At 35.4% G+C, this 70,559-nt stretch overlaps 6 protein-coding genes, 2 long non-coding RNA genes and 1 pseudogene across 14 annotated transcripts; 1 reads left to right on the top strand and 8 right to left on the bottom strand.

Moving 5' to 3' along the window:
• Nucleotides 1–2,211: 2,211 nt before the first annotated feature.
• On the top strand, nt 2,212–8,655 carry LOC145053298 (uncharacterized). 2 transcript variants are annotated; one of them, XR_013684430.1, is made up of 10 exons: nt 2,212–3,767; nt 3,902–3,962; nt 4,097–4,148; nt 4,233–4,270; nt 4,808–4,937; nt 5,503–5,646; nt 5,759–5,828; nt 6,014–6,173; nt 7,009–7,117; nt 8,407–8,655. It is a non-coding gene; the product is annotated as an uncharacterized LOC145053298 (long non-coding RNA). The 2 variants fall into 2 exon arrangements; XR_013684429.1 differs by having other exon boundaries at nt 2,220–3,767; nt 6,037–6,173.
• Nucleotides 8,656–11,082: 2,427 nt separating this feature from the next.
• On the bottom strand, nt 11,083–12,457 carry LOC145049956 (laccase-17 pseudogene; annotated as a pseudogene). Its single transcript, XR_013683354.1, has 2 exons — nt 11,482–12,457; nt 11,083–11,375 (listed from the first exon to the last, which is right to left on the bottom strand). The product of XR_013683354.1 is annotated as a laccase-17 pseudogene (transcript).
• Nucleotides 12,458–17,958: 5,501 nt separating this feature from the next.
• On the bottom strand, nt 17,959–20,433 carry LOC145053297 (laccase-17-like). Its single transcript, XM_079001310.1, has 6 exons — nt 20,283–20,433; nt 20,059–20,210; nt 19,696–19,940; nt 19,447–19,575; nt 18,363–19,313; nt 17,959–18,260 (listed from the first exon to the last, which is right to left on the bottom strand). Exons 1-6 carry the CDS (start codon nt 20,370–20,372, stop codon nt 18,130–18,132), a joined length of 1,698 nt encoding a protein of 565 aa, XP_078857436.1. The 5' UTR covers nt 20,373–20,433; the 3' UTR covers nt 17,959–18,129.
• A 5,425-nt stretch (nt 20,434–25,858) lies between these two features.
• Nucleotides 25,859–28,333, bottom strand: LOC145053295 (laccase-17-like). Its single transcript, XM_079001309.1, has 6 exons — nt 28,183–28,333; nt 27,959–28,110; nt 27,596–27,840; nt 27,347–27,475; nt 26,263–27,213; nt 25,859–26,160 (listed from the first exon to the last, which is right to left on the bottom strand). The coding sequence occupies exons 1-6, from the start codon at nt 28,270–28,272 to the stop codon at nt 26,030–26,032; spliced, it is 1,698 nt and encodes a 565-aa protein (XP_078857435.1). The 5' UTR covers nt 28,273–28,333; the 3' UTR covers nt 25,859–26,029.
• Nucleotides 28,334–33,757: 5,424 nt separating this feature from the next.
• LOC145053294 (laccase-17-like) lies at nt 33,758–36,232 on the bottom strand. The gene is made up of 6 exons (XM_079001308.1): nt 36,082–36,232; nt 35,858–36,009; nt 35,495–35,739; nt 35,246–35,374; nt 34,162–35,112; nt 33,758–34,059 (listed from the first exon to the last, which is right to left on the bottom strand). Exons 1-6 carry the CDS (start codon nt 36,169–36,171, stop codon nt 33,929–33,931), a joined length of 1,698 nt encoding a protein of 565 aa, XP_078857434.1. The 5' UTR covers nt 36,172–36,232; the 3' UTR covers nt 33,758–33,928.
• Nucleotides 36,233–41,658: 5,426 nt separating this feature from the next.
• Nucleotides 41,659–44,133, bottom strand: LOC145053293 (laccase-17-like). Its single transcript, XM_079001307.1, has 6 exons — nt 43,983–44,133; nt 43,759–43,910; nt 43,396–43,640; nt 43,147–43,275; nt 42,063–43,013; nt 41,659–41,960 (listed from the first exon to the last, which is right to left on the bottom strand). Exons 1-6 carry the CDS (start codon nt 44,070–44,072, stop codon nt 41,830–41,832), a joined length of 1,698 nt encoding a protein of 565 aa, XP_078857433.1. The 5' UTR covers nt 44,073–44,133; the 3' UTR covers nt 41,659–41,829.
• Nucleotides 44,134–49,559: 5,426 nt separating this feature from the next.
• LOC145053292 (laccase-17-like) lies at nt 49,560–52,034 on the bottom strand. The gene is made up of 6 exons (XM_079001306.1): nt 51,884–52,034; nt 51,660–51,811; nt 51,297–51,541; nt 51,048–51,176; nt 49,964–50,914; nt 49,560–49,861 (listed from the first exon to the last, which is right to left on the bottom strand). Exons 1-6 carry the CDS (start codon nt 51,971–51,973, stop codon nt 49,731–49,733), a joined length of 1,698 nt encoding a protein of 565 aa, XP_078857432.1. The 5' UTR covers nt 51,974–52,034; the 3' UTR covers nt 49,560–49,730.
• Nucleotides 52,035–57,455: 5,421 nt separating this feature from the next.
• Nucleotides 57,456–59,918, bottom strand: LOC145053291 (laccase-17-like). The gene is made up of 6 exons (XM_079001305.1): nt 59,780–59,918; nt 59,556–59,707; nt 59,193–59,437; nt 58,944–59,072; nt 57,860–58,810; nt 57,456–57,757 (listed from the first exon to the last, which is right to left on the bottom strand). The coding sequence occupies exons 1-6, from the start codon at nt 59,867–59,869 to the stop codon at nt 57,627–57,629; spliced, it is 1,698 nt and encodes a 565-aa protein (XP_078857431.1). The 5' UTR covers nt 59,870–59,918; the 3' UTR covers nt 57,456–57,626.
• A 1,160-nt stretch (nt 59,919–61,078) lies between these two features.
• LOC145053290 (uncharacterized) lies at nt 61,079–64,077 on the bottom strand. 5 transcript variants are annotated; one of them, XR_013684427.1, is made up of 9 exons: nt 63,481–64,077; nt 62,969–63,120; nt 62,621–62,867; nt 62,469–62,543; nt 62,244–62,384; nt 62,069–62,149; nt 61,918–61,989; nt 61,631–61,816; nt 61,079–61,464 (listed from the first exon to the last, which is right to left on the bottom strand). It is a non-coding gene; the product is annotated as an uncharacterized LOC145053290 (long non-coding RNA). The 5 variants fall into 5 exon arrangements; XR_013684428.1 differs by having other exon boundaries at nt 62,081–62,149; XR_013684424.1 differs by having other exon boundaries at nt 61,080–61,464; nt 61,918–62,149.
• Nucleotides 64,078–70,559: the final 6,482 nt, after the last annotated feature.

Genomic DNA, 70,559 nt, shown 5'->3' with positions numbered 1-70,559 from the left:
CAACAATATACAAATATAGTTTACGAAAACAGTTTGCATATATATGTTTTGTTTAAAAACTTGTCTTCTGCATCAAAAATATACAAATATAGTTTACGAAACTTTACCCCATTTGTATCCCGTTGAGCAAAGGGTAAAATATTATCAAATGCATATCTAAAGATTTCACGTCATTTTTCATAGCTATCCTAGTCTTAGGGGATGATCATTATACAAACATTTTTAGCACAAAAACACGTAAACTCGTTGATCAAATTTAGTGAGTTTTGTCTTCACGGTACCTTATAAAGTACACACGAAAGTCCTATTAAATATAATCAGAGTCTCTTGTAGGGAGAGCGTGATAATTGTGTATAGATCTATATTGGGACTGACAATCCCGCACCTTAGCTACTTGCCACAGCTGGACCGGCAGGTCTAGGGGTGACAAATGTCATAATGAAATCGACACCTGAAGAACGTTGCGAACAAGGCCGTCTAGGTTAATCAAACATGGTTATAAGATAAAAATGAAAACTCACATAAATAACAACACTTTTAGTTTACGCAAAGACAGTCTTCAAACAGTTTTATATACAAACAAAACTGCATAACATCATTTTAAGTAGGAAAATTAGTTATACGCTTCGGTCTTAGTTCTTTTAAGGCCACATCTCATTTTAGGGAAAATATAGGATTTTCCGGAAAACAAACATTACTACATTTCGTAGAAAAGGTTTACAAATATACATATAAATGCTTATGAACTCACAAACTTAAATGTTGATACTCTCTTTTCAAATTACTAGTATTCTCAGGAAATCAATAAATCAAGTAACATCTGGCTTTGAGGATGGAACGCTTAAGCATCTAAACAAATCTTTTGACAGCATATTGTAATTGATATTTTGAAACATGTAATACGTACAAATGATGTAACTTTTTCAATTATATATATGTTGGTTGTGTTTGCTTTGAACATTTATACTCAACAATTATGATAGACTACATGATAGTCACCCGCCCCTGGATGTTTCCGCCATCCTAGTTTGGGGGTGTGGCATTTAATAATTTAAATAATTATTTAATTAAATAAAGATAGATATTAAATTATTTCCATAATTGTATGTATATTAAATGATATCCATAATTATAATTCTCTTTTTATGGAAAGTAATTAAATTTGTCGTTACTATCAACAATAACATTCTTTCAGAATGAATTCACATATAGGTTTTTATGTATGGGTTCGTATTTTGTTTCACTACTCATTCACTTCAAATACAATAAAGTTGCTTAGAATATGAAGAACAAGAGTGTATTCTACTAGAATACACTCTCATTATGCTAGAATACACTATCATTTTTCTAGATACGAATTCATTCTGAAAGAATATCATTGTTGACATTAATAAGGAATTTAATTAGTTTCCATAAAAAAGAATTATAAGCATGAATATCATTTAATATAATATATTTTTTACCAAATTCTTATTGGTACATTCTAGCACACAATAGATGAGAGAATCATTTGAACATGCCTCTGTGTGTGTGTGTGTTGTATATATATATATATATATATATATATATATATATATATATATATATATATATATATATCTTTACTATTTTATAAAACAAATTCCACTATTTCTAAAAATAGATTGAATAAAATAATAATATTTTTTAAAGACGTCCAGATCATTAAGCTAATTGTACAACTAATCACTAATAAAATAATATTAAAATTTAAACAAACTCCTATAAATCTTCTCTTCCAAGGTTTTGACCAGATCTTTTTTCATCCAAATAAATACTCAACACCCTATAATTTGGTCATTTCATGAATTTTCTTTATTTTTAATATGTCATGTTTGCTAAAACAAACTAATGATTGAATTGAAAATAATCATTCTCCATCGAAAAGAAATTAATTGTCGAAACAAACTATTTGTCATCCGCCGCTTTGCGCGGGTAAACGGCTAGTATATATATATATATATATATATATATATATATATATATATATATATATATATATATATATATATATATATATATATATATATATATATATATATCATTACCTATATGTTAGAGAATTGTGTTTATGTCCACGTCCATAAGCTACTTCATCCTCCAGTAAAAATGTTGTAGGCGGCAAATTTGAACGTATATTGTAGTCAGCAGCTTGGCTATCTGTTGACCGCAACCAATTGGAACTTTGTCGCCGCCATAGGAGATTTCACGGTTGGTTTTTCTCCTAGCTTTGCCACAAGTTGCTTCTAGCTTTACCGTTGTCATGCTCGGTGGCTGAGGCACTCTTGCATACATCTCTCCACGTGTATCTCTAATTTTCTATATTCTACACAAACTCGGAATTAGAGCTTCATATTAACATCGGTGTCTTCTATCTTCCTCTTTCCCGCTCTAGAATATCTGTACAAGCATCAGCTTGAGACTTACCGCTGCTTTAATTTCAACCATCGGCTTATCATGTTACGCCTTCTGCTTGCATCTTACGCCTTTTGCAGTTTCTTGATTTCATTATCGGTATGTTCTTCAACAGTTTATAAAAAAAAAATTCCCCTAATTTTTCCTCCGTTGAACCTAGCAAGGCGATGGTCGACAAACCTTAGCTGTTTTCTTTGGAAGCATCATCATTGTCGAAAAACTATAACCAGTTTTCTTTGTTAACATAATTAAACTCAATGATTTTTCTTAGTCTTCATTTGCTGCCTAACCTTCTTCAGATTTGAGGTACTCTTTTGTTTCAATTGGTTTATTTGGAGGTTTGGTTAGGAGTGAGGAAACCACGTCGATGACAGGCTCTGTCTCCTTGTTCTCTTTCTATTTGATTTTGTTAATTTGTATTCGTCTGCTAAAATAAACTCTTTGTTGGTTTCGTGGTGTAATTTGGATTTTTAATCAGATATGAAGTTGTTGCTTAGGTTTAAAAAAGATAATTACGATTAAAGACCTCGGTCTCTGAACTTCTTGTTTGAATCAGTATATTGAAATAACTCATTAGTTTTCAGACTCCTACCAAATACATGAAGGAAGGATCATTTTGTTAGATATTTTAGAGAGGCGATTATGGTCTATGGGTATAAAATAAATATGAACCGAGGAAAATCAATTTTTTTTCTTTTACTATATGTTTTTCGTTTCAAATTTATTTTACCAAGTGAAGCTCATCTGCTCATTTGTTTCTTCACGAGTTTTACTTCCTTATTTGCATTTGATTTACAGCTATATCAAGGCACTTGATAATGAAATTTAAAATCAAGTTTGGTCATGTTCACCAACTGCTCGATGAAATGCTTGAACCAAAACTTAATTCTTATTTTTTATCTAAAGAACCCACAAAATATTCCTACGGGAATCGTTTTGCTGCTACATATCTCTCAATATGTAATTTGTTTCTGGGATATAAAGATTAATAAAAAACCATCCAATAATACAAAATTAAATCGATTTCTTTATCAATTTATGCTCAGATGTTCTAAAAATAAGAAAATTTATTCTAAATTTCAATATTTTGGGTGATTATACATTTCAGATCATGATCTTCAAGCTTATAATCACGATTCATTTAAGTTGCTTGACTAAATATTCATAAAGTTTCTTTTTGACAATCGAGCTTTGCCAAAAGGTGTATTATGGTGGGCTTTTTTATTGTCAGACAACAAAAAAAAAGAGTAAAAAAGCGAATGACAGTTTGGTCTTTTATTGGATAACTACAAAAGGAAGGTATTACAGAGATACTTGTTGGGGATTTGCGGAAGGTATAGATGGCTAGAGAAAACAGGAAATAACATTTTTCATTGCCGAATAAACCCATTGTACATTATATTTAGTACCTTATTCAGAAACGACTGACCCCTTCTCTGTTGTTGTATCTAATGTTGTTACTTCTTAGGTCTGAATCTGACGATTTCAATGTAGAGGATGATTAACTTCTTATGTGGCTTAAGATAATGGTAAATGTGTGCTCTTTCAAGTAAAAAAAGAACCCAACCTGAAGCAATATAAATTTTGACGTTTGCATTGTTATGTTTGTGGTTAAAAAATGATTAACTCTTTAAGATGATCTTTACATTTTTTTTAATTGCAGATGGGAATAACTAGGGAATGCCATGTTGAAATACTAAAGTTGTTGCTTGAAGGTGGAGCCTCTCAGTTTAATTCATTTTGTTTTATGTTAATTTTAATCTACCATTGAAAAGGTTTTATTTGAACTGCAATTGCAGTTGGGAGCATTCAGTTCTGAACTCACTCATGATTACAGGTATATATATGGTTGTTGGCGGTGCCAAATCTTAATGCCCTTAATTTTTATGTATTTATTTTTAGCTTTAAAATGATGAAAACACACTTCTATGTCATTGGTGAAGGGTACCTTTTCTTCATCTGCTGAAATGATACTAAGATAGCTTATTCGGCAATGGTAGGGGATGAGGAACTGTTGTGTATGGTGGATAGCCAAAACCTTTGTGACTTTGCTAAAATAAGAAGAAAAATGTGTCCTAATAAGTAAAATTATATGTAAACTAATTACCTTAATTCTGGTACAGTACCATAACCAACAATTAAGTAAAATTTTCAAAGTACAATGTCCTAATAAGTAAAATTTTGAAAGAACGATGCTATAATTGGTAGATTTCTCAAAGTACAATGACTAAGGAAATAAATTGAAGTACAATATTGTAACTGAAAGAAACAAAAATAAGACGCTATAATAAACCAATAAACAAATGTATTTATCTATTTCATGCATTTAGCCCTTCTGATTTATTTTTGATGTATATGGTGTAAATAAATGCAGAACTATAATCCACAGAACGTGAAGTCTCCTAACATCCGTCTTAGCGAGAAGTTGGATGCTAAAAATAGTTTGGTTAAACTATTTACATCTCGACAAATGTTCTTAGCACAACAAGGCATCTTGATCCAGAGTAAGTTTTTCCATCTCCCACATATTTACATATTTGTCCTTATTTATTTTTCCCTATATCTCTCCAAAGTTCTTGTCATTTCAAATATTTTTAAGTATAATTTTCCTTAGATGTCCGGTTAAAGCACCACGTGAAGGCTTATATCAAAGTTTAAGCTTTACAGTTTACTCATTCATGAGGGTATTATTGTCTTTTGCACACCATGTCTAATTATGCAGGTGAAAAGGGTACAAATAAAATAAAACAACATGCTATAATAACAGATCACCAAATTCATCTAAGGTCAACTAAGTATGAAAAAATTTGCAATTTTTTATAAAGAGGAGTAAGAGGACAAATGTCTATTTGTTTAGGGAACTATATGTGCAGAAAATAAAGTGAAATGACGATTCTGATAAAATTACATGTAGTTGGTTGGCCAATTTCATTTTGTAACCCTTGTTTTAAATATTAAACATTTCAACACTTGATATTTGTATTGCTAAAATTGTTTAATTTGTTGTGAATATTTTGGGTGAAATAATGCAGATGATGTAATTGAAAGTTGATTTTTGTTTTGTGGCAGAGTATATTTTGAATGTGTAGAAGCAAGAATGCTCAATATATGAGCCTAAGCATGAGTTTAGCACATTAGGAGATTTCAAAGGCAATGTCTATCAGGATGCATGCAAGCATAATTATAGAGATGGATGCAAAACTAGACAACCAAGTAAACATTTAAAACAATTCCCTTCTTGGCCTCTTCACATTCCTCTTTCTTCCTTTTCTTGCAAGTCTTGATTGTTTTGCTGAAAGTCTTATCCATAATCTTGTGTTTGTAGTCGGAGGATGCTTCACACACGACACAATAGTTAAACCTTTGCATCTCATTTTGGATGTATACATTCAAAGGTAAACTGATTTTTGAGTTTAGCAATGTTCTTAGTCAACTGATTTACTTTTTTTACAGTGATATTACTGGTTTGGCAAAGCACAAACTTTAACCTCCTAGAAATAGCTATTCATCGTTTATGTACTATTTGCTCATTTAACCCCTTATCTTCCGTCAGCTATAGTCAAGTAACAACCGGTTACAGCCCCATATGTTTATATTTTGCAGAGCTTCCTGGGCTTGGTTTGTTCAAAATTTGGTGGTATATTTGTCAAGAAATATATATCAAATTTCATGTTCAAAAATACGAAAGGAATCAAAGGCTAAAACGAAGACTGTGATATGCACTAATTGTGATGGCGAGTGTAAGTTTCTTTCGGCCTCCTTTTTGCTTTATTTTCACAATAAAAAAACCCTTCATATCTTACTAAAACTTGAAGATTTTTTTTAATTACGATATACGGTTATTAGTATTTGTTGACATTATCGAAAAGGTATTTATTTGACACTTTGTTTGGATGTGTGATTAGCGCTACTTAAGAATGCAAGATAACTGAAATTCCTTTAAAGGTAGGCCTAGGGATAGTTAGGTGTGTTTACATTTATCTCAATACTCGGTTTTCTTGTAACAAATGGTTATTGCTAATCTAAATATGATTTTTTTTAATCCTAAATTTTCAAAATTTTAGAATTATTGGCTATAACTTAAAAGTAGTTAAGCTGTTAAATAAAAAATGATAAAAGGATAATATTATTATTTATTTTGTCCATAGTAAAATAACTACCATTACAAATTATCATCATATTTTGTATTACCTGTAAGATAAGTAGAGTCATAGAATATACATAGAGTACTTTGGTTATGAAAACTATAACCTTTAAGATAGAACATAACACAACCTACATGATTGAATCCTAGATCAAAGATCATGGATATTCCTAATTAAATCCAGAAATTCAATAATTTTGATGACAGTTTCAATCCAATAGTTATGTTTACATTCATTGTCTGTATTTTCACCTTGCCAACAAAACCATATAACCCTCAATAAGGGATGTGGATATGAATCATGTTAACAATTCCAATAATCCTACTGCACCTTTGTCAAACGAATAACCGAAGTGAGTTTTATCCATATATATGTTAAATAGGTATTTGATTTCATTCTTTATTTATTAATTTATCTTTCATTCATGTAGGATTTTGCTTTTAACAATTCAAGTCATGAACCTAAGCCTAAAGCACTTGACATATATAGTGGGAAGTTGTAGTGAAGAGTTTTTGAAGTTTGACCTCAAATATGACCAGGTTTGCAGTCTCCTGTTTGTTTCATTCAACATTATGGTGTATTATCTTTGTGAATTTTTTTTATCATAATGTAAGCATTTAAATGAAACTAGATAATGGACCAAAGGTTACATGAGGTTTATCATTTTTTTAAAGATTGTCGTAACGTGTTACAAACAAAGATGACATAAAAACAAAAAATACATATTTATCTTCATGATAATCTACAAAAAAAATCATATATATTATAAGAATATACAAGTACCATGCAATTGTAAAAAAATCAAAAGCTACCAACTAACCATACTTTTCCGTTTATAATAAAGTAATAAAAATTATCAAAATACCATGTAATAGGCATAAATTTCTATTATTTCATGTCTTGTAGTAAGCTTTTTAGATCCGATTATTATAAAATTAATCCTTTGAATTTGGGGATATTCCACAACTTGGATGGCAAATGCAAATGGTGGAGATTGACAAAAAAACTTGTATCAAAATGTGTTCTATATGAAATCAATTTTAATAGGAATTACACCAAATCTCATCATTATGAGTAGTAGTATGAGATCAGGCAAGAAGATGACCAAATGAGCCGATGAGCCGGTTCTTGAGCTTTTCCTTCTTCTGTTTTTTTTAATGGAAATCAATGGAGATACTATTTGAAAAATGTTGTTCCTTTCTTCATGGCATCTTCATGCAGGCAGAGAACTTCATGGCGGCATAAGAAAAAAATTTAAATCAAAAGTTATGTTATTGGTATAAATCGTGTTTTCCCTAGAATCACTAAAATTTAGCTTACTGATCAATTCTCTAGGGCCGTGATTATCACGGCCCCAATAAGTTTCCTAGTATATATATAGGTAGAAGTTCATTTGAGACGGACCTACTTAAAATATAGTTAAGGCCCTTTCCTGGATATGTGAAAATAGTTCATTTGGTTTATGATAGTTTGGAGTAGAGCTCAACAAAAACCTAAAAGGAAGGGATAGTTACACTTGAGTTTTTGTTTAACTCCAACAAAAAAATTTCTACTTATTCTCTATCTTAAATATTTATGGTGAATTCCTATTCCATAGTTGGTATTCAAAATGTAATATATAGGTTTTAAATTAGTCCATAGTTGGTATTCAAAATGTAATTTATAGGTTTTAAATTAGTCTGAACTGAAAGATTGTTACTGCAAATTTAACATTCCTTCTGAATCGGTCTGAACCGTTTTTTATGTCAAGTTGAAACATGTTGTTAGTTTTTTCTACTAGAGATTACCTATAGTAATTGTTTATAGTTTCTTTTTTTCATAATTGTAGGTTATCGTTGATCGTATTCCTGAAGAGATGAACGAAGTACTTAAGGCAAAACATGAAGAAATAAAGGATGAACTAATGGCTAAACATGAAGAAATTGAGGGTAAAAAACAAGAAATCGTTAGGATATCTAATGAAATCCTAATGTTTACTCAATGAACTAACATACCGATCTAATTAGACTTTCATATTTTTTGCTTTTCTGATATGACTTGAATACTTTGAAATCGAATATGAATCTTTATTTTAGTAGTTCAATATTAGTGTTTTGGTTTTGAAAGTTGAATACTAATGTTTTGAAACTAACTATTAATATTTGATTTGGTTTTGAAATATAAAAAGTGGATTTTATTTGTGAATTTTTGTTATAGATTAATGAAAATTTTTACACCTAGTATACTGTCGCTAATTATAATAGGGACAACAATTAGAAACAAAAGAATTGTTGATAATGAAGGATGTCGTTAACAAATCATAGTATTTGTTACGCATGTGCTTGTTTTACATATACGATTGGTTATGTTGCTAATTTAGCATCACTTCATTTAATTAGTTACCGGAACCCTTGAAAATACAAACGGGTTATATAATTTGGTATTTGTTAGGTTTTCTAAGTGGAACCATGTAATTTACTTCTAACTAGACATTGGAAGCATTGTTGTCACTAAAATACAACTTAGACCAGACGGAGTGGGTGCAGTCTAGGCCACACTCCATCCGCCACATCAGCAGGCACACCGCCCCTGGGTGCGGTTTAGGCCGCACTACAGCCTTTCAGGGGAGCGCTTTCTTGCTTCATTTCTACTAGTGCTTGTGGTTTACCGTTTTTATACGGTCATTTTTCAAAAACTAATTTTTTTATACCAATACTATAAATACTTTATCAACTTAACCAAAAAAACTTATCAACATTTTATGTTTTTTTTACCATCTTCTTTCTTTTCAAACCTACAAAAAATGTCATCCTCCAAAAATTCAACCAACGAAAAAATACCCACCAGAAAACACACAACTCCAAGACCTTCACCCGATCAACCGGTTTATTCACCTATTTTCTACCACTACGAGGATATGCTTCCCTATTTACCACAACATATCCAACAATCACGTCTTACGCAACCATTTCTACAAACACATCCACAATTTGACCAAGATTTTGATCATTTTGATTTTGGTTCCCAACCAGAGTTTGTTCCACAAACACAATCACAACCACAAACACCCATTTTTGATTCTGAACTAGAATTTGTTCCACAAACTCAACCCTATCAACCAGGAAATAAAAGAAAAGAGAAGGCGGAAGCTCAAGCATGGTCCCCACAAGAAGATTTAGTATTAGCACAATCAGTGATTGACGTTTCAGAGGACACGAAGACGGGAGGGAACCAAAAACATGATCGTTTTTGGATGCGAGTTAGAGCTCAATTCCCCAAGGAATGGACCTGGAACCATATCGTACTAAACATCAGGTGTACTTAAAAATGGGGAAAGATGAACAAACACGTGATGTTGTTTAACGATTTATATAACAACATGAAACGACAATGAAAAAGCGGCGAAAGTGACGAAGTGGTTTTGGAGAAAGCTTTTAACATTTATCAAAAAGAGCAAAAGAACTTTCAACTTTTTTGAAGTTTGGAATCTACTCAAAGCAACAAAAAATGGAAAAAAACTGAAAATAAGCGACAAGCACATCGATAGCGGATCAAAACGGTTAAGAACTTTTGAATCCGAACACACTTCATCGGATGCCCGTGTTGGTTTCGACCTCAACGAAGATGAACCCGTTCAAGTGTCACCACCCACGACCAATGGGAAGGGACAAAAAAAAAAAACAAAGGCAAGGGCAAAACATTGGAATCTGATGAATTGAAAGAAATGGGTGAGAATGTGCAAGGCATACAAGATAGAATAGATAAATTTTTGCAACTTGCTTCGGATAGAGAGAGTTGGAAACAAAGGGACAGCGACCTGAGAGTGCTATCGATGGACATGTCGAATTTGACCGCGGATGCGCTTCAAGTCGTTTTGCAAATGAAGAAGACGTGAAAAAACGTTACGCTAATCGTGGTTAATTTGTAGTTGTTTTCCAAGTTTTTAATTATTTGATGTGTGTGTGTTTTTTTTTGTTGTACGTTTAAGCTTTCTAGTTTTTTATTTTCTAATTTTCTAAATTTTTTTAAGTAATGTAATGGTTTTTATTTTTAATTAATGAAATATTTTGTTTTTATTTAAAACTATAAATTTTATTTATTTAATAATAAAAATAATTTAAAGGAGTGTGACACCACTCCTTGGGTGTGGTATGAGACCACACTTTTGTGGTAATAGGTGGGATGACGCTTACGTGACACTGCGGTTTCATTTGGGAGCGCGACATCAATCCCTCCAGCCTTGTAGGAAACGGTTTTACTAGAAGCAACATGTCATATAGGTTTTATTAAGCGTAGTGGCAAACAGACTTTCATAATGGGTTCACATTCGTTGACTTTACATTTGGCACGATTGTGATGTCGGGTCATATACTTCATTCTAGCCAAGTCATATGATCATTATGGATGTAGTAGTAGTGAACGAAATGTTTTGCATAGATTTTCTAGTGTCCAAAATGCTTAGAATAACATTTGTAATTCTACTTTTATATTCTAATCAACCCAAGATGAAAAAACAATCAATTCATACGCAAGAAATTGTTAGATTTTATTCAATGATGTACTACCTCCTCAAATGAATTTAATCAACTCACTATAACACATCTAATGATAAGTTGTAGGAAAAAAAACACTTCAGATCCGTATTGTTGAGAAAAATTGATTGAAATGTGTGAAGAAATGGGAAGTTTTAACATTTTGGAAGATCAGATGGCGGAGGTAAGAGCTTTTGGTTAGGTAGTTCTCCATCCAAGACGAGCCATGCCATCTTCAAACCCCAACCGGTATGAACTTCCAAATGACAATGCATGAACCATACCCCTGGACAATATATAAGAAGAATAATATATCAATGACAAACTAATTAAAATACATCATATATGCACCACAAGAAACCAAACTGAAATTACATGCATGAGTAACAAACCTGGGTTGTCCGCTAGAAATCGTATAGCAACCCACCCACCAGAAGGCACACCAACCGTGTTTCTTTCGATAGGGTCCACAAGATTGAAGTTCTTAGGGTCCTTCTTAGGATCGTAGTTTCCAAACCCTTGACCAACAACAAAGAAATTGAAGCCATGGAGATGAAGAGGGTGGCTTTCGGCACCAAGAATGCTGGTATCTTGCATGACCAACTCCACACTAGTATTGAAAGGAAGAACCATGAGTTTTGTACCATTGCTCACAAAGGTGTTATTTGGAGGAGTTCCGGTATAATTAAACCAATGCACTGGGTTGATAGGGAAATAAGGACTATAAACACCCTTCGATTTATTAAAGAAGTGGGACTGGAGAAGGGCAACACTTGGTTGTACGAATGACACATTATTTATGGATGCAGCGAATCTAGCCCCGTTCGGTCCTTGGCAAGTTCTATTTTGCGCACAAGGGGCCGTCCCAAGTCCTACTGTGAAAAATAAATGTTTGTCGATCTTCTGTGGGACATTAGCAGGAAATTTAGAGTTTGCCAAGCTTCGAAGTCTATTTGAAAACTTTGACACGAATGAAGTGTCATTTAAAGATGGTAATGTTGGTGTAAAGAGTGGAAGATTTTTCATCGGAACAGGTGACTCATATTCGAGAATACCAGCAACTGCGGAATTGTCAAAGGTTCCTTGACCCGTTACATATGGTCTAGCAGACATGAGAAAGTTGGCACCGGGAAATTTGGATTTGGTTTTAAGGAGGACGTTGGTGGTTTGACCAGGAGCTAGTATAAGCGTTTCAGTTTTGAAAGGTTTTACATAAATGGAATCAGCCTCAACAACGGTGAGGGTGTGGTTTGCTATGCTAAAAAAGAGTTCATCATTGAGTGCTGCGTTGATCAGTCGAAGGAGGTACGTCTTCCCGGTTTTTACCTTCAGCTTGAATGTGTCTGCAGATTTCATGAGCATTCTCATTCAGTCATGGTTTCTTTCAATACATATGTATACACGTATTCTATATATATAAATATGTATTCCAGGGGTGTACGTACGTACGTATGTAACAAAAAGTGAGATAGGAAGTCGTGGGTTGGCAACTAGTTTTGGACAGAAAAATCATAAACAATGTATGTTTCGGGTCGGCCGTTGTCATGGGGACATAGGAAGCATCATTCGAGACAAAAAGTGGTGATGAACACATGCGGTCTATAGATGTTGTGATCAAAGGGAAGTGTGGAATTGAAAGGTAAATCTGGTGGCAAGTTGTGTGTAGTCACCGGAAAATGGAGAGATTAACCGGTGTGCGAAAGAAAAAAGAGGTAAAGACTTCGACACAGGTGGCGTCGCATCAATTATTTTGGCGCGGGAAAGAAAACGGTAGAAGCGGTGGCTTTGTTTTCTTTACCGGTGGAATAATGCACTCGTGTCATAGAAGTGTTGTGCGCGAAGGAATTATGTATGGTGACAAACAACAGCCGGGTGGTAGAAGACTTTAGATGTAACCGAGGCGGAGTCCGAGTGTTTGGGAAAGATCAAAAATCATGGTGGTTGTTGCCTTGGTAAACCATGTGGCTGGAAAAAGTTACAACTAGATTGTGTGGGGTTCGGTAATGATTATAACGGGTGGATCTCAGTATTCAGATGTTGTTGGTTAAAGCAGGTGTTGTCGACGAGCTTTGCAGGTGAAGTAGTTGGTAGGTTGACGGTGAACAAAGGCTATGAATGTGGTGGTCGGTTGTCCCTGAAAAGTTGAGATGGTTTAAGGTGAAGGCTGTTTTGACGAGATAGTTGTTGTGTACGAACAAAGTGAACAAACAACGATTAAGGGGTGATTGTTTGGTTAATCGTGTTTGTTTACACGTCAGTTGATCCAAAACTTGTAGCAAAAGACTTGATCATTATATCTTCTTACACTACTAGAAAAAAGGCCTTTTACGACGCTCATTGCGCGTCGTAAAACGCTCAGACGATGCGCAAATGCGTGTCAACGAAGGCCCTGTCATAAAGAGAGACGACGCGCATTTACGACGCGCATTTATGACGCGCATTTACGACGCGCGGTTACGACACGCAATGCATATCAAGGAAGGCCCTGTCATAAAGGAAGACGATACGCATTCGCGTGTCGTAACCTTACGACGCGCGTGTTAATGACACGCAATGCGTATCAAGAAAGCCTCTGTCAAGAAATGCCATGTCATAAATGAAGATGACACGCATGTTTGCGTATCATAATTTTAAATGTTAAAAAAAAAATATTTTTTATAGATTTACTAATTTTCAAATTAAATTTGCATTTAATGCCTCACAATATAAAATAAAATATCATATACAAAAAATATAATCCATTTCATAAAATTTAATGTCTTACAATTCTATTTCTTACAATATATAAATTTACATGTAAAAACATCTCTACAGTCTACATGTTTCATGCTTGATTTCCATCTTTTATCGTTTTTAAAAACAAAAGTTCTAACAAGGAACCTTCTTTTAGTAATGCAAGTGATGCTCTTGATAAGCTGATATTCTTAAGTGTAACGGATCCCTCATTACTTGGAGATGCTGGTGAGCTTGAAATCCAAATTAAACCTGATCCAGAAAAAGGGACAATCACAATATCATAAGATTACTTACTTTTCTTCATTCTTGAATCTTTCCTCATAAAATACAACTCTACAAGAGATTTATAAACCTTTTTTTACCCTTATATTAAAAGTACAGTAGTAGGCATCAAATGAAATGTACGGTAAATGAGGGAGAGAAGCCACCTCTCAAAAGTAGTCAATTATTGAAATGTACTATTTCCTTTAAGGTTTTCAAGGATAAAATTGACATTTCTCAAGGTTTAGGTATCACTTACCAAATAAAAGCATTTCCGCAGACTAGAGCAATGCATGCATTCCATCGTACACAACAACATTTAACAGTTTATAAGATAGAAGGTAACCAATTAAGGTTGTAATGTTATTTTTCTTTATTTTTGAAATATGAAAGGAAATGGGAATAGATCTTACGTTCAGAAGGTATGACCGATCTGTTAAATTGTCGGCTTAAGCCCACAACAAATTTGCACATAACAATGAATTCCTGCCATGAAAAAACTTTATTTAATAAGATATGATGTCTACCCCATGAAATGGTCCCTGAATCTCCCCTTGAGGATCACAATAGTAAAGACTTAACTGTTCAGGCATGATGCCACTTCTTAACTGTTCACTTGTATTATCCTGCATATTTCTTGTCCAATATTGCTCAGAAGCTGGATTAACAAATACAGAGTTTGATTCATCAACAAGATTTGAATTGATATCAAATGAAGATGGCTGGACCATTCTAATATTAATGCTTTCATATACATGTTCCCATTGCTGCCAATTGGTTGGCATTTGTCGTTACAAGGAGTAGCACGAGAAGTGATAAAACTATGAAAACACAAGGATGCAAATCTTGGTGATTTTTGGATTGTATTGATGCTTTAATTATAACAATCATCCAAACAGCTCCTTAATACTTTAATTATAACACAAAAGTCATAAAACGCTCATCCAAACACCACCTTATACTACTCGACTTCCTCTTTAATACTTTAATTATAACACATAAGTCCTTTTAGGAGTCAAATAGATTATCCGATTAGTCGTAGTAGCGGTCCTTTCTTTTAGGAGTTTTCTCTAGTATTTAAAGATATGTAAGTTGAAGACTTTTAATTGGATGAAATACAAAGAAAATTGCCCAAAAATGTATCTCTTGTTCTCCTTGAAGATTTTTAATTGGATGAAATATAAAGAAAATTGCCTAAAAATGTATCTCTTGTTCTCCTTCTCCTGTACTTGTTTTTTTTTATTATTGTTGTATGAAGCAAAGGTTTTCCAACATTTTAGACTTTCACATTTTCGCTTTTATGATATGGTTTCGATACGTTGAAATAGAATATGAATCTTTATTTTAGTACATGGATATTAGTGTTTTGGTTTTGAAAGTTGAATACTAAAGTTTTGAAACCGAATATTAATATTTTATTAGGTTTTGGAAAATAAAATTTGATTTTCATTCGTGAATTTTGGTTATAGAATAATGATAAATTTAAGACCTAGTATAGTGTGGCTAACTATAATACGGACACCAATTAGAAACAAAAGAATTGGTCTTAGAAACAAAAGAATTGGTCATAATGGCTATAGATGATGAATTTTTAGACCTTCATCAATATTACATTAGCGACAGAGATTCGTCAAAGAGCAAATATATCATGAACAATTTTCGAAATTATAATTTGCCGATAAAATTGACTATTGAGGCAAAAAAAAAGTCCTTTTCTAATTTCTTCACCACCAAGCATGGACATAGGTTACCAACGACTCTTTTTCCTCATGACGTTGGTCATTAGAGGCGTATTACTGAGAGAATTATCCGTCTCTAATACCACAATGTCAAATAACATATTTAAGGATAATATAATATGGAAAACCTAAGTGTCATACTATTGAAACAGTCTCTTTTTATGGCTATGCATGATATATATTTTGTAATAGTTAATTATATTATTTGTTTCTTTTTGTCATTAAGAAATTATAGTATTTGTTGTGCATGTGCTTCTTTTACATATACATATATGACTGGTTGTATGTTGCTAACTTAGCATCACACGTTATTTAATTAGTTATCAGAATCTTAGAAAGTACAAAAGGGTTATATAACTTGGTATTGGTTAACATTTATAGGTGGAACCGTGTAATTTAATTCTTACTAGACGTTGATAGTTATTGTTGTCACTTAATTTCACCTTATCGAAAACGGTTCTACTAGAAGCAATGTGTCATGTAGGTTTTAACAAATGCGGTGGTAAGCCGGGTTTTATAATGGGCTCACATTCGTCAACTTTGCATTTGGCCTGGATGTGATGTCATGTACTTCATTCTAGCCAAGTCATATGATCATTATGGATGTAGTAGTAGTGAACAAAATGTTTTGCATAGATTTTCAAGTGTCCAAAATGCTTAGAATAACATTTGTAATTCTACTTTTATATTCTAATCAACCCAAGATAAAAAAAACAATCAATTCATACGCAAGAAATTGTTAGATTTTATTCAATTATGTACTACCTCCTCAAATGAATTTAATCAACTCACTATAACACATCCAATTAGTGGTGGTAGCGGTCCTTTCTTTTAGGAGTTTTCTCTAGTATTTAAAGATATGTAAGTTGAAGTTTTTTAATTGGATGGAATACAAAGAAAATTACCCCAAAATGTATCTCTTGTCCTCCTTCTCCTGTACTCGTTTTTTAATTATTGTTGCATAAAGCAAAGGTTTTCCAACATATTAGACTTTCACATTTTGGCTTTTATGATATGGGTTCGATACTTTAAAATAAAATATGAATCTTTATTTTAGTACATGGATATTAGTGTTTTGGTTTTGAGAGTTGAATACTAAGGTTTTGAAACCGAATATTAATATTTGATTAGGTTTTGGAAAATAAAATTCGATTTTCATTTGTGAATTTTGGTTATAGAATAATGATAAATTTAAGACCTAGTATAGTGTGGCTAACTATAATAAGGGCACCAATTAGAAACAAAAGAATTGGTCATAATGCATATAAATGATGGATTTTTAGACCTTCATCAATATTACATTAGCGACAGAGATTCGAGAAAGAGCAAATATATCATGAACAATTTGCGAAATGATAATTTGCCGCTAAAAGTGACTACTGAGGCCAAAAAAAGGTCCTTTGCTAATTTCTTCACCACTAAGCACGGACATAGGTTACCAATGACTCTTTTTCCTCATGGCGTTGGTCATTCGAGGCGTATTTCAGAGGGAATTATCCGTCTCTAATACCACAATGTCAAATAGCATATTTAAGGATAATATAATATGGAAAACATAAGTGTCATACTATTGAAACAATACTCTCCTTTTATGGCTATGCATGATATATATTTTGTAATAGTTAATTATATTTGTTTCTTCTTGTCGTTAACAAATTATAGTATTTTTTGTGCATGTGCCTCTTTTACATATATGACGGGTTGTATGTTGCTAACTTAGCATCACCTTAGTTAATTAGTTATCGGAATCTTTGAAAGTACAAAAGGTTATATAACTTGGTATTGGTTAACATTTCTAGGTGGAACCGTGTAATTTAATTTTTACCAGACGTCGATAGTTATTGTTGTCACTTAATTACACCTTATCGAAAACGGTTCTACTAGAAGCAATGTGTCATGTAGGTTTTAACAAATGCGGTGGTTTTATAATGGGCTCCTATTCGTCGACTTTGCATTTGGCACGGTTGTGATGTAATGTACTTCATTCTAGCCAAGTCATATGATCATTATGGATGTAGTAGTAGTGAACGAAATGTTTTGCATAGATTTTCTGGTGTCCAAAATGCTTAGAATAACATTTGTAACTCTATTTTTATATTCTTATCAACCCAAGATGAAAAAACAATCAATTCATACGCAAGAAATTGTTAGATTTTATTCAATGATGTACCTCCTCACATGAATTTAGTCAATCACTCACTATAACACATTCCGATGTTAAGTTGTAGAAAAACAATATATTCACATCCCTCAAACTTGAATTGTTGAAAAAAATTGATTGAAATGTTCCGAGCAAAGGAAGCTTTAACATTTTGGAAGATCAGCCGGTGGAGGTAAGAGCTTTTGGTTAGGTAGTTCTCCATCCAAGACGAGCCATGCCATCTTCAAACCCCAACCGGTATGAACTTCCAAATGGCAATGCATGAACCATACCCCTGGACAATATATAAGAAGAAGAATATATCAATGAAAAACTAAAATAAATCATATATGCACCACAAGAAACCAAACTGACATTACATGCATGAGTAACAAACCTGGGTTGTCCGCTAGAAATCGTATAGCAACCCACCCACCAGAAGGCACACCAACCGTGTTTCTTTCGATAGGGTCCACAAGATTGAAGTTCTTAGGGTCCTTCTTAGGATCGTAGTTTCCAAACCCTTGACCAACAACAAAGAAATTGAAGCCATGGAGATGAAGAGGGTGGCTTTCGGCACCAAGAATGCTGGTATCTTGCATGACCAACTCCACACTAGTATTGAAAGGAAGAACCATGAGTTTTGTACCATTGCTCACAAAGGTGTTATTTGGAGGAGTTCCGGTATAATTAAACCAATGCACTGGGTTGATAGGGAAATAAGGACTATAAACACCCTTCGATTTATTAAAGAAGTGGGACTGGAGAAGGGCAACACTTGGTTGTACGAATGACACATTATTTATGGATGCAGCGAATCTAGCCCCGTTCGGTCCTTGGCAAGTTCTATTTTGCGCACAAGGGGCCGTCCCAAGTCCTACTGTGAAAAATAAATGTTTGTCGATCTTCTGTGGGACATTAGCAGGAAATTTAGAGTTTGCCAAGCTTCGAAGTCTATTTGAAAACTTTGACACGAATGAAGTGTCATTTAAAGATGGTAATGTTGGTGTAAAGAGTGGAAGATTTTTCATCGGAACAGGTGACTCATATTCGAGAATACCAGCAACTGCGGAATTGTCAAAGGTTCCTTGACCCGTTACATATGGTCTAGCAGACATGAGAAAGTTGGCACCGGGAAATTTGGATTTGGTTTTAAGGAGGACGTTGGTGGTTTGACCAGGAGCTAGTATAAGCGTTTCAGTTTTGAAAGGTTTTACATAAATGGCATCAGCCTCAACAACGGTGAGGGTGTGGTTTGCTATGCTAAAAAAGAGTTCATCATTGAGTGCTGCGTTGATCAGTCGAAGGAGGTACGTCTTCCCGGTTTTTACCTTCAGCTTGAATGTGTCTGCAGATTTCATGAGCATTCTCATTCAGTCATGGTTTCTTTCAATACATATGTATACACGTATTCTATATATAAATATGTATTCCAGGGGTGTACGTACGTACGTATGTAACAAAGGCTAGAAATACGGTACCTTTAGCAGAGCAATTGTACAAAGGTCCGGGAAGCCCATTGAAGGTATAGGCATCGGAAACATTTGGACCCCCACCGGTTTGTGTTGCTTGCGAAATTATAGCCTCTGGATCAGTATTGAACCACTCTCCTGTAGACATACAAAATTGTAATTACTCTCATGCATGCAAAACTGATGTAATTAAGTACAACATAGCTACAAGCTTAGAGATTAAAAGATTCAACAAAGTATATATGTACGTAGTTTTACCAAAGATGATGGGAACTTCTTTATAGGGCTTGGTAAAAGGGTAGGGGACATTAAGCTTTGGCAGAATGATGAGAGGACCATAAACACTTGCTCGTAACCATGATATATGTGCATGCCAAAACAATGTTCCTCTTTGTCCAATAACAGTGTAGTTGTACACATAACTCTGGCCAGTTTGTATGGGGCATTGAGTTATGTATGCTGGCCCATCGGCCCATCCACTCCGAAGTTGTCTAATACCATGCCTGTGTATATAGCATGCATGCATCAGAATCATATATAGTACGATGAGATTGTATTTAAAGTAATAATAATACGTTATAGAGCGTTAGAAAATACAAAATGTACAGCTCTTAATTATACCAATGGATTGTAATGTTACTGGAGACATGGTTAGTAACTTTTATAAGAAGCCGATCACCCTCTCGAGCGACAATACGTGGACCTGGAAATTTTCCATTGACCGTAACCATGCTTTTTGTGTGGCACAGTCGTGTCACGTTTTGCAGCTCGATCTGCATGAAAAAATAGATCAACTTGTTGGACTACAAATTAAAATGATAAGCATCATATGTAATGAGACATACGTTAAACTCATAGCTCCTGGTAGTTCCACCAATTGTATACAAAGGAAGCAGTGAAGTTATTGCTAACAATGACAAGAAAATTCCACCCATATCTTTGTGTCTGTCTTTCGTTGAAGATTATGAAAGCTGTTGCTACAGCATGAACCCTGCTATGATATCTGAACATATATATAGGTTGATGTCTAAGGATGATTTTGGCAGAGTCAACAACTCATTCTATTGCATCACCAACCGTTGTTCAAATGCAACTTTAGAGTGCTATCAAAGAGATCATATCCATCTGTCCTTTCAAAACCTTTCCTTCGTCGTAAGGACTAGGTCCCAATCTTAATTGAATATAACATAATACTTTATCTAGTCAAATTCTTAAAAATAAACCTAGTTTTAAAACCACCTACTAGAAAACTTGAAAAGTTGAAAATTCATAATTAACAATATATGTTTTATCCATTATTTTCGGGGATGGAGGAAGCCACAGATTTTTTCGTTGTTGCTAATTACTTCAGGAGAAAATAGCAAATACAACAAATACTAACATAAATAACTCAAATAAATCAATTAATGTAATACATACACATAAAAAATTACAATTACGATCAGGTGAATTTGATTATATAGGCTAGTAAAATAGTACCTGTTCCTTTCAAACAATCTTTTCTTTAACATGCATGTGCCTGCATTGTACATAGGAGAAAAAGACACACAACGAACTTTGTGTGTGTGTATTTTTTTTTTTCGATTTGATTATTAGAATTTTTGTGCATGTGTGCCCGCACGGAGTAGATTTTTAAAATTGTACGTATTTCACATGTTAATTAGAGGAACAAACCAAAATTTGGCCGGTTTCCATGCTAACGACGCTTTGTTGGCATGATGGCGTGGCGGCGTATAGGCCATGTCATTTATACATAGATATTATAATTACTAGTTGTGAGACCCGTATAATAATCGAATTCTGTATTTTGATAATGATAGCGATTAAGGGAAAACTACTTTTACCACATAACTCCATCCAGTCTTGGTAGAAGACTGCTTTTATTAAAGAAAATATAGGATTTTCTAGAAAAGACACTAATGTAATGGATACACTGAAACTGCCACTTTTATTAAGTTATTTGGATAAAATGCCACTAAATACTTATGAACTCACCAGCATCTGTAAAAATGCTGATACTCGCTTTTCAAATAACTTGTATTCTCAGGTCAGCTTTAGACAGGTACATTTCCGGAGCTGTTGATGAAGATAGCTTAGTACCAAGCTGTGCTTATATTATTACTTGTATTACTTTTATGTATTGATATGTAAACCATGTAAAACTATTACTATTAATGCAATGTTTTGTTGTACTTTGATTACTATAATGCATGTGTTGTGATACTTGACATGACGTCATCCACCCCAGGACGTTTCCGCCGTTCTGGTTTTGGGGTGTGACCAAAATAGCTCCAGAAGATGATGCCTTTCCAGATCTACGATCTCCAGCCACCGCACTCCTTCTTTGACAACTTCCTCTTTCTTCTTCTAGGCTCTCCTTTGCCAAACCAAGCACTTCAAGGGCAAATACCCACAAAAATGGAAGAAGAACGGCTACTTAGGTGGTAAGATGTCAAATATGGAGGCTGGGATTGGAACCATAATGTTCCTTATATAGTGGCTGGCCCTAAAATTAGGGTTTCTAGATGATAGACGTACACTGGGCGTACGTTAAGGGATCCCGCGTTTCATTAACTCCCTTACGCTGGGCGTAACCCAGCCTACGTTGGGCGTACCCACGCGTGTTCCATGCATGCATGGCCTTTCTTTGCCAACTCTTTCTAATAAGTGCCATAAGTGATAATACCTTCAAAGTGCCATAGCTCCTTGATTTTAAGTCTGTTTCCGACGAACTTTATATCCACGAAAAGGTGGTGAGAAGCCCTACGCTTCTAGTGACACACCCCGACCCGAAACCTTTTCGAATAAAACCCAATACCTATGAAAGACCGAAACGCCCTTACTCTTTGATCTCGGGGCACCATAAATAACCACTCTTAGAACGGGGCATTACATACAGTGGGTGAGTTATTAGTCTTTTTGATTATAAATATTTTATGTTTTTAGAAATATGTATAGTATCAAAAAATCAGGTGAACCATCATACTATTATGGAACATCTATTTATGTTTTTAGAAATAAGCTTTATTACTTGTATTAAGTAAAGATATGATATTTCTCAAACTATGCCAACTTACTTATGCCCACTCATTAATACTTCTTTTCAAATCCAGTCCATTAGTTGTATTCAATATATAAAACTGTTCAATTATAAAATAAGGCTTGGGATTTATAGGAAGAAATCCATTGGATTTATAGGAATGGTGAAAATCTTTGTACTGGATAGGTGAAAGTAGTTCATTTTGGTTAAATAAGCTTGGAGTAGAACAGCTAAAACTTAAAAGAAAGGGATATCTACAGTTGAGTTTTAGGTCTAACTCCAAGCCAAAAAATCTCAACTTAATGATGCCTAATCATGAATACTTCTAGTGAAATCCAATTCCATAGTTGGTATTCAAGATTTTATAAATGTGTTCTAAATTGGTCTAGGGCTTATTTTATAAATGGGTTCTAAATTGGTCTAGAGTTTTTTATAAATGGGTTCTAAATTGCTACATTAAGTTTAAAGCTTCTTTTAAATTGGTCTGAAACATTTTTTCTTCAAAGTTAAAACATGTTGCTATTTTATGTTAAGTTGAACATATATTAATTGTTCATAGTCTTTTTTTTCATAATTGTAGGTTGTCATTGATCGCATTTGTAAGGAGATGAATAAAGTACTTAAAGCATAACATGTATAAATAAAGGATGAACTTATGGCTAAACGTGATGAAACTAACGCCACAATTCAAAAAATCTCTAAGATATCTAATGAAATACTAAAGTTTACCAAATGCACTAACATGCCCACCTTGACTATGTTGGGTTAATCGTGTTTGTTTACGGGTTAGTGGTTCCAAAACTTCTAGCAAAAGTCTCGTCATCTCTTCCTAATTTGTTGGTATTTTGATTTAGTCATAAGTCTTTTTAGTAGTCAAATAGATTATCCGACTAGTAGTAGCAGTGGACCTTTTTTTTAGGAGTTTTTTGTAGTATTTAAAGATATGTAAGTTGTAGTTTTTTAATTAGATGGTATACAAAGAAAATTTCCCCAAAACGTATCTCTTGTTCTTCTCATGCACTTTTTTTATATTATTATGGTTGCAAGAAGCAAAGGTTTTCCAACACTTGGTATCATAGCGAAGGTTGAAGAGGGCCGGTTTGAGAGTCAACTTCCGAATGAGGGAGGAGCCTTTGACTGCAGGAACTGAGAGCAGCAGAAGCAGTGGGTTGGCAACTAGTTTTGGACAGAAAAATCATAAACAATGTATGTTTCGGGTCGGCCGTAGTCATGGGGAGACAGGAAGCATCATTCGAGAAAAAAGGGGTGACTGGTGATGAAAACATGCTGTCTATAGACGTGATCAAAGGGAAGTATGGAAATCAAAGGTAAATTTGGTGGCAAGTTTTGTGTAGTCATCGGAAAAAGGAGAGATTTACCGGTGTGCGAAAGAAAAAAAGAGGTAAAGACTTCAACACAGGTGACGTTGCATCAATTATTTTGGCGCAGGAAAGAAAAAGGTAGAAGCGGGTGGCTTTGTTTTCTTTATCGGTGGAATAATGCTCTTGTGTCACAGAAGTGCTATGCGCGAACGAATTATGTGTGGTGACAAACAACAGTCGGGTGGTAGAAGACTTTAGATGTAACCGAGACGGAGTCCATGTGTTCGGGAAAGATCAAAAATCATGGTGGTTGTTGCCTTGGTAAAGCAGGTGGCCGGAAGAAGTTACAACTAGATTGTGTCGGGTTCGGTGATGATGAGAGCAGGTGGATCTCAGTATTCAGATGTTGTTGGTTAAAGCAGGTGTTGTCGACGAGCTTTGCAGGTGAAGTAGTTGGTAGGTCGACGGTGAACAAAGGCTATAAATGTGGTGGTCGATTGCCCCTGAAAAGTTGAGATGGTTTAAGGTGAAGGCTGTTTTGACGAGATAGTTGTTGTGTATGAAAAAAGTGAACAAACATCGATTAAGGGGTGATTGTTTGGTTAATCGTGTTTGTTTACACGTCAGTTGATCCAAAACTTGTAGCAAAAGACTTGATCAGTATCTCTTCTTAATTTGTTGGTATTTTGACTTAGTCATAAGCCCTTTTAGGAGTCAAATAGATTATCCAATTAGTGGTGGTAGCGGTCCTTTCTTTTAAGAGTTTTCTCTAGTATTTAAAGATATGTAAGTTGAAGTTTTTTAATTGGATGGAATACAAAGAAAATTACCCCAAAATGTATCTCTTGTCCTCCTTCTCCTGTACTCGTTTTTTAATTATTGTTGCATAAAGCAAAGGTTTTCCAACATATTAGACTTTCACATTTTGGCTTTTATGATATGGGTTCGATACTTTGAAATAAAATATGAATCTTTATTTTAGTACATGGATATTAGTGTTTTGGTTTTGAAAGTTGAATACTAAGGTTTTGAAACCGAATATTAATATTTGATTAGGTTTTGGAAAATGAAATTCGATTTTCATTTGTGAATTTTGGTTATAGAATAATGATAAATTTAAGACCTAGTATAGTGTGGCTAACTATAATAAGGGCACCAATTAGAAACAAAAGAATTGGTCATAATGCATATAAATGATGGATTTTTAGACCTTCATCAATATTACATTAGCGACAGAGATTCGAGAAAGAGCAAATATATCATGAACAATTTGCGAAATGATAATTTGCCGCTAAAAGTGACTACTGAGGCCAAAAAAAAGGTCCTTTGCTAATTTCTTCACCACTAAGCACGGACATAGGTTACCAACGACTCTTTTTCCTCATGGCGTTGGTCATTCGAGGCGTATTTCAGAGGGAATTATCCGTCTCTAATACCACAATGTCAAATAGCATATTTAAGGATAATATAATATGGAAAACATAAGTGTCATACTATTGAAACAATACTCTCCTTTTATGGCTATGCATGATATATATTTTGTAATAGTTAATTATATTTGTTTCTTCTTGTCGTTAACAAATTATAGTATTTTTTGTGCATGTGCCTCTTTTACATATATGACGGGTTGTATGTTGCTAACTTAGCATCACCTTAGTTAATTAGTTATCGGAATCTTTGAAAGTACAAAAGGTTATATAACTTGGTATTGGTTAACATTTCTAGGTGGAACCGTGTAATTTAATTTTTACCAGACGTCGATAGTTATTGTTGTCACTTAATTACACCTTATCGAAAACGGTTCTACTAGAAGCAATGTGTCATGTAGGTTTTAACAAATGCGGTGGTTTTATAATGGGCTCCTATTCGTCGACTTTGCATTTGGCACGGTTGTGATGTAATGTACTTCATTCTAGCCAAGTCATATGATCATTATGGATGTAGTAGTAGTGAACGAAATGTTTTGCATAGATTTTCTGGTGTCCAAAATGCTTAGAATAACATTTGTAACTCTACTTTTATATTCTTATCAACCCAAGATGAAAAAACAATCAATTCATACGCAAGAAATTGTTAGATTTTATTCAATGATGTACCTCCTCACATGAATTTAGTCAATCACTCACTATAACACATTCCGATGTTAAGTTGTAGAAAAACAATATATTCACATCCCTCAAACTTGAATTGTTGAAAAAAATTGATTGAAATGTTCCGAGCAAAGGAAGCTTTAACATTTTGGAAGATCAGCCGGTGGAGGTAAGAGCTTTTGGTTAGGTAGTTCTCCATCCAAGACGAGCCATGCCATCTTCAAACCCCAACCGGTATGAACTTCCAAATGGCAATGCATGAACCATACCCCTGGACAATATATAAGAAGAAGAATATATCAATGAAAAACTAAAATAAATCATATATGCACCACAAGAAACCAAACTGAAATTACATGCATGAGTAACAAACCTGGGTTGTCCGCTAGAAATCGTATAGCAACCCACCCACCAGAAGGCACACCAACCGTGTTTCTTTCGATAGGGTCCACAAGATTGAAGTTCTTAGGGTCCTTCTTAGGATCGTAGTTTCCAAACCCTTGACCAACAACAAAGAAATTGAAGCCATGGAGATGAAGAGGGTGGCTTTCGGCACCAAGAATGCTGGTATCTTGCATGACCAACTCCACACTAGTATTGAAAGGAAGAACCATGAGTTTTGTACCATTGCTCACAAAGGTGTTATTTGGAGGAGTTCCGGTATAATTAAACCAATGCACTGGGTTGATAGGGAAATAAGGACTATAAACACCCTTCGATTTATTAAAGAAGTGGGACTGGAGAAGGGCAACACTTGGTTGTACGAATGACACATTATTTATGGATGCAGCGAATCTAGCCCCGTTCGGTCCTTGGCAAGTTCTATTTTGCGCACAAGGGGCCGTCCCAAGTCCTACTGTGAAAAATAAATGTTTGTCGATCTTCTGTGGGACATTAGCAGGAAATTTAGAGTTTGCCAAGCTTCGAAGTCTATTTGAAAACTTTGACACGAATGAAGTGTCATTTAAAGATGGTAATGTTGGTGTAAAGAGTGGAAGATTTTTCATCGGAACAGGTGACTCATATTCGAGAATACCAGCAACTGCGGAATTGTCAAAGGTTCCTTGACCCGTTACATATGGTCTAGCAGACATGAGAAAGTTGGCACCGGGAAATTTGGATTTGGTTTTAAGGAGGACGTTGGTGGTTTGACCAGGAGCTAGTATAAGCGTTTCAGTTTTGAAAGGTTTTACATAAATGGCATCAGCCTCAACAACGGTGAGGGTGTGGTTTGCTATGCTAAAAAAGAGTTCATCATTGAGTGCTGCGTTGATCAGTCGAAGGAGGTACGTCTTCCCGGTTTTTACCTTCAGCTTGAATGTGTCTGCAGATTTCATGAGCATTCTCATTCAGTCATGGTTTCTTTCAATACATATGTATACACGTATTCTATATATAAATATGTATTCCAGGGGTGTACGTACGTACGTATGTAACAAAGGCTAGAAATACGGTACCTTTAGCAGAGCAATTGTACAAAGGTCCGGGAAGCCCATTGAAGGTATAGGCATCGGAAACATTTGGACCCCCACCGGTTTGTGTTGCTTCCGAAATTATAGCCTCTGGATCAGTATTGAACCACTCTCCTGTAGACATACAAAATTGTAATTACTCTCATGCATGCAAAACTGATGTAATTAAGTACAACATAGCTACAAGCTTAGAGATTAAAAGATTCAACAAAGTATATATGTACGTAGTTTTACCAAAGATGATGGGAACTTCTTTATAGGGCTTGGTAAAAGGGTAGGGGACATTAAGCTTTGGCAGAATGATGAGAGGACCATAAACACTTGCTCGTAACCATGATATATGTGCATGCCAAAACAATGTTCCTCTTTGTCCAATAACAGTGTAGTTGTACACATAACTCTGGCCAGTTTGTATGGGGCATTGAGTTATGTATGCTGGCCCATCGGCCCATCCACTCCGAAGTTGTCTAATACCATGCCTGTGTATATAGCATGCATGCATCAGAATCATATATAGTACGATGAGATTGTATTTAAAGTAATAATAATACGTTATAGAGCGTTAGAAAATACAAAATGTACAGCTCTTAATTATACCAATGGATTGTAATGTTACTGGAGACATGGTTAGTAACTTTTATAAGAAGCCGATCACCCTCTCGAGCGACAATACGTGGACCTGGAAATTTTCCATTGACCGTAACCATGCTTTTTGTGTGGCACAGTCGTGTCACGTTTTGCAGCTCGATCTGCATGAAAAAATAGATCAACTTGTTGGACTACAAATTAAAATGATAAGCATCATATGTAATGAGACATACGTTAAACTCATAGCTCCTGGTAGTTCCACCAATTGTATACAAAGGAAGCAGTGAAGTTATTGCTAACAATGACAAGAAAATTCCACCCATATCTTTGTGTCTGTCTTTCGTTGAAGATTATGAAAGCTGTTGCTACAGCATGAACCCTGCTATGATATCTGAACATATATATAGGTTGATGTCTAAGGATGATTTTGGCAGAGTCAACAACTCATTCTATTGCATCACCAACCGTTGTTCAAATGCAACTTTAGAGTGCTATCAAAGAGATCATATCCATCTGTCCTTTCAAAACCTTTCCTTCGTCGTAAGGACTAGGTCCCAATCTTAATTGAATATAACATAATACTTTATCTAGTCAAATTCTTAAAAATAAACCTAGTTTTAAAACCACCTACTAGAAAACTTGAAAAGTTGAAAATTCATAATTAACAATATATGTTTTATCCATTATTTTCGGGGATGGAGGAAGCCACAGATTTTTTCGTTGTTGCTAATTACTTCAGGAGAAAATAGCAAATACAACAAATACTAACATAAATAACTCAAATAAATCAATTAATGTAATACATACACATAAAAAATTACAATTACGATCAGGTGAATTTGATTATATAGGCTAGTAAAATAGTACCTGTTCCTTTCAAACAATCTTTTCTTTAACATGCATGTGCCTGCATTGTACATAGGAGAAAAAGACACACAACGAACTTTGTGTGTGTGTATTTTTTTTTTTCGATTTGATTATTAGAATTTTTGTGCATGTGTGCCCGCACGGAGTAGATTTTTAAAATTGTACGTATTTCACATGTTAATTAGAGGAACAAACCAAAATTTGGCCGGTTTCCATGCTAACGACGCTTTGTTGGCATGATGGCGTGGCGGCGTATAGACCATGTCATTTATACATAGATATTATAATTACTAGTTGTGAGACCCGTATAATAATCGAATTCTGTATTTTGATAATGATAGCGATTAAGGGAAAACTACTTTTACCACATAACTCCATCCAGTCTTGGTAGAAGACTGCTTTTATTAAAGAAAATATAGGATTTTCTAGAAAAGACACTAATGTAATGGATACACTGAAACTGCCACTTTTATTAAGTTATTTGGATAAAATGCCACTAAATACTTATGACCTCACCAGCATCTGTAAAAATGCTGATACTCGCTTTTCAAATAACTTGTATTCTCAGGTCAGCTTTAGACAGGTACATTTCCGGAGCTGTTGATGAAGATAGCTTAGTACCAAGCTGTGCTTATATTATTACTTGTATTACTTTTATGTATTGATATGTAAACCATGTAAAACTATTACTATTAATGCAATGTTTTGTTGTACTTTGATTACTATAATGCATGTGTTGTGATACTTGACATGACGTCATCCACCCCAGGACGTTTCCGCCGTTCTGGTTTTGGGGTGTGACCAAAATAGCTCCAGAAGATGATGCCTTTCCAGATCTACGATCTCCAGCCACCGCACTCCTTCTTTGACAACTTCCTCTTTCTTCTTCTAGGCTCTCCTTTGCCAAACCAAGCACTTCAAGGGCAAATACCCACAAAAATGGAAGAAGAACGGCTACTTAGGTGGTAAGATGTCAAATATGGAGGCTGGGATTGGAACCATAATGTTCCTTATATAGTGGCTGGCCCTAAAATTAGGGTTTCTAGATGATAGACGTACACTGGGCGTACGTTAAGGGATCCCGCGTTTCATTAACTCCCTTACGCTGGGCGTAACCCAGCCTACGTTGGGCGTACCCACGCGTGTTCCATGCATGCATGGCCTTTCTTTGCCAACTCTTTCTAATAAGTGCCATAAGTGATAATACCTTCAAAGTGCCATAGCTCCTTGATTTTAAGTCTGTTTCCGACGAACTTTATATCCACGAAAAGGTGGTGAGAAGCCCTACGCTTCTAGTGACACACCCCGACCCGAAACCTTTTCGAATAAAACCCAATACCTATGAAAGACCGAAACGCCCTTACTCTTTGATCTCGGGGCACCATAAATAACCACTCTTAGAACGGGGCATTACATACAGTGGGTGAGTTATTAGTCTTTTTGATTATAAATATTTTATGTTTTTAGAAATATGTATAGTATCAAAAAATCAGGTGAACCATCATACTATTATGGAACATCTATTTATGTTTTTAGAAATAAGCTTTATTACTTGTATTAAGTAAAGATATGATATTTCTCAAACTATGCCAACTTACTTATGCCCACTCATTAATACTTCTTTTCAAATCCAGTCCATTAGTTGTATTCAATATATAAAACTGTTCAATTATAAAATAAGGCTTGGGATTTATAGGAAGAAATCCATTGGATTTATAGGAATGGTGAAAATCTTTGTACTGGATAGGTGAAAGTAGTTCATTTTGGTTAAATAAGCTTGGAGTAGAACAGCTAAAACTTAAAAGAAAGGGATATCTACAGTTGAGTTTTAGGTCTAACTCCAAGCCAAAAAATCTCAACTTAATGATGCCTAATCATGAATACTTCTAGTGAAATCCAATTCCATAGTTGGTATTCAAGATTTTATAAATGTGTTCTAAATTGGTCTAGGGCTTATTTTATAAATGGGTTCTAAATTGGTCTAGAGTTTTTTATAAATGGGTTCTAAATTGCTACATTAAGTTTAAAGCTTCTTTTAAATTGGTCTGAAACATTTTTTCTTCAAAGTTAAAACATGTTGCTATTTTATGTTAAGTTGAACATATATTAATTGTTCATAGTCTTTTTTTTCATAATTGTAGGTTGTCATTGATCGCATTTGTAAGGAGATGAATAAAGTACTTAAAGCATAACATGTATAAATAAAGGATGAACTTATGGCTAAACGTGATGAAACTAACGCCACAATTCAAAAAATCTCTAAGATATCTAATGAAATACTAAAGTTTACCAAATGCACTAACATGCCCACCTTGACTATGTTGGGTTAATCGTGTTTGTTTACGGGTTAGTGGTTCCAAAACTTCTAGCAAAAGTCTCGTCATCTCTTCCTAATTTGTTGGTATTTTGATTTAGTCATAAGTCTTTTTAGTAGTCAAATAGATTATCCGACTAGTAGTAGCAGTGGACCTTTTTTTTAGGAGTTTTTTGTAGTATTTAAAGATATGTAAGTTGTAGTTTTTTAATTAGATGGTATACAAAGAAAATTTCCCCAAAACGTATCTCTTGTTCTTCTCATGCACTTTTTTTATATTATTATGGTTGCAAGAAGCAAAGGTTTTCCAACACTTGGTATCATAGCGAAGGTTGAAGAGGGCCGGTTTGAGAGTCAACTTCCGAATGAGGGAGGAGCCTTTGACTGCAGGAACTGAGAGCAGCAGAAGCAGTGGGTTGGCAACTAGTTTTGGACAGAAAAATCATAAACAATGTATGTTTCGGGTCGGCCGTAGTCATGGGGAGACAGGAAGCATCATTCGAGAAAAAAGGGGTGACTGGTGATGAAAACATGCTGTCTATAGACGTGATCAAAGGGAAGTATGGAAATCAAAGGTAAATTTGGTGGCAAGTTTTGTGTAGTCATCGGAAAAAGGAGAGATTTACCGGTGTGCGAAAGAAAAAAAGAGGTAAAGACTTCAACACAGGTGACGTTGCATCAATTATTTTGGCGCAGGAAAGAAAAAGGTAGAAGCGGGTGGCTTTGTTTTCTTTATCGGTGGAATAATGCTCTTGTGTCACAGAAGTGCTATGCGCGAACGAATTATGTGTGGTGACAAACAACAGTCGGGTGGTAGAAGACTTTAGATGTAACCGAGACGGAGTCCATGTGTTCGGGAAAGATCAAAAATCATGGTGGTTGTTGCCTTGGTAAAGCAGGTGGCCGGAAGAAGTTACAACTAGATTGTGTCGGGTTCGGTGATGATGAGAGCAGGTGGATCTCAGTATTCAGATGTTGTTGGTTAAAGCAGGTGTTGTCGACGAGCTTTGCAGGTGAAGTAGTTGGTAGGTCGACGGTGAACAAAGGCTATAAATGTGGTGGTCGATTGCCCCTGAAAAGTTGAGATGGTTTAAGGTGAAGGCTGTTTTGACGAGATAGTTGTTGTGTATGAAAAAAGTGAACAAACATCAATTAAGGGGTGATTGTTTGGTTAATCGTGTTTGTTTACACGTCAGTTGATCCAAAACTTGTAGCAAAAGACTTGATCAGTATCTCTTCTTAATTTGTTGGTATTTTGACTTAGTCATAAGCCCTTTTAGGAGTCAAATAGATTATCCAATTAGTGGTGGTAGCGGTCCTTTCTTTTAGGAGTTTTCTCTAGTATTTAAAGATATGTAAGTTGAAGTTTTTTAATTGGATGGAATACAAAGAAAATTACCCTAAAATGTATCTCTTGTCCTCCTTCTCCTGTACTCGTTTTTTAATTATTGTTGCATAAAGCAAAGGTTTTCCAACATATTAGACTTTCACATTTTGGCTTTTATGATATGGGTTCGATACTTTGAAATAAAATATGAATCTTTATTTTAGTACATGGATATTAGTGTTTTGGTTTTGAAAGTTGAATACTAAGGTTTTGAAACCGAATATTAATATTTGATTAGGTTTTGGAAAATGAAATTCGATTTTCATTTGTGAATTTTGGTTATAGAATAATGATAAATTTAAGACCTAGTATAGTGTGGCTAACTATAATAAGGGCACCAATTAGAAACAAAAGAATTGGTCATAATGCATATAAATGATGGATTTTTAGACCTTCATCAATATTACATTAGCGACAGAGATTCGAGAAAGAGCAAATATATCATGAACAATTTGCGAAATGATAATTTGCCGCTAAAAGTGACTACTGAGGCCAAAAAAAGGTCCTTTGCTAATTTCTTCACCACTAAGCACGGACATAGGTTACCAATGACTCTTTTTCCTCATGGCGTTGGTCATTCGAGGCGTATTTCAGAGGGAATTATCCGTCTCTAATACCACAATGTCAAATAGCATATTTAAGGATAATATAATATGGAAAACATAAGTGTCATACTATTGAAACAATACTCTCCTTTTATGGCTATGCATGATATATATTTTGTAATAGTTAATTATATTTGTTTCTTCTTGTCGTTAACAAATTATAGTATTTTTTGTGCATGTGCCTCTTTTACATATATGACGGGTTGTATGTTGCTAACTTAGCATCACCTTAGTTAATTAGTTATCGGAATCTTTGAACGTACAAAAGGTTATATAACTTGGTATTGGTTAACATTTCTAGGTGGAACCGTGTAATTTAATTTTTACCAGACGTCGATAGTTATTGTTGTCACTTAATTACACCTTATCGAAAACGGTTCTACTAGAAGCAATGTGTCATGTAGGTTTTAACAAATGCGGTGGTTTTATAATGGGCTCCTATTCGTCGACTTTGCATTTGGCACGGTTGTGATGTAATGTACTTCATTCTAGCCAAGTCATATGATCATTATGGATGTAGTAGTAGTGAACGAAATGTTTTGCATAGATTTTCTGGTGTCCAAAATGCTTAGAATAACATTTGTAACTCTACTTTTATATTCTTATCAACCCAAGATGAAAAAACAATCAATTCATACGCAAGAAATTGTTAGATTTTATTCAATGATGTACCTCCTCACATGAATTTAGTCAATCACTCACTATAACACATTCCGATGTTAAGTTGTAGAAAAACAATATATTCACATCCCTCAAACTTGAATTGTTGAAAAAAATTGATTGAAATGTTCCGAGCAAAGGAAGCTTTAACATTTTGGAAGATCAGCCGGTGGAGGTAAGAGCTTTTGGTTAGGTAGTTCTCCATCCAAGACGAGCCATGCCATCTTCAAACCCCAACCGGTATGAACTTCCAAATGGCAATGCATGAACCATACCCCTGGACAATATATAAGAAGAAGAATATATCAATGAAAAACTAAAATAAATCATATATGCACCACAAGAAACCAAACTGAAATTACATGCATGAGTAACAAACCTGGGTTGTCCGCTAGAAATCGTATAGCAACCCACCCACCAGAAGGCACACCAACCGTGTTTCTTTCGATAGGGTCCACAAGATTGAAGTTCTTAGGGTCCTTCTTAGGATCGTAGTTTCCAAACCCTTGACCAACAACAAAGAAATTGAAGCCATGGAGATGAAGAGGGTGGCTTTCGGCACCAAGAATGCTGGTATCTTGCATGACCAACTCCACACTAGTATTGAAAGGAAGAACCATGAGTTTTGTACCATTGCTCACAAAGGTGTTATTTGGAGGAGTTCCGGTATAATTAAACCAATGCACTGGGTTGATAGGGAAATAAGGACTATAAACACCCTTCGATTTATTAAAGAAGTGGGACCGGAGAAGGGCAACACTTGGTTGTACGAATGACACATTATTTATGGATGCAGCGAATCTAGCCCCGTTCGGTCCTTGGCAAGTTCTATTTTGCGCACAAGGGGCCGTCCCAAGTCCTACTGTGAAAAATAAATGTTTGTCGATCTTCTGTGGGACATTAGCAGGAAATTTAGAGTTTGCCAAGCTTCGAAGTCTATTTGAAAACTTTGACACGAATGAAGTGTCATTTAAAGATGGTAATGTTGGTGTAAAGAGTGGAAGATTTTTCATCGGAACAGGTGACTCATATTCGAGAATACCAGCAACTGCGGAATTGTCAAAGGTTCCTTGACCCGTTACATATGGTCTAGCAGACATGAGAAAGTTGGCACCGGGAAATTTGGATTTGGTTTTAAGGAGGACGTTGGTGGTTTGACCAGGAGCTAGTATAAGCGTTTCAGTTTTGAAAGGTTTTACATAAATGGCATCAGCCTCAACAACGGTGAGGGTGTGGTTTGCTATGCTAAAAAAGAGTTCATCATTGAGTGCTGCGTTGATCAGTCGAAGGAGGTACGTCTTCCCGGTTTTTACCTTCAGCTTGAATGTGTCTGCAGATTTCATGAGCATTCTCATTCAGTCATGGTTTCTTTCAATACATATGTATACACGTATTCTATATATAAATATGTATTCCAGGGGTGTACGTACGTACGTATGTAACAAAGGCTAGAAATACGGTACCTTTAGCAGAGCAATTGTACAAAGGTCCGGGAAGCCCATTGAAGGTATAGGCATCGGAAACATTTGGACCCCCACCGGTTTGTGTTGCTTCCGAAATTATAGCCTCTGGATCAGTATTGAACCACTCTCCTGTAGACATACAAAATTGTAATTACTCTCATGCATGCAAAACTGATGTAATTAAGTACAACATAGCTACAAGCTTAGAGATTAAAAGATTCAACAAAGTATATATGTACGTAGTTTTACCAAAGATGATGGGAACTTCTTTATAGGGCTTGGTAAAAGGGTAGGGGACATTAAGCTTTGGCAGAATGATGAGAGGACCATAAACACTTGCTCGTAACCATGATATATGTGCATGCCAAAACAATGTTCCTCTTTGTCCAATAACAGTGTAGTTGTACACATAACTCTGGCCAGTTTGTATGGGGCATTGAGTTATGTATGCTGGCCCATCGGCCCATCCACTCCGAAGTTGTCTAATACCATGCCTGTGTATATAGCATGCATGCATCAGAATCATATATAGTACGATGAGATTGTATTTAAAGTAATAATAATACGTTATAGAGCGTTAGAAAATACAAAATGTACAGCTCTTAATTATACCAATGGATTGTAATGTTACTGGAGACATGGTTAGTAACTTTTATAAGAAGCCGATCACCCTCTCGAGCGACAATACGTGGACCTGGAAATTTTCCATTGACCGTAACCATGCTTTTTGTGTGGCACAGTCGTGTCACGTTTTGCAGCTCGATCTGCATGAAAAAATAGATCAACTTGTTGGACTACAAATTAAAATGATAAGCATCATATGTAATGAGACATACGTTAAACTCATAGCTCCTGGTAGTTCCACCAATTGTATACAAAGGAAGCAGTGAAGTTATTGCTAACAATGACAAGAAAATTCCACCCATATCTTTGTGTCTGTCTTTCGTTGAAGATTATGAAAGCTGTTGCTACAGCATGAACCCTGCTATGATATCTGAACATATATATAGGTTGATGTCTAAGGATGATTTTGGCAGAGTCAACAACTCATTCTATTGCATCACCAACCGTTGTTCAAATGCAACTTTAGAGTGCTATCAAAGAGATCATATCCATCTGTCCTTTCAAAACCTTTCCTTCGTCGTAAGGACTAGGTCCCAATCTTAATTGAATATAACATAATACTTTATCTAGTCAAATTCTTAAAAATAAACCTAGTTTTAAAACCACCTACTAGAAAACTTGAAAAGTTGAAAATTCATAATTAACAATATATGTTTTATCCATTATTTTCGGGGATGGAGGAAGCCACAGATTTTTTCGTTGTTGCTAATTACTTCAGGAGAAAATAGCAAATACAACAAATACTAACATAAATAACTCAAATAAATCAATTAATGTAATACATACACATAAAAAATTACAATTACGATCAGGTGAATTTGATTATATAGGCTAGTAAAATAGTACCTGTTCCTTTCAAACAATCTTTTCTTTAACATGCATGTGCCTGCATTGTACATAGGAGAAAAAGACACACAACGAACTTTGTGTGTGTGTATTTTTTTTTTTTCGATTTGATTATTAGAATTTTTGTGCATGTGTGCCCGCACGGAGTAGATTTTTAAAATTGTACGTATTTCACATGTTAATTAGAGGAACAAACCAAAATTTGGCCGGTTTCCATGCTAACGACGCTTTGTTGGCATGATGGCGTGGCGGCGTATAGGCCATGTCATTTATACATAGATATTATAATTACTAGTTGTGAGACCCGTATAATAATCGAATTCTGTATTTTGATAATGATAGCGATTAAGGGAAAACTACTTTTACCACATAACTCCATCCAGTCTTGGTAGAAGACTGCTTTTATTAAAGAAAATATAGGATTTTCTAGAAAAGACATTAATGTAATGGATACACTGAAACTGCCACTTTTATTAAGTTATTTGGATAAAATGCCACTAAATACTTATGAACTCACCAGCATCTGTAAAAATGCTGATACTCGCTTTTCAAATAACTTGTATTCTCAGGTCAGCTTTAGACAGGTACATTTCCGGAGCTGTTGATGAAGATAGCTTAGTACCAAGCTGTGCTTATATTATTACTTGTATTACTTTTATGTATTGATATGTAAACCATGTAAAACTATTACTATTAATGCAATGTTTTGTTGTACTTTGATTACTATAATGCATGTGTTGTGATACTTGACATGACGTCATCCACCCCAGGACGTTTCCGCCGTTCTGGTTTTGGGGTGTGACCAAAATAGCTCCAGAAGATGATGCCTTTCCAGATCTACGATCTCCAGCCACCGCACTCCTTCTTTGACAACTTCCTCTTTCTTCTTCTAGGCTCTCCTTTGCCAAACCAAGCACTTCAAGGGCAAATACCCACAAAAATGGAAGAAGAACGGCTACTTAGGTGGTAAGATGTCAAATATGGAGGCTGGGATTGGAACCATAATGTTCCTTATATAGTGGCTGGCCCTAAAATTAGGGTTTCTAGATGATAGACGTACACTGGGCGTACGTTAAGGGATCCCGCGTTTCATTAACTCCCTTACGCTGGGCGTAACCCAGCCTACGTTGGGCGTACCCACGCGTGTTCCATGCATGCATGGCCTTTCTTTGCCAACTCTTTCTAATAAGTGCCATAAGTGATAATACCTTCAAAGTGCCATAGCTCCTTGATTTTAAGTCTGTTTCCGACGAACTTTATATCCACGAAAAGGTGGTGAGAAGCCCTACGCTTCTAGTGACACACCCCGACCCGAAACCTTTTCGAATAAAACCCAATACCTATGAAAGACCGAAACGCCCTTACTCTTTGATCTCGGGGCACCATAAATAACCACTCTTAGAACGGGGCATTACATACAGTGGGTGAGTTATTAGTCTTTTTGATTATAAATATTTTATGTTTTTAGAAATATGTATAGTATCAAAAAATCAGGTGAACCATCATACTATTATGGAACATCTATTTATGTTTTTAGAAATAAGCTTTATTACTTGTATTAAGTAAAGATATGATATTTCTCAAACTATGCCAACTTACTTATGCCCACTCATTAATACTTCTTTTCAAATCCAGTCCATTAGTTGTATTCAATATATAAAACTGTTCAATTATAAAATAAGGCTTGGGATTTATAGGAAGAAATCCATTGGATTTATAGGAATGGTGAAAATCTTTGTACTGGATAGGTGAAAGTAGTTCATTTTGGTTAAATAAGCTTGGAGTAGAACAGCTAAAACTTAAAAGAAAGGGATATCTACAGTTGAGTTTTAGGTCTAACTCCAAGCCAAAAAATCTCAACTTAATGATGCCTAATCATGAATACTTCTAGTGAAATCCAATTCCATAGTTGGTATTCAAGATTTTATAAATGTGTTCTAAATTGGTCTAGGGCTTATTTTATAAATGGGTTCTAAATTGGTCTAGAGTTTTTTATAAATGGGTTCTAAATTGCTACATTAAGTTTAAAGCTTCTTTTAAATTGGTCTGAAACATTTTTTCTTCAAAGTTAAAACATGTTGCTATTTTATGTTAAGTTGAACATATATTAATTGTTCATAGTCTTTTTTTTCATAATTGTAGGTTGTCATTGATCGCATTTGTAAGGAGATGAATAAAGTACTTAAAGCATAACATGTATAAATAAAGGATGAACTTATGGCTAAACGTGATGAAACTAACGCCACAATTCAAAAAATCTCTAAGATATCTAATGAAATACTAAAGTTTACCAAATGCACTAACATGCCCACCTTGACTATGTTGGGTTAATCGTGTTTGTTTACGGGTTAGTGGTTCCAAAACTTCTAGCAAAAGTCTCGTCATCTCTTCCTAATTTGTTGGTATTTTGATTTAGTCATAAGTCTTTTTAGTAGTCAAATAGATTATCCGACTAGTAGTAGCAGTGGACCTTTTTTTTAGGAGTTTTTTGTAGTATTTAAAGATATGTAAGTTGTAGTTTTTTAATTAGATGGTATACAAAGAAAATTTCCCCAAAACGTATCTCTTGTTCTTCTCATGCACTTTTTTTATATTATTATGGTTGCAAGAAGCAAAGGTTTTCCAACACTTGGTATCATAGCGAAGGTTGAAGAGGGCCGGTTTGAGAGTCAACTTCCGAATGAGGGAGGAGCCTTTGACTGCAGGAACTGAGAGCAGCAGAAGCAGTGGGTTGGCAACTAGTTTTGGACAGAAAAATCATAAACAATGTATGTTTCGGGTCGGCCGTAGTCATGGGGAGACAGGAAGCATCATTCGAGAAAAAAGGGGTGACTGGTGATGAAAACATGCTGTCTATAGACGTGATCAAAGGGAAGTATGGAAATCAAAGGTAAATTTGGTGGCAAGTTTTGTGTAGTCATCGGAAAAAGGAGAGATTTACCGGTGTGCGAAAGAAAAAAAGAGGTAAAGACTTCAACACAGGTGACGTTGCATCAATTATTTTGGCGCAGGAAAGAAAAAGGTAGAAGCGGGTGGCTTTGTTTTCTTTATCGGTGGAATAATGCTCTTGTGTCACAGAAGTGCTATGCGCAAACGAATTATGTGTGGTGACAAACAACAGTCGGGTGGTAGAAGACTTTAGATGTAACCGAGACGGAGTCCATGTGTTCGGGAAAGATCAAAAATCATGGTGGTTGTTGCCTTGGTAAAGCAGGTGGCCGGAAGAAGTTACAACTAGATTGTGTCGGGTTCGGTGATGATGAGAGCAGGTGGATCTCAGTATTCAGATGTTGTTGGTTAAAGCAGGTGTTGTCGACGAGATTTGCAGGTGAAGTAGTTGGTAGGTCGACGGTGAACAAAGGCTATAAATGTGGTGGTCGATTGCCCCTGAAAAGTTGAGATGGTTTAAGGTGAAGGCTGTTTTGACGAGATAGTTGTTGTGTATGAAAAAAGTGAACAAACATCGATTAAGGGGTGATTGTTTGGTTAATCGTGTTTGTTTACACGTCAGTTGATCCAAAACTTGTAGCAAAAGACTTGATCAGTATCTCTTCTTAATTTGTTGGTATTTTGACTTAGTCATAAGCCCTTTTAGGAGTCAAATAGATTATCCAATTAGTGGTGGTAGCGGTCCTTTCTTTTAGGAGTTTTCTCTAGTATTTAAAGATATGTAAGTTGAAGTTTTTTAATTGGATGGAATACAAAGAAAATTACCCCAAAATGTATCTCTTGTCCTCCTTCTCCTGTACTCGTTTTTTAATTATTGTTGCATAAAGCAAAGGTTTTCCAACATATTAGACTTTCACATTTTGGCTTTTATGATATGGGTTCGATACTTTGAAATAAAATATGAATCTTTATTTTAGTACATGGATATTAGTGTTTTGGTTTTGAAAGTTGAATACTAAGGTTTTGAAACCGAATATTAATATTTGATTAGGTTTTGGAAAATGAAATTCGATTTTCATTTGTGAATTTTGGTTATAGAATAATGATAAATTTAAGACCTAGTATAGTGTGGCTAACTATAATAAGGGCACCAATTAGAAACAAAAGAATTGGTCATAATGCATATAAATGATGGATTTTTAGACCTTCATCAATATTACATTAGCGACAGAGATTCGAGAAAGAGCAAATATATCATGAACAATTTGCGAAATGATAATTTGCCGCTAAAAGTGACTACTGAGGCCAAAAAAAAGGTCCTTTGCTAATTTCTTCACCACTAAGCACGGACATAGGTTACCAACGACTCTTTTTCCTCATGGCGTTGGTCATTCGAGGCGTATTTCAGAGGGAATTATCCGTCTCTAATACCACAATGTCAAATAGCATATTTAAGGATAATATAATATGGAAAACATAAGTGTCATACTATTGAAACAATACTCTCCTTTTATGGCTATGCATGATATATATTTTGTAATAGTTAATTATATTTGTTTCTTCTTGTCGTTAACAAATTATAGTATTTTTTGTGCATGTGCCTCTTTTACATATATGACGGGTTGTATGTTGCTAACTTAGCATCACCTTAGTTAATTAGTTATCGGAATCTTTGAACGTACAAAAGGTTATATAACTTGGTATTGGTTAACATTTCTAGGTGGAACCGTGTAATTTAATTTTTACCAGACGTCGATAGTTATTGTTGTCACTTAATTACACCTTATCGAAAACGGTTCTACTAGAAGCAATGTGTCATGTAGGTTTTAACAAATGCGGTGGTTTTATAATGGGCTCCTATTCGTCGACTTTGCATTTGGCACGGTTGTGATGTAATGTACTTCATTCTAGCCAAGTCATATGATCATTATGGATGTAGTAGTAGTGAACGAAATGTTTTGCATAGATTTTCTGGTGTCCAAAATGCTTAGAATAACATTTGTAACTCTACTTTTATATTCTTATCAACCCAAGATGAAAAAACAATCAATTCATACACAAGAAATTGTTAGATTTTATTCAATGATGTACCTCCTCACATGAATTTAGTCAATCACTCACTATAACACATTCCGATGTTAAGTTGTAGAAAAACAATATATTCACATCCCTCAAACTTGAATTGTTGAAAAAAATTGATTGAAATGTTCCGAGCAAAGGAAGCTTTAACATTTTGGAAGATCAGCCGGTGGAGGTAAGAGCTTTTGGTTAGGTAGTTCTCCATCCAAGACGAGCCATGCCATCTTCAAACCCCAACCGGTATGAACTTCCAAATGGCAATGCATGAACCATACCCCTGGACAATATATAAGAAGAAGAATATATCAATGAAAAACTAAAATAAATCATATATGCACCACAAGAAACCAAACTGAAATTACATGCATGAGTAACAAACCTGGGTTGTCCGCTAGAAATCGTATAGCAACCCACCCACCAGAAGGCACACCAACCGTGTTTCTTTCGATAGGGTCCACAAGATTGAAGTTCTTAGGGTCCTTCTTAGGATCGTAGTTTCCAAACCCTTGACCAACAACAAAGAAATTGAAGCCATGGAGATGAAGAGGGTGGCTTTCGGCACCAAGAATGCTGGTATCTTGCATGACCAACTCCACACTAGTATTGAAAGGAAGAACCATGAGTTTTGTACCATTGCTCACAAAGGTGTTATTTGGAGGAGTTCCGGTATAATTAAACCAATGCACTGGGTTGATAGGGAAATAAGGACTATAAACACCCTTCGATTTATTAAAGAAGTGGGACTGGAGAAGGGCAACACTTGGTTGTACGAATGACACATTATTTATGGATGCAGCGAATCTAGCCCCGTTCGGTCCTTGGCAAGTTCTATTTTGCGCACAAGGGGCCGTCCCAAGTCCTACTGTGAAAAATAAATGTTTGTCGATCTTCTGTGGGACATTAGCAGGAAATTTAGAGTTTGCCAAGCTTCGAAGTCTATTTGAAAACTTTGACACGAATGAAGTGTCATTTAAAGATGGTAATGTTGGTGTAAAGAGTGGAAGATTTTTCATCGGAACAGGTGACTCATATTCGAGAATACCAGCAACTGCGGAATTGTCAAAGGTTCCTTGACCCGTTACATATGGTCTAGCAGACATGAGAAAGTTGGCACCGGGAAATTTGGATTTGGTTTTAAGGAGGACGTTGGTGGTTTGACCAGGAGCTAGTATAAGCGTTTCAGTTTTGAAAGGTTTTACATAAATGGCATCAGCCTCAACAACGGTGAGGGTGTGGTTTGCTATGCTAAAAAAGAGTTCATCATTGAGTGCTGCGTTGATCAGTCGAAGGAGGTACGTCTTCCCGGTTTTTACCTTCAGCTTGAATGTGTCTGCAGATTTCATGAGCATTCTCATTCAGTCATGGTTTCTTTCAATACATATGTATACACGTATTCTATATATAAATATGTATTCCAGGGGTGTACGTACGTACGTATGTAACAAAGGCTAGAAATACGGTACCTTTAGCAGAGCAATTGTACAAAGGTCCGGGAAGCCCATTGAAGGTATAGGCATCGGAAACATTTGGACCCCCACCGGTTTGTGTTGCTTGCGAAATTATAGCCTCTGGATCAGTATTGAACCACTCTCCTGTAGACATACAAAATTGTAATTACTCTCATGCATGCAAAACTGATGTAATTAAGTACAACATAGCTACAAGCTTAGAGATTAAAAGATTCAACAAAGTATATATGTACGTAGTTTTACCAAAGATGATGGGAACTTCTTTATAGGGCTTGGTAAAAGGGTAGGGGACATTAAGCTTTGGCAGAATGATGAGAGGACCATAAACACTTGCTCGTAACCATGATATATGTGCATGCCAAAACAATGTTCCTCTTTGTCCAATAACAGTGTAGTTGTACACATAACTCTGGCCAGTTTGTATGGGGCATTGAGTTATGTATGCTGGCCCATCGGCCCATCCACTCCGAAGTTGTCTAATACCATGCCTGTGTATATAGCATGCATGCATCAGAATCATATATAGTACGATGAGATTGTATTTAAAGTAATAATAATACGTTATAGAGCGTTAGAAAATACAAAATGTACAGCTCTTAATTATACCAATGGATTGTAATGTTACTGGAGACATGGTTAGTAACTTTTATAAGAAGCCGATCACCCTCTCGAGCGACAATACGTGGACCTGGAAATTTTCCATTGACCGTAACCATGCTTTTTGTGTGGCACAGTCGTGTCACGTTTTGCAGCTCGATCTGCATGAAAAAATAGATCAACTTGTTGGACTACAAATTAAAATGATAAGCATCATATGTAATGAGACATACGTTAAACTCATAGCTCCTGGTAGTTCCACCAATTGTATACAAAGGAAGCAGTGAAGTTATTGCTAACAATGACAAGAAAATTCCACCCATATCTTTGTGTCTGTCTTTCGTTGAAGATTATGAAAGCTGTTGCTACAGCATGAACCCTGCTATGATATCTGAACATATATATAGGTTGATGTCTAAGGATGATTTTGGCAGAGTCAACAACTCATTCTATTGCATCACCAACCGTTGTTCAAATGCAACTTTAGAGTGCTATCAAAGAGATCATATCCATCTGTCCTTTCAAAACCTTTCCTTCGTCGTAAGGACTAGGTCCCAATCTTAATTGAATATAACATAATACTTTATCTAGTCAAATTCTTAAAAATAAACCTAGTTTTAAAACCACCTACTAGAAAACTTGAAAAGTTGAAAATTCATAATTAACAATATATGTTTTATCCATTATTTTCGGGGATGGAGGAAGCCACAGATTTTTTCGTTGTTGCTAATTACTTCAGGAGAAAATAGCAAATACAACAAATACTAACATAAATAACTCAAATAAATCAATTAATGTAATACATACACATAAAAAATTACAATTACGATCAGGTGAATTTGATTATATAGGCTAGTAAAATAGTACCTGTTCCTTTCAAACAATCTTTTCTTTAACATGCATGTGCCTGCATTGTACATAGGAGAAAAAGACACACAACGAACTTTGTGTGTGTGTATTTTTTTTTTTTCGATTTGATTATTAGAATTTTTGTGCATGTGTGCCCGCACGGAGTAGATTTTTAAAATTGTACGTATTTCACATGTTAATTAGAGGAACAAACCAAAATTTGGCCGGTTTCCATGCTAACGACGCTTTGTTGGCATGATGGCGTGGCGGCGTATAGGCCATGTCATTTATACATAGATATTATAATTACTAGTTGTGAGACCCGTATAATAATCGAATTCTGTATTTTGATAATGATAGCGATTAAGGGAAAACTACTTTTACCACATAACTCCATCCAGTCTTGGTAGAAGACTGCTTTTATTAAAGAAAATATAGGATTTTCTAGAAAAGACACTAATGTAATGGATACACTGAAACTGCCACTTTTATTAAGTTATTTGGATAAAATGCCACTAAATACTTATGAACTCACCAGCATCTGTAAAAATGCTGATACTCGCTTTTCAAATAACTTGTATTCTCAGGTCAGCTTTAGACAGGTACATTTCCGGAGCTGTTGATGAAGATAGCTTAGTACCAAGCTGTGCTTATATTATCACTTGTATTACTTTTATGTATTGATATGTAAACCATGTAAAACTATTACTATTAATGCAATGTTTTGTTGTACTTTGATTACTATAATGCATGTGTTGTGATACTTGACATGACGTCATCCACCCCAGGACGTTTCCGCCGTTCTGGTTTTGGGGTGTGACCAAAATAGCTCCAGAAGATGATGCCTTTCCAGATCTACGATCTCCAGCCACCGCACTCCTTCTTTGACAACTTCCTCTTTCTTCTTCTAGGCTCTCCTTTGCCAAACCAAGCACTTCAAGGGCAAATACCCACAAAAATGGAAGAAGAAGGGCTACTTAGGTGGTAAGATGTCAAATATGGAGGCTGGGATTGGAACCATAATGTTCCTTATATAGTGGCTGGCCCTAAAATTAGGGTTTCTAGATGATAGACGTACACTGGGCGTACGTTAAGGGATCCCGCGTTTCATTAACTCCCTTACGCTGGGCGTAACCCAGCCTACGTTGGGCGTACCCACGCGTGTTCCATGCATGCATGGCCTTTCTTTGCCAACTCTTTCTAATAAGTGCCATAAGTGATAATACCTTCAAAGTGCCATAGCTCCTTGATTTTAAGTCTGTTTCCGACGAACTTTATATCCACGAAAAGGTGGTGAGAAGCCCTACGCTTCTAGTGACACACCCCGACCCGAAACCTTTTCGAATAAAACCCAATACCTATGAAAGACCGAAACGCCCTTACTCTTTGATCTCGGGGCACCATAAATAACCACTCTTAGAACGGGGCATTACATACAGTGGGTGAGTTATTAGTCTTTTTGATTATAAATATTTTATGTTTTTAGAAATATGTATAGTATCAAAAAATCAGGTGAACCATCATACTATTATGGAACATCTATTTATGTTTTTAGAAATAAGCTTTATTACTTGTATTAAGTAAAGATATGATATTTCTCAAACTATGCCAACTTACTTATGCCCACTCATTAATACTTCTTTTCAAATCCAGTCCATTAGTTGTATTCAATATATAAAACTGTTCAATTATAAAATAAGGCTTGGGATTTATAGGAAGAAATCCATTGGATTTATAGGAATGGTGAAAATCTTTGTACTGGATAGGTGAAAGTAGTTCATTTTGGTTAAATAAGCTTGGAGTAGAACAGCTAAAACTTAAAAGAAAGGGATATCTACAGTTGAGTTTTAGGTCTAACTCCAAGCCAAAAAATCTCAACTTAATGATGCCTAATCATGAATACTTCTAGTGAAATCCAATTCCATAGTTGGTATTCAAGATTTTATAAATGTGTTCTAAATTGGTCTAGGGCTTATTTTATAAATGGGTTCTAAATTGGTCTAGAGTTTTTTATAAATGGGTTCTAAATTGCTACATTAAGTTTAAAGCTTCTTTTAAATTGGTCTGAAACATTTTTTCTTCAAAGTTAAAACATGTTGCTATTTTATGTTAAGTTGAACATATATTAATTGTTCATAGTCTTTTTTTTCATAATTGTAGGTTGTCATTGATCGCATTTGTAAGGAGATGAATAAAGTACTTAAAGCATAACATGTATAAATAAAGGATGAACTTATGGCTAAACGTGATGAAACTAACGCCACAATTCAAAAAATCTCTAAGATATCTAATGAAATACTAAAGTTTACCAAATGCACTAACATGCCCACCTTGACTATGTTGGGTTAATCGTGTTTGTTTACGGGTTAGTGGTTCCAAAACTTCTAGCAAAAGTCTCGTCATCTCTTCCTAATTTGTTGGTATTTTGATTTAGTCATAAGTCTTTTTAGTAGTCAAATAGATTATCCGACTAGTAGTAGCAGTGGACCTTTTTTTTAGGAGTTTTTTGTAGTATTTAAAGATATGTAAGTTGTAGTTTTTTAATTAGATGGTATACAAAGAAAATTTCCCCAAAACGTATCTCTTGTTCTTCTCATGCACTTTTTTTATATTATTATGGTTGCAAGAAGCAAAGGTTTTCCAACACTTGGTATCATAGCGAAGGTTGAAGAGGGCCGGTTTGAGAGTCAACTTCCGAATGAGGGAGGAGCCTTTGACTGCAGGAACTGAGAGCAGCAGAAGCAGTGGGTTGGCAACTAGTTTTGGACAGAAAAATCATAAACAATGTATGTTTCGGGTCGGCCGTAGTCATGGGGAGACAGGAAGCATCATTCGAGAAAAAAGGGGTGACTGGTGATGAAAACATGCTGTCTATAGACGTGATCAAAGGGAAGTATGGAAATCAAAGGTAAATTTGGTGGCAAGTTTTGTGTAGTCATCGGAAAAAGGAGAGATTTACCGGTGTGCGAAAGAAAAAAAGAGGTAAAGACTTCAACACAGGTGACGTTGCATCAATTATTTTGGCGCAGGAAAGAAAAAGGTAGAAGCGGGTGGCTTTGTTTTCTTTATCGGTGGAATAATGCTCTTGTGTCACAGAAGTGCTATGCGCGAACGAATTATGTGTGGTGACAAACAACAGTCGGGTGGTAGAAGACTTTAGATGTAACCGAGACGGAGTCCATGTGTTCGGGAAAGATCAAAAATCATGGTGGTTGTTGCCTTGGTAAAGCAGGTGGCCGGAAGAAGTTACAACTAGATTGTGTCGGGTTCGGTGATGATGAGAGCAGGTGGATCTCAGTATTCAGATGTTGTTGGTTAAAGCAGGTGTTGTCGACGAGCTTTGCAGGTGAAGTAGTTGGTAGGTCGACGGTGAACAAAGGCTATAAATGTGGTGGTCGATTGCCCCTGAAAAGTTGAGATGGTTTAAGGTGAAGGCTGTTTTGACGAGATAGTTGTTGTGTATGAAAAAAGTGAACAAACATCGATTAAGGGGTGATTGTTTGGTTAATCGTGTTTGTTTACACGTCAGTTGATCCAAAACTTGTAGCAAAAGACTTGATCAGTATCTCTTCTTAATTTGTTGGTATTTTGACTTAGTCATAAGCCCTTTTAGGAGTCAAATAGATTATCCAATTAGTGGTGGTAGCGGTCCTTTCTTTTAGGAGTTTTCTCTAGTATTTAAAGATATGTAAGTTGAAGTTTTTTAATTGGATGGAATACAAAGAAAATTACCCCAAAATGTATCTCTTGTCCTCCTTCTCCTGTACTCGTTTTTTAATTATTGTTGCATAAAGCAAAGGTTTTCCAACATATTAGACTTTCACATTTTGGCTTTTATGATATGGGTTCGATACTTTGAAATAAAATATGAATCTTTATTTTAGTACATGGATATTAGTGTTTTGGTTTTGAAAGTTGAATACTAAGGTTTTGAAACCGAATATTAATATTTGATTAGGTTTTGGAAAATGAAATTCGATTTTCATTTGTGAATTTTGGTTATAGAATAATGATAAATTTAAGACCTAGTATAGTGTGGCTAACTATAATAAGGGCACCAATTAGAAACAAAAGAATTGGTCATAATGCATATAAATGATGGATTTTTAGACCTTCATCAATATTACATTAGCGACAGAGATTCGAGAAAGAGCAAATATATCATGAACAATTTGCGAAATGATAATTTGCCGCTAAAAGTGACTACTGAGGCCAAAAAAAAGGTCCTTTGCTAATTTCTTCACCACTAAGCACGGACATAGGTTACCAACGACTCTTTTTCCTCATGGCGTTGGTCATTCGAGGCGTATTTCAGAGGGAATTATCCGTCTCTAATACCACAATGTCAAATAGCATATTTAAGGATAATATAATATGGAAAACATAAGTGTCATACTATTGAAACAATACTCTCCTTTTATGGCTATGCATGATATATATTTTGTAATAGTTAATTATATTTGTTTCTTCTTGTCGTTAACAAATTATAGTATTTTTTGTGCATGTGCCTCTTTTACATATATGACGGGTTGTATGTTGCTAACTTAGCATCACCTTAGTTAATTAGTTATCGGAATCTTTGAAAGTACAAAAGGTTATATAACTTGGTATTGGTTAACATTTCTAGGTGGAACCGTGTAATTTAATTTTTACCAGACATCGATAGTTATTGTTGTCACTTAATTACACCTTATCGAAAACGGTTCTACTAGAAGCAATGTGTCATGTAGGTTTTAACAAATGCGGTGGTTTTATAATGGGCTCCTATTCGTCGACTTTGCATTTGGCACGGTTGTGATGTAATGTACTTCATTCTAGCCAAGTCATATGATCATTATGGATGTAGTAGTAGTGAACGAAATGTTTTGCATAGATTTTCTGGTGTCCAAAATGCTTAGAATAACATTTGTAACTCTACTTTTATATTCTTATCAACCCAAGATGAAAAAACAATCAATTCATACGCAAGAAATTGTTAGATTTTATTCAATGATGTACCTCCTCACATGAATTTAGTCAATCACTCACTATAACACATTCCGATGTTAAGTTGTAGAAAAACAATATATTCACATCCCTCAAACTTGAATTGTTGAAAAAAATTGATTGAAATGTTCCGAGCAAAGGAAGCTTTAACATTTTGGAAGATCAGCCGGTGGAGGTAAGAGCTTTTGGTTAGGTAGTTCTCCATCCAAGACGAGCCATGCCATCTTCAAACCCCAACCGGTATGAACTTCCAAATGGCAATGCATGAACCATACCCCTGGACAATATATAAGAAGAAGAATATATCAATGACAAACTAAAATAAATCATATATGCACCACAAGAAACCAAACTGAAATTACATGCATGAGTAACAAACCTGGGTTGTCCGCTAGAAATCGTATAGCAACCCACCCACCAGAAGGCACACCAACCGTGTTTCTTTCGATAGGGTCCACAAGATTGAAGTTCTTAGGGTCCTTCTTAGGATCGTAGTTTCCAAACCCTTGACCAACAACAAAGAAATTGAAGCCATGGAGATGAAGAGGGTGGCTTTCGGCACCAAGAATGCTGGTATCTTGCATGACCAACTCCACACTAGTATTGAAAGGAAGAACCATGAGTTTTGTACCATTGCTCACAAAGGTGTTATTTGGAGGAGTTCCGGTATAATTAAACCAATGCACTGGGTTGATAGGGAAATAAGGACTATAAACACCCTTCGATTTATTAAAGAAGTGGGACTGGAGAAGGGCAACACTTGGTTGTACGAATGACACATTATTTATGGATGCAGCGAATCTAGCCCCGTTCGGTCCTTGGCAAGTTCTATTTTGCGCACAAGGGGCCGTCCCAAGTCCTACTGTGAAAAATAAATGTTTGTCGATCTTCTGTGGGACATTAGCAGGAAATTTAGAGTTTGCCAAGCTTCGAAGTCTATTTGAAAACTTTGACACGAATGAAGTGTCATTTAAAGATGGTAATGTTGGTGTAAAGAGTGGAAGATTTTTCATCGGAACAGGTGACTCATATTCGAGAATACCAGCAACTGCGGAATTGTCAAAGGTTCCTTGACCCGTTACATATGGTCTAGCAGACATGAGAAAGTTGGCACCGGGAAATTTGGATTTGGTTTTAAGGAGGACGTTGGTGGTTTGACCAGGAGCTAGTATAAGCGTTTCAGTTTTGAAAGGTTTTACATAAATGGCATCAGCCTCAACAACGGTGAGGGTGTGGTTTGCTATGCTAAAAAAGAGTTCATCATTGAGTGCTGCGTTGATCAGTCGAAGGAGGTATGTCTTCCCGGTTTTTACCTTCAGCTTGAATGTGTCTGCAGATTTCATGAGCATTCTCATTCAGTCATGGTTTCTTTCAATACATATGTATACACGTATTCTATATATAAATATGTATTCCAGGGGTGTACGTACGTACGTATGTAACAAAGGCTAGAAATACGGTACCTTTAGCAGAGCAATTGTACAAAGGTCCGGGAAGCCCATTGAAGGTATAGGCATCGGAAACATTTGGACCCCCACCGGTTTGTGTTGCTTGCGAAATTATAGCCTCTGGATCAGTATTGAACCACTCTCCTGTAGACATACAAAATTGTAATTACTCTCATGCATGCAAAACTGATGTAATTAAGTACAACATAGCTACAAGCTTAGAGATTAAAAGATTCAACAAAGTATATATGTACGTAGTTTTACCAAAGATGATGGGAACTTCTTTATAGGGCTTGGTAAAAGGGTAGGGGACATTAAGCTTTGGCAGAATGATGAGAGGACCATAAACACTTGCTCGTAACCATGATATATGTGCATGCCAAAACAATGTTCCTCTTTGTCCAATAACAGTGTAGTTGTACACATAACTCTGGCCAGTTTGTATGGGGCATTGAGTTATGTATGCTGGCCCATCGGCCCATCCACTCCGAAGTTGTCTAATACCATGCCTGTGTATATAGCATGCATGCATCAGAATCATATATAGTACGATGAGATTGTATTTAAAGTAATAATAATACGTTATAGAGCGTTAGAAAATACAAAATGTACAGCTCTTAATTATACCAATGGATTGTAATGTTACTGGAGACATGGTTAGTAACTTTTATAAGAAGCCGATCACCCTCTCGAGCGACAATACGTGGACCTGGAAATTTTCCATTGACCGTAACCATGCTTTTTGTGTGGCACAGTCGTGTCACGTTTTGCAGCTCGATCTGCATGAAAAAATAGATCAACTTGTTGGACTACAAATTAAAATGATAAGCATCATATGTAATGAGACATACGTTAAACTCATAGCTCCTGGTAGTTCCACCAATTGTATACAAAGGAAGCAGTGAAGTTATTGCTAACAATGACAAGAAAATTCCACCCATATCTTTGTGTCTGTCTTTCGTTGAAGATTATGAAAGCTGTTGCTACAGCATGAACCCTGCTATGATATCTGAACATATATATAGGTTGATGTCTAAGGATGATTTTGGCAGAGTCAACAACTCATTCTATTGCATCACCAACCGTTGTTCAAATGCAACTTTAGAGTGCTATCAAAGAGATCATATCCATCTGTCCTTTCAAAACCTTTCCTTCGTCGTAAGGACTAGGTCCCAATCTTAATTGAATATAACATAATACTTTATCTAGTCAAATTCTTAAAAATAAACCTAGTTTTAAAACCACCTACTAGAAAACTTGAAAAGTTGAAAATTCATAATTAACAATATATGTTTTATCCATTATTTTCGGGGATGGAGGAAGCCACAGATTTTTTCGTTGTTGCTAATTACTTCAGGAGAAAATAGCAAATACAACAAATACTAACATAAATAACTCAAATAAATCAATTAATGTAATACATACACATAAAAAATTACAATTACGATCAGGTGAATTTGATTATATAGGCTAGTAAAATAGTACCTGTTCCTTTCAAACAATCTTTTCTTTAACATGCATGTGCCTGCATTGTACATAGGAGAAAAGACACACAACGAACTTTGTGTGTGTGTATTTTTTTTTTTCGATTTGATTATTAGAATTTTTGTGCATGTGTGCCCGCACGGAGTAGATTTTTAAAATTGTACGTATTTCACATGTTAATTAGAGGAACAAACCAAAATTTGGCCGGTTTCCATGCTAACGACGCTTTGTTGGCATGATGGCGTGGCGGCGTATAGGCCATGTCATTTATACATAGATATTATAATTACTAGTTGTGAGACCCGTATAATAATCGAATTCTGTATTTTGATAATGATAGCGATTAAGGGAAAACTACTTTTACCACATAACTCCATCCAGTCTTGGTAGAAGACTGCTTTTATTAAAGAAAATATAGGATTTTCTAGAAAAGACACTAATGTAATGGATACACTGAAACTGCCACTTTTATTAAGTTATTTGGATAAAATGCCACTAAATACTTATGAACTCACCAGCATCTGTAAAAATGCTGATACTCGCTTTTCAAATAACTTGTATTCTCAGGTCAGCTTTAGACAGGTACATTTCCGGAGCTGTTGATGAAGATAGCTTAGTACCAAGCTGTGCTTATATTATTACTTGTATTACTTTTATGTATTGATATGTAAACCATGTAAAACTATTACTATTAATGCAATGTTTTGTTGTACTTTGATTACTATAATGCATGTGTTGTGATACTTGACATGACGTCATCCACCCCAGGACGTTTCCGCCGTTCTGGTTTTGGGGTGTGACCAAAATAGCTCCAGAAGATGATGCCTTTCCAGATCTACGATCTCCAGCCACCGCACTCCTTCTTTGACAACTTCCTCTTTCTTCTTCTAGGCTCTCCTTTGCCAAACCAAGCACTTCAAGGGCAAATACCCACAAAAATGGAAGAAGAACGGCTACTTAGGTGGTAAGATGTCAAATATGGAGGCTGGGATTGGAACCATAATGTTCCTTATATAGTGGCTGGCCCTAAAATTAGGGTTTCTAGATGATAGACGTACACTGGGCGTACGTTAAGGGATCCCGCGTTTCATTAACTCCCTTACGCTGGGCGTAACCCAGCCTACGTTGGGCGTACCCACGCGTGTTCCATGCATGCATGGCCTTTCTTTGCCAACTCTTTCTAATAAGTGCCATAAGTGATAATACCTTCAAAGTGCCATAGCTCCTTGATTTTAAGTCTGTTTCCGACGAACTTTATATCCACGAAAAGGTGGTGAGAAGCCCTACGCTTCTAGTGACACACCCCGACCCGAAACCTTTTCGAATAAAACCCAATACCTATGAAAGACCGAAACGCCCTTACTCTTTGATCTCGGGGCACCATAAATAACCACTCTTAGAACGGGGCATTACATACAGTGGGTGAGTTATTAGTCTTTTTGATTATAAATATTTTATGTTTTTAGAAATATGTATAGTATCAAAAAATCAGGTGAACCATCATACTATTATGGAACATCTATTTATGTTTTTAGAAATAAGCTTTATTACTTGTATTAAGTAAAGATATGATATTTCTCAAACTATGCCAACTTACTTATGCCCACTCATTAATACTTCTTTTCAAATCCAGTCCATTAGTTGTATTCAATATATAAAACTGTTCAATTATAAAATAAGGCTTGGGATTTATAGGAAGAAATCCATTGGATTTATAGGAATGGTGAAAATCTTTGTACTGGATAGGTGAAAGTAGTTCATTTTGGTTAAATAAGCTTGGAGTAGAACAGCTAAAACTTAAAAGAAAGGGATATCTACAGTTGAGTTTTAGGTCTAACTCCAAGCCAAAAAATCTCAACTTAATGATGCCTAATCATGAATACTTCTAGTGAAATCCAATTCCATAGTTGGTATTCAAGACTTTATAAATGTGTTCTAAATTGGTCTAGGGCTTATTTTATAAATGGGTTCTAAATTGGTCTAGAGTTTTTTATAAATGGGTTCTAAATTGCTACATTAAGTTTAAAGCTTCTTTTAAATTGGTCTGAAACATTTTTTCTTCAAAGTTAAAACATGTTGCTATTTTATGTTAAGTTGAACATATATTAATTGTTCATAGTCTTTTTTTTCATAATTGTAGGTTGTCATTGATCGCATTTGTAAGGAGATGAATAAAGTACTTAAAGCATAACATGTATAAATAAAGGATGAACTTATGGCTAAACGTGATGAAACTAACGCCACAATTCAAAAAATCTCTAAGATATCTAATGAAATACTAAAGTTTACCAAATGCACTAACATGCCCACCTTGACTATGTTGGGTTAATCGTGTTTGTTTACGGGTTAGTGATTCCAAAACTTCTAGCAAAAGTCTCATCATCTCTTCCTAATTTGTTGGTATTTTGATTTAGTCATAAGTCTTTTTAGTAGTCAAATAGATTATCCGACTAGTAGTAGCAGTGGACCTTTTTTTAGGAGTTTTTTGTAGTATTTAAAGATATGTAAGTTGTAGTTTTTTAATTAGATGGTATACAAAGAAAATTTCCCCAAAACGTATCTCTTGTTCTTCTCATGCACTTTTTTTATTATTATGGTTGCAAGAAGCAAAGGTTTTCCAACACTTGGTATCATAGCGAAGGTTGAAGAGGGCCGGTTTAAGAGTCGACTTCCGAATGAGGGAGGAGCCTTTGACTGCAGGAACTGAGGGCAGCAGAAGCAGTGGGTTGGCAACTAGTTTTGGACAGAAAAATCATAAACAATGTATGTTTCGGGTCGGCCGTAGTCATGGGGAGACAGGAAGCATCATTCGAGAAAAAAGGGGTGATTGGTGATGAACACATGCTGTCTATAGACGTGATCAAAGGGAAGTATGGAATTCAAAGGTAAATTTGGTGGCAAGTTTTGTGTAGTCATCGGAAAAGGGAGAGATTTACCGGTGTGCGAAAGAAAAAAAGAGGTAAAGACTTCAACACAGGTGGCGTTGCATCAATTATTTTGGCGCAGGAAAGAAAAAGGTAGAAGCGGGTGGCTTTGTTTTCTTTATCGGTGGAATAATGCTCTTGTGTCACAGAAGTGCTATGCGCGAACGAATTATGTGTGGTGACAAACAACAGTCGGGTGGTAGAAGACTTTAGATGTAACCGAGACGGAGTCCATGTGTTCGGGAAAGATCAAAAATCATGGTGGTTGTTGCCTTGGTAAAGCAGGTGGCCGGAAGAAGTTACAACTAGATTGTGTCGGGTTCGGTGATGATGAGAGCAGGTGGATCTCAGTATTCAGATGTTGTTGGTTAAAGCAGGTGTTGTCGACGAGCTTTGCAGGTGAAGTAGTTGGTAGGTCGACGGTGAACAAAGGCTATAAATGTGGTGGTCGATTGCCCCTGAAAAGTTGAGATGGTTTAAGGTGAAGGCTGTTTTGACGAGATAGTTGTTGTGTATGAAAAAAGTGAACAAACATCGATTAAGGGGTGATTGTTTGGTTAATCGTGTTTGTTTACACGTCAGTTGATCCAAAACTTGTAGCAAAAGACTTGATCAGTATCTCTTCTTAATTTGTTGGTATTTTGACTTAGTCATAAGCCCTTTTAGGAGTCAAATAGATTATCCAATTAGTGGTGGTAGCGGTCCTTTCTTTTAGGAGTTTTCTCTAGTATTTAAAGATATGTAAGTTGAAGTTTTTTAATTGGATGGAATACAAAGAAAATTACCCCAAAATGTATCTCTTGTCCTCCTTCTCCTGTACTCGTTTTTTAATTATTGTTGCATAAAGCAAAGGTTTTCCAACATATTAGACTTTCACATTTTGGCTTTTATGATATGGGTTCGATACTTTGAAATAAAATATGAATCTTTATTTTAGTACATGGATATTAGTGTTTTGGTTTTGAAAGTTGAATACTAAGGTTTTGAAACCGAATATTAATATTTGATTAGGTTTTGGAAAATGAAATTCGATTTTCATTTGTGAATTTTGGTTATAGAATAATGATAAATTTAAGACCTAGTATAGTGTGGCTAACTATAATAAGGGCACCAATTAGAAACAAAAGAATTGGTCATAATGCATATAAATGATGGATTTTTAGACCTTCATCAATATTACATTAGCGACAGAGATTCGAGAAAGAGCAAATATATCATGAACAATTTGCGAAATGATAATTTGCCGCTAAAAGTGACTACTGAGGCCAAAAAAAAGGTCCTTTGCTAATTTCTTCACCACTAAGCACGGACATAGGTTACCAACGACTCTTTTTCCTCATGGCGTTGGTCATTCGAGGCGTATTTCAGAGGGAATTATCCGTCTCTAATACCACAATGTCAAATAGCATATTTAAGGATAATATAATATGGAAAACATAAGTGTCATACTATTGAAACAATACTCTCCTTTTATGGCTATGCATGATATATATTTTGTAATAGTTAATTATATTTGTTTCTTCTTGTCGTTAACAAATTATAGTATTTTTTGTGCATGTGCCTCTTTTACATATATGACGGGTTGTATGTTGCTAACTTAGCATCACCTTAGTTAATTAGTTATCGGAATCTTTGAAAGTACAAAAGGTTATATAACTTGGTATTGGTTAACATTTCTAGGTGGAACCGTGTAATTTAATTTTTACCAGACGTCGATAGTTATTGTTGTCACTTAATTACACCTTATCGAAAACGGTTCTACTAGAAGCAATGTGTCATGTAGGTTTTAACAAATGCGGTGGTTTTATAATGGGCTCCTATTCGTCGACTTTGCATTTGGCACGGTTGTGATGTAATGTACTTCATTCTAGCCAAGTCATATGATCATTATGGATGTAGTAGTAGTGAACGAAATGTTTTGCATAGATTTTCTGGTGTCCAAAATGCTTAGAATAACATTTGTAACTCTACTTTTATATTCTTATCAACCCAAGATGAAAAAACAATCAATTCATACGCAAGAAATTGTTAGATTTTATTCAATGATGTACCTCCTCACATGAATTTAGTCAATCACTCACTATAACACATTCCGATGTTAAGTTGTAGAAAAACAATATATTCACATCCCTCAAACTTGAATTGTTGAAAAAAATTGATTGAAATGTTCCGAGCAAAGGAAGCTTTAACATTTTGGAAGATCAGCCGGTGGAGGTAAGAGCTTTTGGTTAGGTAGTTCTCCATCCAAGACGAGCCATGCCATCTTCAAACCCCAACCGGTATGAACTTCCAAATGGCAATGCATGAACCATACCCCTGGACAATATATAAGAAGAAGAATATATCAATGACAAACTAAAATAAATCATATATGCACCACAAGAAACCAAACTGAAATTACATGCATGAGTAACAAACCTGGGTTGTCCGCTAGAAATCGTATAGCAACCCACCCACCAGAAGGCACACCAACCGTGTTTCTTTCGATAGGGTCCACAAGATTGAAGTTCTTAGGGTCCTTCTTAGGATCGTAGTTTCCAAACCCTTGACCAACAACAAAGAAATTGAAGCCATGGAGATGAAGAGGGTGGCTTTCGGCACCAAGAATGCTGGTATCTTGCATGACCAACTCCACACTAGTATTGAAAGGAAGAACCATGAGTTTTGTACCATTGTTCACAAAGGTGTTATTTGGAGGAGTTCCGGTATAATTAAACCAATGCACTGGGTTGATAGGGAAATAAGGACTATAAACACCCTTCGATTTATTAAAGAAGTGGGACTGGAGAAGGGCAACACTTGGTTGTACGAATGACACATTATTTATGGATGCAGCGAATCTAGCCCCGTTCGGTCCTTGGCAAGTTCTATTTTGCGCACAAGGGGCCGTCCCAAGTCCTACTGTGAAAAATAAATGTTTGTCGATCTTCTGTGGGACATTAGCAGGAAATTTAGAGTTTGCCAAGCTTCGAAGTCTATTTGAAAACTTTGACACGAATGAAGTGTCATTTAAAGATGGTAATGTTGGTGTAAAGAGTGGAAGATTTTTCATCGGAACAGGTGACTCATATTCGAGAATACCAGCAACTGCGGAATTGTCAAAGGTTCCTTGACCCGTTACATATGGTCTAGCAGACATGAGAAAGTTGGCACCGGGAAATTTGGATTTGGTTTTAAGGAGGACGTTGGTGGTTTGACCAGGAGCTAGTATAAGCGTTTCAGTTTTGAAAGGTTTTACATAAATGGCATCAGCCTCAACAACGGTGAGGGTGTGGTTTGCTATGCTAAAAAAGAGTTCATCATTGAGTGCTGCGTTGATCAGTCGAAGGAGGTACGTCTTCCCGGTTTTTACCTTCAGCTTGAATGTGTCTGCAGATTTCATGAGCATTCTCATTCAGTCATGGTTTCTTTCAATACATATGTATACACGTATTCTATATATAAATATGTATTCCAGGGGTGTACGTACGTACGTATGTAACAAAGGCTAGAAATACGGTACCTTTAGCAGAGCAATTGTACAAAGGTCCGGGAAGCCCATTGAAGGTATAGGCATCGGAAACATTTGGACCCCCACCGGTTTGTGTTGCTTCCGAAATTATAGCCTCTGGATCAGTATTGAACCACTCTCCTGTAGACATACAAAATTGTAATTACTCTCATGCATGCAAAACTGATGTAATTAAGTACAACATAGCTACAAGCTTAGAGATTAAAAGATTCAACAAAGTATATATGTACGTAGTTTTACCAAAGATGATGGGAACTTCTTTATAGGGCTTGGTAAAAGGGTAGGGGACATTAAGCTTTGGCAGAATGATGAGAGGACCATAAACACTTGCTCGTAACCATGATATATGTGCATGCCAAAACAATGTTCCTCTTTGTCCAATAACAGTGTAGTTGTACACATAACTCTGGCCAGTTTGTATGGGGCATTGAGTTATGTATGCTGGCCCATCGGCCCATCCACTCCGAAGTTGTCTAATACCATGCCTGTGTATATAGCATGCATGCATCAGAATCATATATAGTACGATGAGATTGTATTTAAAGTAATAATAATACGTTATAGAGCGTTAGAAAATACAAAATGTACAGCTCTTAATTATACCAATGGATTGTAATGTTACTGGAGACATGGTTAGTAACTTTTATAAGAAGCCGATCACCCTCTCGAGCGACAATACGTGGACCTGGAAATTTTCCATTGACCGTAACCATGCTTTTTGTGTGGCACAGTCGTGTCACGTTTTGCAGCTCGATCTGCATGAAAAAATAGATCAACTTGTTGGACTACAAATTAAAATGATAAGCATCATATGTAATGAGACATACGTTAAACTCATAGCTCCTGGTAGTTCCACCAATTGTATACAAAGGAAGCAGTGAAGTTATTGCTAACAATGACAAGAAAATTCCACCCATATCTTTGTGTCTGTCTTTCGTTGAAGATTATGAAAGCTGTTGCTACAGCATGAACCCTGCTATGATATCTGAACATATATATATAGGTTGATGTCTAAGGATGATTTTGGCAGAGTCAACAACTCATTCTATTGCATCACCAACCGTTGTTCAAATGCAACTTTAGAGTGCTATCAAAGAGATCATATCCATCTGTCCTTTCAAAACCTTTCCTTTGTCGTAAGGACTAGGTCCCAGTATTTAATATAACACACTACTTTATTTGATCAAATTGTTAGAAAAAACATAGTTTCAAAACTACCTACTAGAAAACTTGAAAAGCTGACAATACGTAATTAACATTACCTGTTATATCGAAATAAATAAATGGGGGTGGGGGGGGGGGGGGGGGGGGGGGGGGGTTAATGTGTTCCTTGCTGCCGGAAAAATTAGCAAATTAATACAACAAACAATAACAAGAAATCATTCAAATAAATCAATTAAAGTGGCACATATAAAGTATTTACATATACACAAATTACAATTAGGTGAATTCGATTATCTATCAACTAGTAAAAAAGTACACATTTCTTTCACACAATCTTTTCTTACACATGCGTGTGCCCATATTGTACCTGATACATATTAAAAGTGTAGGGGCGTTTTTATGGCTCCAATTTCATCCCATGAATTAAATTTTTTTTTTTTTTTTTTTGTTTTTAAAATAAGGGAATGAATAGGGGAAATGACACAAATGTCCTCTAAAGTTTTTAGGCTTGTTCGATTCAGTCCCTAAAGTTTTTGTCGGGCTTAATGTATCCATAAACTAACACTATTAGAAACAAGGCTTTTGCGACAGATAAATCCGTCGCTATTCCGTCACTAAAGGTCTTTTGCGATGGATCTGTGATAGACTTACTCCATAGCCAAATATAACGTGGCTAATGACTTAGCTAGAGATTTAGCGATGGACTTGTTTTTCCTTGCGACGACTTTTGCAACGGAATATCCATCGCAAATTGGTCCCTTACTACCGTTATTCAGGACATCAGCAACAAAAATATTTCGTCGCTAATCCGTTGCAAACCTCTATATATGTCTTTTCATATGTCCGTCGCTAATCACTAGCAAAATTTAGATGTGATTTTTTTTTTTGTTTCCGTAGCTGATCCCTCGCAAATATATAGTATTAATTTTTTTTATTACAAATCTAAAACAAAAGAAATACTAAAAACATCAAAAAATTATACAATCCAAATTAAACAATAACAAATTAATACCAAAGGAATCATATAACTATACAATCCAAAACCAAACACTAACATTAAAATACTAAAATCAAATATCAAAATTTAACAAAACATCCAAAAACATCAAATATCAATGTTTACCAAAATGATCAAAATCATCAAATATCAAAGTTTATTATTTATTGATTTTTATTTCTAAGTATAATGTACCATAATCTCCATTTTGTCTCATATTTTGAGTTTCCACATACATATTCCCCATTGCTTCATATCTTGCATTGCATCCGAATGGACCATAATGGAATTGGATTCTGATTCCCGTTAAACCCCATGGAATTAAGCGAACCAAGTTCTACTTACTTTTTCCTGCAAGGGAATAAGACATGGTATTTGTTGGAAACATGATTTTCTGTTGATGAAGGACATTATTGTCTACTCATTTGAAGCTAAACTAAATACAAGACTAGAATGGAATTGAATTTCGATTCCGACCAAAAAAATATATAAAAAACATGTTGGTGAAAGAAAATACCATGTTTGCATATTAGTCTTCAGAAATTTCTCTTTTTGGATTTGATCTTTGAACATTTTTATAGACCATTATGGACCACTGAGAAGGTCTTAACTGATCATAACTGCTGGACACAAGAAACCACAAGAAAAAGTGCAAGACTGATCTTAACTCCTTTTTGCCAATAAATTCCAGAACCCTAACAATCTGAATAAAAAAACAAAGTTCGGCATAAATCCCTATTAATATTCCTATGTATAATCTATCAGTTATTCATCCCTACTAAAAGTGAAACTGCAAATACTGACCTGGTCTTCTTTGGTGCACTTATTTGCACATTAAGACAACGAGAACGAACAGCTTCAGTAACCTTTGATGAGCTATCACAACATAGGATCAAACGACAAATATTTAAAATTAAAACCCTCATCAACACAATAACAAATAACATAAACTAACCAATAAATATACTTTCTGAAAGTTGGATTCTTGCTTATGCAGTTGTAGCATGAGAATTCTCAATATTTGACCCGATATCATCTGAAAAAACAAACATCATGTAATTTACTTTCCTTAATATAGCATTGCACTTATGTTTTTTTTCATTTCAACACTGTACTTTCAAGCTACTTACCAATCATGGCTCGTTTTTCATGAACCATAACAGCAAGATCTTTAAAAATCTCATTTATTTCCCCAATTTGATTCTGTATTTCTCTTTCCTCAATAATCGCCATTAAACGCAATCTCATTGTCCAATAACAATACCTCCTGTCTACACAACACAAAGAAAGAAATTATAAAAATAATGATGACATGGCCATAAAAAGGTAAAAACGGAAGAACAACAACACCTCACCTTCTAGATTTCACAAGAAGTGCACGTTGTTATGAGTTTTTGTCTGAGCTTATATCAATTTCACTGGCTGCATAACTGCAAATACAACCATAACAATCTGTTAATTCACAAAGTTAATTCATTTTAGTTCTATATGTGAATTGGACATTTACCTTGAAGGAAGAACAGCTTGAGGAACAAAAGGAGTGTAAGCTGTCTCTCTTTCAGCTAAAAGGCGTCGAGCTTTATGAAATTCTTTTAGAACTGAGAAGGGCCATAACTAGGGTTTTCTTCAATTCCCCAAACATCTGCCTGAGAAGGGCCATGTTTGCAGTTAGCCCCAAACATCTGCAATTTTATCGCAATTCCAGACTCTATGTTTTTATCCAAGCAATTATAACAGATGTTGGTGATGCCACCCTTGAACCACCGAGTAGATAGATAGGAATGGCCAATGGCTAATTAGGTGTGTGATACAAGATGAAAGAGGCAGATGTCAGAAAGATAAAAGTATTGCTTACCTCAAGTTTGATGTTCCCATTTGTAACATCAAGATCCTCTAAGTAAACCTATTGACCCCATTTCTCTTTCCAATAGAATTCTGATGCGCAATATCATACCAAAAGCCACCAGGATATTTAATTGATATGTTGTACATCTCCAACTCCAAGTACTGAAATGATGCCCCAAATCATCGATTATATGATGAAAATGTTTATTAAAAAGAACAGCAAATAGGTCATGTTTCCTTCTTGTGATTAAAGTTCACTTCGTATTTTGAAAATCCAAAGTAGAAGACTTCAAATTAAAATAGGAATTTTGTCCTCTTTGTTCTTGTTAGGTCAAAATATATCCTCATTGAAATAACAGATCTATATGTTTATGTAGCCATCAATCCTTTCTCAATAATCAAAACTAGAGTATCGCCTTTAGCAAGAACTTATGTATTTGACTCGACACCGACTCTATTTTTCCAACGAAATGAAACAATATATGCAGATGATCTGCTATTGATCAATTTTGAGGATGATACCTTTTGAGGAGAGGGTACGTGTGCCTGTTGGGAGAAAACGTGACCGGGAAATACAAGATCGTCCTCCTCGGATGCAAGAGACTCACCGAGTATCACGACATTCAGCTTTGCTATCTTGTCAGCACCCGATGAGCGAGTCGCCATTGACTCCAAATGACGGAGGTGATTAGTTGTGGTCAGATTTTTCCTAGTTTCCATGATCGGAAACATGACTCGAACGGATTTGAGAGTCAACTCTCCTTCCTCTTCGGTTGGAGATTGCTGAGTAGTTATACTAAGAGATCTGAAGAGACAATAGAGGATTGAACGGCGCTGGCAGGGAAACAATGAGTCAATGAGGAATGGAGACGAATCGATAGGGAAGCCAAAGAGGATGTGAGAGGGATTTGAGTCGACATAAGGCCAATTAGGGCTTTGGGAAATATATATGTGGGTATGAAAATAAACCAAGGAACCAGAAAAGAAGAGAAGTGGGGAATGAAAAAATGAGGCGTCAATTTTCTGCGAGCGTTTTTAGCAGTCCATCGTTATTCCCTCGCTAAAGGTTTTAATCTGAGATGGATTAACGATGAAATGGTTTTGTCTAGATATTATTAACAGTCAATCGATGATCCCTTGTTAATGCCTCTCTAAAGTATGTTAGTCAAAATTTTTGTGCATTCCATCGTTGATCCCTTGGTAAGTCGTCGTTGATTAGCTACGGATAGAATCTGTAGTTGATTCTGTTGCTAAAGGTCAAGTTTCTAGTAGTGTAAGATACGACTTGTTCTTTTAGTCTCTGTTAACCTGACAATTTAGATAATAAAAAACCCACATTGTATCCATATAAAGCCAAAAAAATAAGTTTGGGGATCAAATGTTTATGCCACAAGATCAAAGTGATTTGGGAGAAGAATGAAAGATAGTAACCCATTCGATTTCTTGTGTGTCTTCGTGTGTACGGGCATCCCGCAACAAAATCGATTTTATTAGCTCTTCATAAAGACGATTCACACTCAATCCGTACCAGAAATTAATCGTTTCTCTTCTTTCCGTCTTCACCCTCGATCGTCACACACACTCACTGAAGATCACATCTCTCTTCTCCTTCTAATCGATTTTCAATCGCAGCCCCATTCCACTCTTTTCTTTGATTCCATTTTAGTTATTCAAGGAATTGACCCCTTCCTTCCTTCTTTTCTGTTCAAAATCGCACAAGCTACCTCTCATTCTCCCTCTGAGTTGGAGGTTTGATGGATGCGAGGTTAGAAGGATGTGTGGGTTTGATGAGGTTCACATAGAAAACGAGAGTTAATCTTATTTTTCTTCAATTTGCAGGTGATTGGTTATGGTGGGTGACTGGTAGTTTTTGTGGGTTATGGGTGCTCCGGTGGTGGCTGATTTCACGAGACAAAGGGGAGGAATAAGGGTGGTTGGATTGAACTGTTATGATATTGATTTGATGGTTATTAAGGTGGGTTATGGTGGCTGTAATGGTTGAATAAAATGTTGATGAGCAGTTAGTTAAGGTAGGGCGACGGGTTAACGGAGGAGGTTGTGAGGAATGTGGAATAAGGGTGGTATTGGATGGAGATGAAGGTGAGACTAGCATGTGTTCCCCGAATTTCCTTAATAGGGGCACAATGTGAGTTTTTTTTTTTGTCTAAATGGTCATTGTCGCATGGTGAACCGGCTATTACAGATTGACCGGGACTAAAAGAGCAGGTCGTATCCTAGTTTAGGGACCCATAAAACCCGGCAAAAACTTTAGGGACTGAATCAACCAATCCTACAAACTTCGTAGGACATTTCTGTCAATTCCTCATACGAATAATCTAAAAGTAAATTCAAATCATATCCAAATTAACCAAATTACAATGCACTTACATCTATTTTACAATTAGGTTTTTAAGAACTGAAATGTTTTTTAAAATATATAAATTGAATATTAGTTAAAACCAAGGTTGTGGAAATCGGGATTAATCGTGGATTAATCGCTTGGAATTCTCCAACTGACGAGAATTAAGGGTGCTTAACGAAAATTAGGGATTAATCAGTTTGGCAGGATTAATCGGTCTAGCGGGATTAATCGGTTAACAAAAGTGAAAAAAAAAAAGTTCAAAAAATAAACTTTTTTTTACTCCAAAATTTTCAAATTTTCAGAATTAAGTAAACCAAAATATTCATATTTTCATCTTTTTAAATTTGCAAATTAGAAATTTTCGTGTTTTCTAATTTTGAAGTACTTGTTTTTCTTAACATATATTAATCTTTGATTAATTGTAATATTTTATTAGCAATCTATATCCACAATTAATCCCCGCCAAGATTGATTAATCCATTAACCATGTCGAGTGGCGAGCTACTGTCAAGCGATTTTAACAACCTTGGTCAACACTATATAAAAAACATACAGTTTATTTGTAAATTAAAATTTACAGACATATACAAAGAAAAACAATTTTAATTTAATATTTTATAGTTAAAAAACTATTGAAAAAAAATAAACATCAATGAAATTTATTTGGTTTAGTAAATTAATAATCAATTAAAAATATAGATTGAAAATTAAAAATATGGATTAATAAATAATAAATAGTTCTGCTTTTTTTTTTTTGGAGTATTCAGTTGTGCTTTATAGACCTAAATCTGAAAGATAAAATAATAATTTGATTTTGTTGAAAACCAATCCAAAAATCTAAATATATGAACCAATGTCCAATCCAAATTGTTGAATTGGACATTTTGTTTTTATCCAAATGTCGAATAACTCTAATTAAAAGAAGAGTAAATTACACGAACAACCTTTGTGGTTTGCAGCAACTAGGAGCCTTAACATGGTGTGTCGAGATGTCCTTGGCCATGAATTTTAATGAGCCCACAGGGCATGTTGAGGTGCCTCAACACAGCGTGTTGACAGCTGGGAAGGAAACCCCAATTTTTAGGATGTTGCACCCTATTTAAAGGCCTTAAGTCCCCTTAACCAGCCTCCTTACCAGCCTCCCTTGTTATATGAAACCCTAAATCGAGTTTTGAGCTTTCTTGGTGGTGTTTTTGAAGTTTTGACTGGATTCTTGTGCTCGTTTGAAGGAGTTTAGGAGGTTGAAGGTGTGTATCTTGGAAGGAAGGTTTTAGATCTAGAATCTCACCACTTGTGGCAATCTCCTTGAGGTATCATGTTTTTTAGATCTCTGTATTCCATGTTTTGGTCCTTTTTGGGTGGTTGGAGAAATTTGGTCATTTTAAGGACTTGTCATTTCAAATCTGAGTTTGTCTTGGCCTTCTTATGCTTAAAGTTGTAAGCTTCATTTGAGGAATTGGACCTATGCATGCAATAAGTTCCTTTTTAAGCTTAAGAGCTTCTTTTAGGCATGCACAAACTTAATGTTGGCAACTTTACATGATTTTCTAGCTTAATTAGGTCATATATGTGTTTTGGGGCTTGGACTCATGAGTTAAGTGCTTATTGGATTAAGCCTTGTACTTTTAAGCTTTAGGGTTGGGTGTTAGACCCTTTTTGGTGATCCCTATGGGTAAAGTTGGAAACTTAACCCTTCTAAGTTTCAATTGGAGTCTGGATCTGAGGTTGGGAACTCTTGATGTTGAAGGAAACAGCTTAATATATTAAGTTGCTGGAGCTCGAGGAAACACGACGTGGTCAAAGGGAACCACGGTGTGTTGGGTCAACATGGGTCGTTGACCTTGACTTTTGACTTTCATTTTTGACCAAGTTTGACCTATAGGGGTGTTGAGGCATTTGGAGTTGTATCTAAGGAATTGTTTCTATTTAGGGGTTTGGTAGAGATGATATTCAGAGTCAAGACCTATTCAGCTATCGTTCAACATTCGAGGTAAGTTTCCTTACTGGTTTAGCGGGTCTAAGGCACCAAGGCCGACCCTCGTTTGGTTATGTTATTATACTTGTTGTTTGTATAATACTTGTATGTACTTTTATATGTATGTTTATTGGGCGGGGCCCGTTATGTGAGTTGGGCGGGGCCCGTATCTCACCATTATCTGAGTGTGGGTAGGGCACGTATCTTATTATTATCTGAGTATGGGTGAGGCCTGTATCTCATTAGGTAGGGCCCGTTGTTCAAGTGTGGTCGGGGCTCGTATCTCATTATTATTCGAGTGTGGGTAGGGCCCGTATCTCATTTGGGCAGGGCCCATTATATGATATGTATGGTATGTGGTATTTTGGGAGACTCACTAAGTTTTGTGCTTATGGTTTTAGTTTATGTTTCAAGTACTTCCGGTTCCAAAGGGAAGAGCTTATGTTGACTACATCGCACACACCATACGGATTCTGCTTATAGGACATACTCTGATTTTCATGATGTTTGACATATTGTTATATTGGGTTGTCTGAACCATGATTTGGAATATTGTATTTGCTTAAATCAAAATGAAATTTTGGGATCATAAATTTTTGGATGTTACAACAGCTACTGCCCACCATCACCAAATGGTCGTCGACCATCATAATTGGATCCCCGGCCACCATTACCTCCAACAGAAATCGTTGTCATTGCCTTAGCTTTTTTCAGTGAGTGACCCCTTCTTCGTTCTTTTCCCACCACCACCAAAACTTACCCATACCATTTCATCACTCCTAGTGACCTCTTTTAGTGATACACACCATTAAAACTAGCGGAACATCAACGCAACTTGAAGCCCACAATATTTAATCGATGCATTCCTTTGATTTTTTACACCCTATTCGAAAGTCATTCCAGCATCGTTGTGAATCTGAGCTACCACCACAGAAGGTGTGGATGTAACTCCTACCGTGACATATTCCCCTAATGTTGGGTTATAAGGAAGAAGATGAAGATAAAGGGTCATGTTTTGATCATGGTGGATTTCATCATGGATTTTAGATGGTGATTGTAATAAACATTTTGTAAACTCTAGTATTTATGCTACAAGGGTATTTGACTATAGGGGTATTTTGGTTATTTAATAAATATTATAAGATCTCAAATCTAAACATTGTATCTTCTGAATAAAATTGTCAATAATTTTTTTTGGTGGTCTTAGAAGTGATTGGAATGAAGTTTATGTTGTTAGATATGGTGATGATGGCTGAAGATGGTAAAAGTGGAAAGAGTTGTTAAATGATGGACTGTTGTAAGCACATGTTGTGAAATCCTAGAGCTATGCGATGCATAGATGAAATTTGACTTAAAACATTGTTTTACATTGCTATTTTAGTGAAGGAAATTTACTTTACTATTACACGAGGTGTAGTGTTAAAGTATGTGACACAGTCATAGTAGGATTCTATAACTGAATATGGGAAACACGACATGTGGGAATTGTACACGACACGACGAAGAATGCGACCTGTGAAAAGCACGTATGTGAAATATAGACGTCAACTGAGAAAAACATATATAATGAAAGAAGGTTGGCTATTTTCTCATTCTTCGTCAAAATGCTCCAGAAACATATGGGACAAATTCTGAAGGATTTCGAGCAGGAAAAGGAGGGAAACAAGAGAAATCTAAAGGAGATGATCACCAAGCATTTAGATTAAAGATAATAATCTCCTTCTTTGGTTAAATTTTATCCTTGCGTGTTAAATTGAAGTGGGGCTCATGAACACTATAAATTTATATGATCATATATGTTGTGAAACTGGAATTATGAACACGCATATATTAGTAAATATAATGTTTATGTTCTTATTATCTGTAATTCTTAGTTAATTCTTGAATCGAAATAGTTGGTGATGAACCCTATTTGTGAAAGGTTATAACATGATGATATAGAGCATACATCTTAATGAATGAAGACATGTGGATGAATTAATCATGGAGCATAATTAGATTGATGCACAAAATTATTGGTCATGGTATTAAGTCGTGCATAAATGACTTATACATTAAGCTAGAAGTACTTGAAATGGAGAATGGATGTCTATGGTAAGTTAATAGTGTTTATGTTATGTCTTAATAGATTAAGACATATATACAGCTAGCTTATGAGATGTAGATGTCTTGAGTTTAAATAAACATTATGACTTTTTGAAAATATTAAGTCAAGTTTATGAATAAATGGGTGATGCCTTAAGTTATAATATTCAAGATTTGTATGCCATTTTGAAAATATATGAAACGAGAACGGATATAAGACTACAAGAGTTGGAATCTCATACACCTAAAACATCTCAAGGTGAGTAAGCATACTTTTATTCCAGATAGTTGATATTTAGATATGTATTCATTAATCTATTATGTGACAGATACAATATGTTGGTTATTGAGAATCAATATTTTATGAGTTCAAAGATAATACAAATGTATATTGTTGAGAGCTATACTAATATGGTATATATGAGTATTAAAGAAAGTTTATGTTATATAAAGTAATAAGTTGGTTTAGCTAAGTTTATAGTTGAGTATAGTAATATTGTATGTGTTAAATAGCTAGTATAGTTGTTTATTATTGTAGGCCAAAAGAAGTTGATATTGCGGTTTATTGTTGTGAGTTGCTATAATTGATATTGATGTATTAGCAACAAGTTGTGAACTTGTGATTGAGTTAGCTAAATATAATTGAGATGTAGTGATTTAACAATTATAGCTGGATATAACGGCTATATCAATGATTGAACAGTTATAGCCGAATATAACTGAGAAGCGGTGATTCAACAATTTTAACTTAAGATAATTTACATATTAGTGGTTGAATAGTTATACCCGGATATAATTGAAAAGTAGTGATTGGATATTTATAGCTAAACGTAACTAATATTGTAGTTAGTATACAGTTATAGTTGAATATAACTTAATAGAATAGATTGTATATCTTTGAATAGTTATAACTTACTATAAGTGAAATAGTCATTAATAGCTGAGAGTTGATATTAAGCATCGGTGAAAAGTTGTAGTTAAATATAACAATCAAATTCTTTTAAGAGCTTAGATTTTATATAGTTGAATATAACTTATTTAGTTATTGTATATGTAGCGACCCAAACTTTCTATCATTTAGTTTAATGGGATTATCAGAGTTATTTCTAAAAATTTTGCGGAATTCTATTAACTCATAAAAACAAAAACATTTTATGTATCAGGTATAGCAATAGGTTT

The sequence above is a fragment of the Lactuca serriola genome, chromosome 5 (genome assembly GCF_051521515.1).
Source record: "Lactuca serriola cultivar US96UC23 chromosome 5, Lser_US96UC23_V15, whole genome shotgun sequence".
Lineage (NCBI taxonomy): Eukaryota > Viridiplantae > Streptophyta > Magnoliopsida > Asterales > Asteraceae > Lactuca > Lactuca serriola.
Note: the sequence above shows the minus strand (reverse complement) of the source record. Positions and strands in the feature narration are given on the sequence as shown.

Excerpts from the sequence above, each read along its gene's own strand:
- LOC145053292 (XM_079001306.1), bottom strand. The coding sequence starts at position 51,973 with ATGGGTGGAATTTTCTTGTCATTGTTAGCAATAACTTCACTGCTTCCT. Across the intron at positions 51,177-51,296 it reads AGAAGTTCCCATCATCTTTG|GAGAGTGGTTCAATACTGAT; the intron begins GTAAAACTACGT and ends GTATGTCTACAG. Across the intron at positions 49,862-49,963 it reads ATTTCTAGCGGACAACCCAG|GGGTATGGTTCATGCATTGC; the intron begins GTTTGTTACTCA and ends TATATTGTCCAG.
- LOC145053291 (XM_079001305.1), bottom strand. The coding sequence starts at position 59,869 with ATGGGTGGAATTTTCTTGTCATTGTTAGCAATAACTTCACTGCTTCCT. Across the intron at positions 59,708-59,779 it reads CCAGGAGCTATGAGTTTAAC|ATCGAGCTGCAAAACGTGAC; the intron begins GTATGTCTCATT and ends TTTTTCATGCAG. Across the intron at positions 58,811-58,943 it reads GTACAATTGCTCTGCTAAAG|ACACATTCAAGCTGAAGGTA; the intron begins GTACCGTATTTC and ends TGAAATCTGCAG.
- LOC145053295 (XM_079001309.1), bottom strand. The coding sequence starts at position 28,272 with ATGGGTGGAATTTTCTTGTCATTGTTAGCAATAACTTCACTGCTTCCT. Across the intron at positions 27,841-27,958 it reads AGTAACATTACAATCCATTG|GCATGGTATTAGACAACTTC; the intron begins GTATAATTAAGA and ends CTATATACACAG. Across the intron at positions 27,214-27,346 it reads GTACAATTGCTCTGCTAAAG|ACACATTCAAGCTGAAGGTA; the intron begins GTACCGTATTTC and ends TGAAATCTGCAG.
- LOC145053294 (XM_079001308.1), bottom strand. The coding sequence starts at position 36,171 with ATGGGTGGAATTTTCTTGTCATTGTTAGCAATAACTTCACTGCTTCCT. Across the intron at positions 36,010-36,081 it reads CCAGGAGCTATGAGTTTAAC|ATCGAGCTGCAAAACGTGAC; the intron begins GTATGTCTCATT and ends TTTTTCATGCAG. Across the intron at positions 35,375-35,494 it reads AGAAGTTCCCATCATCTTTG|GAGAGTGGTTCAATACTGAT; the intron begins GTAAAACTACGT and ends GTATGTCTACAG.
- LOC145053293 (XM_079001307.1), bottom strand. The coding sequence starts at position 44,072 with ATGGGTGGAATTTTCTTGTCATTGTTAGCAATAACTTCACTGCTTCCT. Across the intron at positions 43,911-43,982 it reads CCAGGAGCTATGAGTTTAAC|ATCGAGCTGCAAAACGTGAC; the intron begins GTATGTCTCATT and ends TTTTTCATGCAG. Across the intron at positions 43,276-43,395 it reads AGAAGTTCCCATCATCTTTG|GAGAGTGGTTCAATACTGAT; the intron begins GTAAAACTACGT and ends GTATGTCTACAG.
- LOC145053297 (XM_079001310.1), bottom strand. The coding sequence starts at position 20,372 with ATGGGTGGAATTTTCTTGTCATTGTTAGCAATAACTTCACTGCTTCCT. Across the intron at positions 19,314-19,446 it reads GTACAATTGCTCTGCTAAAG|ACACATTCAAGCTGAAGGTA; the intron begins GTACCGTATTTC and ends TGAAATCTGCAG. Across the intron at positions 18,261-18,362 it reads ATTTCTAGCGGACAACCCAG|GGGTATGGTTCATGCATTGC; the intron begins GTTTGTTACTCA and ends TATATTGTCCAG.